Raw genomic sequence first — 72,089 nt, forward strand, 5'->3', positions numbered from 1 at the left:
GGGTCGGATCCAATGAACTCGAAAAAAAGGTCAAATTCAGGTAAAAAATAGGTTGATCCGGGAACCCATTTCTGAAATAAAAATAAGTTAATAAATATAAAAGAATTATCTAAATACCAGACTAACTAAATCTTTTTTGAGGCAATATTCACTTAGCCCTAAATCATTCTCACCTGAATACCTAATCGTTCTTCCCCTTTTCTCCTCTAAAGTCTAAACGGCTAAAATTCATACCTCTACCTTACACCATCACTGCCTTGCCCTTCACGTTACCTGTCACTAGTAGACACCAGTTAGTAGCAAGTGACGGCCATTCTTCTCTGAAGTTTGAGCAGCAAGAAACGACCAGCAACAAGCGATTCCAGATCGATTATTGAAAAAGTGAAGAAGGTATATACATTTAGATCGAGTTTAGTTTCTGGATTTTATCTATTTTTTTAAAGTTTTAGATCGAACTAATGAGATGAAGTCATTTTTTATTTTTATGGATGACTTAAAAAGGCTTACGTGTGGTTTCGATATCTTGATTTATGGTGATAACGTATAGTTTGATGTTGATGTTTTGCTTTTTTTGAGCCTCCGTTGCCACTCCAACAGTGTCTAGTTTCTTTCTCAAAATATAAAGGTTTGGTGGAGCTTAAGGCTAAAAGGGTTCCTCTTCCCGTCACCAGTGAATCTTGTAAAGCGTTTGATTATCTTTAGTACAAAGATTGTCGGGAAGCCATTGAAGTAGACAAAAAAAATGTACTAGCATGCTTTGGAAATGTTGGCTGAGAGAGATCTTTTCTTTTCATTTTTTTTGGTTAAGTAAGAAGAAAGTTGATAGTAGAACAGATGAGAGTGATGACGAAAGAGGTAATGCACTAAAGGTGCTAAAGGAAGTGCTTACAACTGTTTCAAAAGCTTTCCGCAATTATTTCTATCATAATGTGTTGACACTAAATCAGGAAAGGCAAATGTAAAAATTTATGGAGCGGTAATAGTTATCTTGTGAAGTATAATTCTTCACAGATGCAAGTGTATTGGTATGATAAACATTATTTTCTGGTTTGACTTTTTGCATGTGGACTGGTTGTTGGATTGTTGCTGTGAAGTTTTGAAATACAATGTCATTTCTTTTCCTTTAAAGGTTGTAAATAATCATCCAATGTCATTCCTTTTTCTTTAAAGGTTGTAATTCATACTATGCCATTTTTACTATTAGGCCTCTTACCTCTAATATTTTCATATTATGCATTCTAATATATAATCATTATTTCTAATTTTTTTGATTTGATTATGGAAAAGCTTAATTGAATTGCATAATTTTTTATGATTAATAGATGGATACAAGTATGACATATCCAAATTCAATCACTATTGAAGAAGATAGTAATACTGGGAGCAGTAGTGATAGCATTGAGGAAATAGGCCACAACAACTGGCAATCTCAATGTCCTGACCTTAATGCAAGAGGGAAAAAAGAAGTTACCTCCAAAAGCTACAATCAATGTGCTTGGCAAGAAGAGGAGATTAAGTTCAGAAGTTTGGGATTACTTAGACATTATTCCCAAAAATGATCCAAATGAAGAGTTGAAGTGCAAATGCAAGAAATGTGGGAAGGAATATACTACCGAGAGTAAAAGTGGGACAGGTAATTTGCATTGACATGTAAAGAGGTGTTTAAAAATGATAACAAAGGACATTGGGCAGTATCTAATCACTTCTGACAAAGGTGCTCTGGTCACACGAAATGCACAGTTTAGTCAAGATAAATTTAGAGAATTACTTGTGCATGCCATAGTAAGACATGATCTGCCATTTTCATTTGTGGAGTATGAGGGAATTAAAAATGTCCTTACATGTTTGGAACCCCAAATTAATCATATCACTAGGAACACAGCCAAGTCGGACATTAAAAAATTGCATGCAAGAGAAGTTAATAGATTTGGTAGTGAATTGCGTGGATGTTCTAGTCGAATAAGTTTAACTTCTGATGCATGGACATCTATTATTACTGATGGATACTTAAGTTTGACTACACATTTCATTGATAGTAATTGGGTGCTACAGAAAAAATTTTGAAATTTTCTTTCATGCCTACTCCCCATAATGGTGTTGCCTTGGCTGAAAAAAAATTATAGTTTGGCTAGTAGTTGGGGTATTGAAAAGAAGTTATTTGCCATCACATTCGACGATGCTTCTGCAAATGATTCTTGTGTTGAAATACTTAAGAATAAGCATAAGTTAAAAAATTCTTTGATTTGTGACGGTATGTTATTTCATGTGCGATGTTGTGCACATATTCTCAATTTGATTGTGCAATATGGTTTGAAAGAAATTGACAAATTTGTGGAGTTAATAAGAGAATGTGGCAAATATGTCAAGGGTTATCAAACAAGGAAGTTAAGGTTCACTAAATGTGTAATACAGACTTTTCTTGATTCTAAAAAAGCCTTAGTTCAAGATGTTCCTACTAGTTAGAACTCCACATATAGGATGCTTTTCAATGCACTTTATTATCACCTTGAATTTTGTCACTTATAATTAAGTGATTCAAATTTTCGATGCATGCTATCCATCTCTTGAAGAGTAGGGAAGAGTTGAAAAAATTTGTAACTTTCTTCAAGTTTTCTATGTGGCAACCAATACATTTTTGGGGTCCGAGTATCTAACTAGTAACTTGTACTTCCCTTAAGTTTTTAAAATTCAATTAATGTTGTCTGAGGTGTGCAATAGTTTGGATGATTTTATGAAGAGGATTGCTTCCCAAATGTTTGTAAAGTTTAAAAAATATTGGTCCGAATTCAATCTCTTGTTGGCAATTGCTGTGGTATTTGATCCTCGGTATAAATTTTAATTTATTGAATTTAGTTATAGTAAGTTGTATGATCTGGGGTCTAATGAATTATTTAAGGTCAGGATTGCACTTTTTGATGTCTATGATAAGTATGTGAGGACTTCCAACATACCCGGTACATCATTTTCATGCTCTCAAGGTAGCAATGAAATCTATTCTCATGGAGCCAAGGAACGAGAAGACAACCAATCATTTGATGTTTTAGAGGTATGAAAATTAAAATTTTGTGATTTTATTGCGTTCTAAATTATGATTGTTATTATGGTTTTTAACTATTTTGTTTTATTAGCATATCTCATATATCTCTATTTGTAACTTATGTAGAAATTTAATCAATTTGACACTTTTGAATTTGCCTCTACTGCACAAAAAAGCTAATTGGAATTGTATTTAGATGAGCCAAGAGCTAAGCAATCCTCACATATTATTGTTCTTGATTATTTGAAGACTCAACAATTTCGATTTTCCGATTTGAGTAAATTAGCAAGGGACATTCTATGTGTTCCAGTATCAATCGTTGCCACTAAATCTGCATTTAGTCTTGGTGGTAGGATTTTGGATCAATTTTGTAATTCACTATCACCCCAAATTGTTGAGGCTTTGGTTTGCACTAAGGATTGGTTGTTTGGAGATAAAATGTGTTTTTTTTCATTCTTATAATGTAGGATCTCTAAATATGAATTTGGAGGATTTAACTCAAAATATTCTGTCTCTAAATATCAATAAGGACGAGGTTGATGTAATAATATTTGAGGATTCAATTCTAATGTTGTTAATCTTTAATCCATGATGCTTGGTGCACGGCGAGTTAATCTTCAAATTTGATTAAGAATATTTCATAAGACTTAATACATGGTTTAATAACCATAATGTTATAGTTGTTGCTCTTGTAAGCTAAAAATTATTCAAGCAGCAGAGTTAAAATGGAATTGCAACATTGTTAATGTTGGCAAATGCATTTGCAAACTTCTCATTTCTGTATTTCATGCTCTTCCTGAAGCCAGTTGGACTATTAATAAGTGAACTATGACTTTGTCTTTATGCATCTTTCTGACTTGCCACTTGTAGTCATATGTTTCATGTGGATTGTAATTTATTGACTTTAAACTTGTATTTGGATGGCAGCCTTATGTTTGGATTGTTCTAACTAAATTTGTTTGACTTGTGTGAAGTTGGAGTTATTAGATTTGGAGAGATGATGTATTACATTATTTCTACTTTTATAGTGTCTTAATCTTAATTTAGTTTAGATTTGATTTGGGATTGTTTTATCAGGGTCTTTATTACTTGATTATGTAATTAATCTTGTGTGGCATTGGTTCTGTTAGAAATTACAGTGGTAGATTAGTAAACTAGAATTACATTTCGGGTCACAATGGGTCATCCAAATGACTCGTCAACTTGAAAATTTCATATTGACCCATCAATAGGTCATATTGGGTCACTAGGCATGTTGACCGATCACGAATTGGCGGGTTGTGTTCGGGTCAACAGGTCTCCTGTTATACTCGAGTCTTGACTCGACCACCAATCCATTTTTAACCTAATTGTCACCCCTATGGATGATGAAGGATGGACTCTAGTCAAGTGAAGAAGGAGGTGAAACTCTCGTACATCTAATAAGGCAAATAAGGCCTTAACAAGTAGGATGGTTTGGAAGAGAAAAGAGAAAACATGGGGAAAATCAATACCATTTGTAATCTTCGAGAAAACCAAGTTTTCAAGCAAAAGCTGCGAGTTCCTACCACTTTAAAAGAATTCATGCCCAAAGAATTATTTAATTTTGATGTGGTCTCGTGTTACACGACTCAAGTTGATGATATTGAAGAACAAAAAGATGATACTCACAAATCTCTTTATGAGATAACTCATGTGCCTACTGGCAATGAAGATGTAGATATCACAAACATCACTTTTACTAGTGAAGACTTGTTACTTAGATCAACACTACATGATCATCCCTTTGTTTGTGATTGGTTATTGTGAGGACTTGTAAAATCCCTCATATTTTTCTTAAAATTCCCTTTTATTTGGAATCCATTACTTTATAATAGCTTTACTACTCATTCACTCCCTCAATAGTTGCAATCAATCATAGAATCAAGGGTTTTTCCTTTAAGTTCCTAGTTAGCGTAAATTAGGATTTTTGTGTATTTTGATAGTGTGATTAATCGGTATAGACTGTGTACTAAATTTGGTGGTTAAGAGTGAGCTTTATATAAGAGAAAGTGTGTGATTAGAAGTGATAATATAAGTTAGTGAATCATAAGTTAAAACACTAGTACGCGCGAGTTAAGGAAAAACGGTTTGAGCCGACGTGTACCGTTCGCTACCGATTAAATACACCACTTGACCACTACCTTATTACCTTAATCTCCTTGCTATTATTTCATAAATATCAGCCTTCATTACCCTTGAGAAGGGCCAAAAATGTTGACCACAAAAGAAAGAGGAAAAGAAGAAAAATAGGAGATTTGATCCTACGTCGACACTTGGAGGTCATCTACCCAACTTTGACCAAACCAATTCTATCTTCTTATCTTTCTTTTAGCTTCATTTCTTCCTCATATTCTCCATGGTGGCCAAGAGTTAAGGAGAGAAAAGAGAGAAGAAACACTTCCATTCCAATCTTGATTTTTGGCCTTGTTTGAGTTGAATCCAAAATCTAAACTGATTAAACTTTCACTTGGGAACTTAGAAAGCTGTGTATGGTAAAGTTTTGGAAGGAAGGGTTGTGGTTTTCACCTACAAGCAGCCTTTGTAAGGTATCATGGTTTCCTTTCCTTTTCTTGTACTTAATCTTGTTAAAATTTGGATAGAAGCTTATGTTCTTGGTTTATGATGGTTAATTAGTTAGTTTTGAATGATATAGTGGAATGTTGAGCTAGGGTTTGAGATTTTCAGTTGTGTTTATTGTTGTTTATATAGTGTATGATGTTGATGAGCTTGGATAGGGACTTGGGGTACTGATTCAAGACATGAATGTTATTTTTAAGCATTGAATCATCAAATTTTCAGCCTTAATGATGAATCTGCCCTATTTCTGACCTGTATGTTCTTCCATGTTAGAGGCTGAATCAGGTCTAGGTTAAAACATGACAGTTGTAGAAAATAGAGTGAACTAGCTGCGTGCAAATTTTCAGCTCAATCGGAGCACTGTATCTTGTGAAATAACTAAAATACTCCTGACTACCCAAATGCCCTCTTTCACGGGCAGCTTTCTATTTTTCTATGAGATTTCACATTTTGACCTTGAAAATGCATGAACTGAGTGTTGATATCTTCATAAGAAATGTAGCTCTCTGTCTTAGTTTCGAAACACCATAAAATTTACCCCAATTCGATAAGCGTAGCTTCAATTGTGACAAAAATGCCGAGAGACGTCAAACCTGCTGTTTCGTTATTTGTCTTTAAAATTGGTTTCCGGTCGCATTGCTACAATTGTCTTGTAATTGAATGACATTGAGCCTAGTTGAAGGGCTATTGTGTTAACATTGCTTATGTGTGAATTTGGGCTAAATTGAGGAAAATAATGAAGCCATAAATGGCTGGAAAATAGTGAAATACAAAGGGCATGCCGCCCAAATTTTCACTCGAGGGTTAGGCGTGTGTACTCGTGACTTAAGCGAAGATTTGAGGACGAATTGAACTTGATTTGTCTAAGGTATTCGATTCTTCTTTCGTAGAGGTATATAAGTTGGAATTTGGCCAAAACTCGTACCCTTGGAAAAGTGAAAGTAGCGACCAATAGAAATACGTTTTCCTCGTCTTTTCGACTCAAATGGGAATTCCAAAGTTGTAATCGCTTCATTGCCAAAACTAAAAGAGTGAGCATGAGTTTCTAGGACATGATAAGTAATATGAATATTACCTAAATGAGTTTCAATTACTTGATTTTCGTTAAACGAAACGCTTAAGTTTCGAACCTTAGTTGATTTCAAAGCTCTTAAACGATGTTTTATCGCAGATTTGGACTCCAAACGAGGAGTAATACCTGAACGTGATCCGTAGAAGCACTACATCTTTGGTGAGTGCTTCCAAATACCTGATTGAACTTGACATTTGTTTTCAATACTTGACCAATGTGATTACATGATATGTAATTGGTTTGATCGGATAAGAGTGTACTTTATCGCACTTGCCCTAATGTGATATATTCTTGTTCATTGATTGAAATTGAATTGATATACATGCATATGACTTGTATCTTGTCTGGAATTCCAGAAACCCTGTGGCTAGTTAATTGAGTCGAGCCGGCAAGGGCTTGGTCGATTAGATAACTAACCTTGGGTCTTTAGTTTTGTCAAGTGAAGTGTGATCTCCTCGACTAATCGGTATGCTCGAGTATTACCACCAGTATTTATCTTGGAGTTCGGGCCCGATAAGAGGTTTGGTCGGTGGACGGAGGTTGGAGTTAAGTGGTGTACTACTGAACTAGTTACCTTACTTGAAAGTTAACGGAGTGTCAACTACTACTTGATCAAGCTATGGTGGAGCTAGTTTGTAAAATCAATTGTATCCTTTTACTTGAATTGTTGAATACTTAATGTTTGGCCATACGAAATGTTATCGCTTATTTTTTTGACTTGTTATGCTCGCTACTTTGCCACTTTGATACTTTCGCTTTTAATTAATGGTCAATTTGCTATTTGGAACTTCACTGAGCTTTAGCTCACTTTATTAGTTTTGTTTTCCTTACAGAGGGTACGAGCGAGGCGTGAGACTGGTACAGGCTAGCATAGTCTAGTTTTTGAAAATTTTGTAATTGTACTCGCACTAGTTGTTCGATTAGGGTTGAATGTATTTAGAACTCCAATCTTTTGATGTATTTGAGATTGTATGGAAGTTTGAGACAGAAATAAATGTATTTGTATGTTCCAAACTTGAAAAATGTTGTTCCATTTACGTTTGAGGTCGTGAATTATTTTACTCGAGATTAATGAGCTAGTCCTAGCAAGAGTTGGGCAGACGGTCCGCTAAACCCTGGGGTACGCCCTAGGGGGAGGTGAGGTCGTTACAGTTATGCCGAAAAATAAAAAAATGAATAGAATTTTGATAGATGGAGGCTTTGCTGTCAATATTCTTCCTCTAAAAATTTTGAAGGAACTTGTCATTCCCATCGATGAACTAGTCAATAGCCGATTGATGATTCAAGATTTCAACTAGGGGGCAAATAGCTATTGAATCGTTAAGTTTGGAAATAGTCATAGATGATATGGCATCCAAATCACTATTGTTTGTGATAGATTCTAAAACAATATACAATATGCTATTGAAAAGGTGTTGAATTCATGAAAATGGTGTTGTACCTTCAAATCTTCATCAATACTTCAAGTATTGCAAACTTGGAGTGACAAAAAGTATGAAACCTGATGATAATCCCTTCACTAAAGTAAAAGCGCATATTGCCAATGCAAAATTTTACATCCAGAAACATGATGTGAAGAGTAAGTTTAAGCAACCTCCATTAATGGTTAAAACCCAAGATCTCAAACCATCAGATGCAAAAGGGAAGAAAGTGGTGATCCCAAAACTAAAAGAGATATTCCACAAAGAAACTAATGTCTTATTGTTGAAAAATGAATCAGTTGTCTTTTGCTACCCTCTCAATTTAAGATTGGAGCAAGGACAATTATCTTCAATTTAACACAAATTTCTAAAAGGATTAACTCTCCTTGTGGCTAATATTGATGCTATGAAGATACTGTTTCCTTTACTTAAAGGGTTTGATAATCCAAATAAGAAGTTTGAAATTAAACAAGACGCGCTACCCAAGTCAAGATGTGACAGCCCCACTTTCCCCTAAGGCACATCAATTGGCACGACCAAGCCCTCGCCGGCTCGATTCAATCAACTACCAATGGGGTTGAGCTCAAAGATAACAATTGTAGTCGTTGGATACTCGTCCAAACGACACCAAGCCATGTACTTTCATTTCATGTAACATGTCGTATAACATTCCAATAACATGGTAAACAATAAGTGAGAGTGATAAAGTACGCTCTCACTTCAATCAATTCACATTCAATTCACTTCAAGCAATTCACATTCAAAGCCATATAGTAACACACAAGTGAGTAGTACACTCACCAAGCTTGCAAATGAGGTTTCATGCACTTCCGTCAAAAGAACGTCGTGCACCAACGTCACGCCGTAAAACATGCAAACAAGTACAATGAGACTCGATAACGAGTCATAAACCAATGCCAAATACGACCCCAATAGGGTTCCATAAGCATATACAAGCATTAGAGAAAACCAGAAAATCCGGAAATGGATTTAGCTTTGCCCTGAAAAAAAATAGTTTTTGACCTCTTTTTGCGGTAATGGCACCCAAGGCACTACGATTACCGGATGAAGGTGTAAGATACACTGTTTCGAAGCTAAAAGACAGGGCTACAACATTACAGAAGGTCACTCAACCCAGTTTTGAGTGCAACCATGTCAAAAATGCAAGATACTACACCAAAACCGTAAAACAGATTCACAAAACGCATTCTAGAGGAAACATCATAAATCAGGCTATCCAAGTCCAAATCCAGAAATTTCAAAACCAACTGAAAGCTAAGAAACAGGGCTACATTTCATCAGAAGGCCTCAACAACCAATTCCGAAGCAATTCCAACCAAAACAATCAATTACAGGCGCAATTCTTACATTCAGATAAAACCAGGACAGCAAGGGTAATTTCGACTTTTCTCATCCTACACTACTCCGATTGACCTGAAATTTTGCAGGCACCTCTAAAATATTATTACCTACAACTTTTATGTTTTAAGCCAAGGCCAATTCGGCCTCTAACTATAAGATACAAAATCGGGCAGAATGTACCTTAATCAAACCCTAATTTTCCAGAATTGCTTCCAAAACAGAAATTGGTTGTAATTACCCACTTTTTCCACCTCCTAGAGTCCTTATACATCATTTCCAATCATCATAGATAGCCACACAATCATGTTCATATTAAAACAGAAAAATCACCAATAAATAGAAAACTTCACCAATTCAACCAAAACTCAAGATGTAATCCATAAAGTTTCATCTCATACCACCACTAATCATAAATTAGGCATCATTAGAGGAAGGAAAGTGGTTCTTCACAACTCACCTTAGAAACAAGAGAGAGAGAGCAATAGATCCTCTTAGCTTTCCAAATAACTCCACAAATCAACTCACTAACACTAAGTGAAGAGGTTTTATGGAGAGATTGCAAGATTAAATGGTTAGATTGTTGAACTTGAGCAAGATTGAAGCCAAAAACTTGAAGAGTTTTCTTTCTTTTGTTGCTCAAGGAGCTCGGCCAAGATGAAGAGAAAATGGTAAAGTTTTGGTTATTTTTTTGATTTATTTGGTCAAGGGTAAGACCATGAATAGTGTTCATAAAGTAAACCCACTCAAATGGTGACACTTGTCACCTCATTAATGACTTGCCTAACTTTTGTCTCTCTTATACCAATCCACTTAGCATCCTCTACTTATCTCTTAACATCCAATAAATTAAATCCAGTATCCAAAACTTAACCTAGTTGGCCGAATTTTTCCGAACTTTTCGCACTAGTGGGTCCCACGTCCGGTATACGCTCTTAATTTCTCAAAACCTATTCGATACTAGAAAAATCATCTAAAAACTATATCTACTCCTTAAAATATCTAGAAAATTTTCCTACTCACGAAAATGCAGAAAACAAGCCATGAAAAATAATAAAACCTAGAAAATGGAAAATTACGGGTTCTCACACAAGATCCAAAGAAAGTTTTGATTCTATTACTTATAAATATGCCAAAGGTGGATATAACTTCAAAGAATATGTAGCATTGAATACTCTATCTCCTTAAGCTACTAGCGACTTGACTCATAGCTTGAATCCTACCCAAAAGATGCTGAAGAAAAAAGAATATGTGATCGGAAATTCTAAATCTGGCCTTGATTTTTCCTGTTCTACACCAATTTGCATTAAGATCAATAGAGCTAGTAGGCAATATATTACTATAAGGGATGAGTTTTTTGAAATAGTTAGTAAGCCGTAGGCTTTCATAAAAATGGAGATAAGACTCCACGAGTATCTGTCTTTAAGAGGTTAGGACTACAAAGGGGACAAAAGCCTCACAATTATCATAACAGTAAGTGGAGGATAAAAAAATTATTGAAAGAATTTGAAGAGTCTTCTAATTGTTCCCATAGCATTTATAAGTTTGACAACATTATTCCTTCAAGATTGAGAAGATGTACTAATCATATAATAAAGTGTAGAACTGAATTAAAGATCAGGGAACATACCATTATGTATACAAGACCAAAAGAAGATGATGAAAAAAGTGTTATTTCATGTAATCATATAACCATATCTGATAGTAACTCCTTTGAAGAAGAAAAAGGTGCTAAGAATGTTCCACTTGAACTTGAAGAAGGTGTTAAAACCATTGTAGATGATTGAAATCAATTTTGATATTTCAGAGGACTCGTGTTTGATATATGTAAGTGCTTTATGAGTAGACATATGTTGAATTGTTTAAGAGTATCAAGATGTTTTTACATGGACTTATAAGGAAATGCCAGACTTGAATCCAAAGATAGTAGTTCACCATTTTGTGGTTAAAAAGGGAGTCCGGCATGTAAAACAAGCACAAAAGCAATTTAGACTCAAATTAGTTCCCTTGAACAAAATTGAAGTCAACAAACTCATTGAAGTTGAGTTTATTCGTGAAGTTAAATGCCTTACATGGATTTCGAGTATTGTACCTATACAAATTCGCATTTCAAGAAGAATGGGCAAATCCGCATTTGCGTCGATTTGAGGGATCTTAACAATGCTTATCTTAAAGATGATTTTTCTTTGCCTATCACCTAGCTTATGGTTGATGCAACTATTGGGTATGAAGTTTTATCATTTATGGATGAATCTTCTGACTATAATCAAATTTGCATGGCACCTAAGGATGAAAAACTCACCGTATTTCGTACTCCTAAAGGTATTTATTGTTATAAAATAATACCCTTTGATTTTAAGAATGCTGTAACTATATATGACAAAAATGTTGAATGTTATGTGGACGATTTAATCGTTAAATCAAAGAAAAGAAGTAATTACTTGGAGGATTTGAGGCAATTTTTTGATCAATTGAGGGTGTACCAACTCAAAATGAATATCCTCAAATTTGTATTTGGAGTCACATCAGGAAGTTTCTCGATTTTGTAGTCAGCCATTGAGGTATTGAAATTAATCGGACCAAAATTGATGCTATATTGAGAATGCTTGAATCTCATAATATTCATGAATTAAAAAATCTTCAAGGGCGGTTAGCCTATCTACGGAGATTCATTTCAAATTTTGTTTAAACAATTATCTTGGATGATCATCACAAAAAATAGTAGCATTTCACCAAAGTTATACCCAATTATTTTTCCTTAACGACTATAATTCTAAATTTTTATTTTAAAAAAACTTAAAAAGTGAGATAATGAATTCTAAATAATAAAAGCAATAGAAAGATAGGGAGTATAGGGTTGGAAAAGGTAAAAGGTAATGAATCCTAAATAGTAAAAAGGAGTATAAAGATAGGGGTATAGGATTGGGGATGGTAAAGTCAAGGGGGTTATAGTTGTGGGTTGGGAAGAAACTATCAAAATGGGTGATTTATGTAGGTTACATGGATATAGTTTTACATGATTTTAGTTATTTTACCCATTTATGGTCCACTACCAATTTTATTTATTTTTTCCCATATTCATTGAGCAACAAAATAAGATATCATTGTAATCAACAAAAATAGAAAATATTATATTCATAAATAAAATTTTACCTAAAAACAAAAAAAAAAAACAGAAGAACCAAAAATGGTGAGTTTCAAATTTTGCAATCTATAAGAATCTCAAAATAATTTATGTCTGAATGCAAGAAATCAATTAACACTCAATGAATCAATTAAAATTTTGATGGAAATGAAGGAGGAACTAGGATGAGATTTAACAAAAATTAAAAAAAATGAAATTTAAAGAATAGGAAAAGAACGTTAAATATGGCTTTGCAAAAAGTAGAATATAATTATTGTATTGGTAGTGATTTAAATTTGTTTACTAATGAATTTAAATCTACATCTAATTTAATTAGCTCTAAATAGGTAGTTCCAATCTATCAATTTAATAGCCACTAATTCATGGATTTAATTGGGTTACCCATTTGAAACTAATAAAATTGCATACCTACACTCATTTATTGAAAACCGAGTTGAAAAATTGGTCACTATTTACAACTATAAATTGGTGAAAAGAGTAGCATAATAAGGGGTAAATAGGTTGCAAAATTGGCTAAAAGATTGTGCAATTTGATAGTAGGGTAGGGTGAATGGTAGGTTGCAAATTTGTTTGTGGGAGGGAAAAGAGTTAGAGGGATGAGGGAAGTTTTGGTTAGAAAGGTGAGGAAAGGGGGAATGAAGAGTAGGAAAATATTGAGGGGTAGTTGTGAGAACCCTGAAAATAGATATATAAGCCAGTGCATATTTCATTTGCATTTCTTTTATTCCTTAATAATTTCTAGCATTACTTTTACTTGTTTGCAATTAAGTACGTAAAATTAGGTTTATGTGAAAAATAATATAATTTTTCCTAAGTTATGAAATTTCTTGGTTTTGTTAGACTAAATTAAAATCTTTAGGGTTAGATTAATTTTTTCGCCTTAACATAAAATGTTAGAATACTTAAATTCCCTTATGCTAAATTAAGGATACTTGAGTGGATAGCCTTACTATCTTAAAATAAATTATTTAAGTTCCTATGATTAATTCCAATTAGTTGCTAATGTTAAATGTTAATAAGAATTTCCGAGTTAAGATGAAAACCAATGAATTTTAGATAAATATGATTCTAATATACTAAACATACTTAAGGCGTGAAAAATTCGATAAATATATCCTTATCTTTCTTTGTTTTCATAATAAGTGCGTAAAAATGATTTTAAGTACAAATTGACACCCTTGGATTAAATTATTATTTCACTTGACTTTATATTACTAAACCAATAAATTTCGAGTTAGACTAACTCTAATTCCTGAGGAATAATAATTGGAAATTCTAATAACTAATTTAATCGCTATATAAGGTAGGAATTACTAGGAACCTTAATATTCAAGTTTAATTGATAATTATTCGATAAAAATGGTTTAGGTATATTAGGATATAATTAGGCGTTCAAATCACACTTGGGGATAATTTTTAGAATTAAGTTGGAATTGAGAAATTAAGTTGAGATTAGGGAGCAAAGTGAAAAGACTAAAATACCCTTACCTTTCCATGCAAACCAAACAAGACGTCTGACCGCAAATCAAATCACATTTGCTATTACCAATTCTGTACGCAACCAATTCTTACACGCAAACCATTCTCACAAACCACGGCACCACAATACCATTCATTCTATTTCACAAACACAAACCGCAATTTCCAAATTCTTTCTCTGCACAACAAAACCGCAAACCATTTCTTCCTTTCTTAATACCAAGATACCGCCTTCACAATCTCATTTCCTTCTCTGCACAACTCCACCGAAACCACTGCAATCCCTCTCCACAACCGCACCTCACCTCTTCCTTTACCTTAGACCGAGAGCAAGAGAGAGTGAGAGCTGTAGTCTCGGTTCCATCGACAAGAGTGAGCAGGAGGGAGCCGAGCTTCTTGTTTCTTTTCTTTCTGTCCGTAACTTAGAGAGGGAAGAGAGTGACTTGCGAACCATTCTGCCTTCCATCCGTGAGCTGGTGAAGAGCTTGAGACCAAATTTCCTTCATCCAGCCGCAAGCCAGAGCAAGGGAGAGAGAGAGATAGCGGTCTGCAAATTTCTGGGCTGTTGAAGGGAGGAAAATTATTTCTACCACCAGCCGTGTGTGTGAACTCCAGGTTGAGGTAATATCTAGACTTGAACTAGTTGATTATGGGTAGATGAGGCTGTTTAGAGGCATGCATGTGAGAGTTGTGTGTTTGGATAAAGGATTAAGTTACCAGAAATTGGTTTGAAACAAAAATTGGTTCTGCCGTGAGTTTTAGCTGGGATTTTGCAGCCTTAATTCGTAATTTTGGGATGATCAGAGGTTGTAATGGTGTTTAACCACCTGAAAACAAGATGATAAAGTCATGCATGAAGTTAAATAGCCTGGATTATGCTAGAAAATAAAAAAAAAGAAGAAACAGAATCTGCTACATGCAAGCTCATCTGAGAGTAGTTGCACAAATTTCTGGAGTTATGGATGAATTTTGTTGTTGTCGAACTGATTTCTGGTCTGGTTATGATAGCTAATTAATTTAGCAGTTGTGCATGTGAGATTTAAGTGCAAAATACAAGATTTAGCCGTAGAAAAAAAATTGGTTTGTGACTAAGCAAATGCTGGAAGAGTTTCTGATTTGGCCGAGAGCTTAGCTTAAAGTTTTGCAGCCTGATTTGGTTCAATGTTGTTGTTTAAGCTTATAACCATAATTAGATAGTTAATAACAAGTTAATTAGGCTCTGCATGCAGCTAATTAGTTAGTTTAAACCAGAAAAATAAAAAAATGCAATCTGCCATGCATGTTCATCCGAACCAAGCAGGAGAATTTTTAGAAAATTTTGATGTTAATGGTTGTTGTTTGAACTCGATTTCTGAACTGAAAATGTTTATTTCCTAGCTAAGTAATTGCATGAGGGAGTTGAGAGTTTAAAAGCATGTTTTAACCCAAAAAATAAAATGAAAACAGAACACCTTTTCATGCATGTCATCCGTGGCTGATGGGCGAAATTTCTGGATTTTTCTAGATGATTTTAGTTGCTGAATGAATCTGGTTTTGAAGTGAAAATTTTTAATAGCTAGCTAAGTGTTTAAATGCTGAATTTGAGTACCTAACACCCTGTTTAAACCAAGGGAAAAATTTGATCTAAAGTATATTAGTTGCTGAAATTTTTTTATGTGATAGTAAAAGGTTGAGTTGGGATCTTAACTTGATTTTAAATTTTTCCCTGAATCTTGATGGATGGAAATGTCTGGAATTTGTTGTCTTGGAGTTCTATAAGAAATGTATGGATGGTTTGAATAAAAACATTTTGGTGTTAAAAGAGAAAAAGGAGTTTTTCACAAGTGAAAAATGACATTTCAGATTTTCGGATGTCCCTGACCAGTTTCAGTAAAATGCTTATATCTTGGTGTAGAAAAATCCGTTTAAGGTGCCGTTAGTGGCATTTGAAACTAGAAACATAGGCCTTTGTTCTGTAGAAATTTTGTATTTTTCCTCCATGGGTACTGCTGTCTGTGAATCCTCAAAGTAGACTGTTTGGTATGAATGTCCTGTTTTCTTCGTGAAACTAAATTTTGATTTGGATTGAACTTGTAGCTTACTTGTGGTTTAAATTCTTGATTAAATTGTGGTTGGAAGTGATTGATGATGTCAAGGGCTAATGATTGATGAAGCCCTTGGCCATTGGAATGATTTTATAAGTATTACTGGATGATGGAATTAATTGCTGGAATGTCTTGGAGGCCTTACTTTTATTTTTATTTGTTCATGATGAGCTTGTTGAAACCAAGTGCTAATGATTGATGAAGCCTTGGTCATTCATTTTATTTTTATCAGAAATGCATTTGTTGAAATCTAGGGCTAATGATTGACGAAACCCTAGTAATTTGCTATGTGATTTTTGCCATATTTTGATCCATAATATGATTTTGAAACGGGATCGGAGCTGTGGAAATTGTATCGACCATGCGAACTCGAGTAACTGTGATCAAATTAATAAAAAAATATATTTTCCAGCTAGTATTGGATTATAAACTCAATATCTAGTGTTTCGCCTAAAACTTTCCAAACCGATAATTTCCTTTAGCTCAAACTAGCCTTGATAGCTATAGTAAATAAATCCTATAGCTTTTGAAAACCCTAAGTCTTATTCCTTTTCTTTTCATTAAGTATTGTTCTTAGCTAGTTAACTATAGGAAAAGTTCCAAAATACGAGTTTTACTAATTTTAGTGAAAAGTCTGGGAAACTTGCTCGGCAAGAAACCCTATTTTAGGAAAAATAGTTTTTAGGGATAATTTTTGCAAAGGCCGTAACTTTAAAGAAATGTTCAAAGTAACTTCCTAGCGTGGATATTAAGAGGTTTGTCGACTTATTTCAAGAAAATAATACTAGTTACCCTTTTATAAGGATAAGTATCTTAAGGAAAACTATAATAAACATTTCTTCTACTTTTGTCAAGTTTTAACCTAAGGGACTCTTGATTCTTCTAAGGAAAAGTAGACTAGTAGTATATTAAATATACCTCGATGTCTATAAACTTAAAAACTGAGTAGAAACTTATAGTTTCAAAATTTGATTTTTAGGATATTGCGAGGACGCGGAATTCGATTCCCAACTTGATATCTGAACTCCACTCTTGGTGAGTGTCCCTGCCTGTTCTATGCTTACCTGATTAATGCGCTTTCTCGGCTTGATATGTGACATTTGGAAATATGGTTTTGATCCATCGAAGTGAGCTATGTGTATTTTACCACATTAGCCGTTCGAGTGGAGACTTGCTTGAAATGTTTTCGTGAATATCCTGCTTGCACTATCTACATGCTGGACGCAACGTCGCTGGGTGAATCTCTCGACCAGTCTATACTAATCTCATGCTGGACGCAACGTCGCTGGGTGAATCCCTCGACCAGTCTATACTAATCTCTTGCTGGACGCAACGTCGTTGGGGAAATCCCTCGACCAGTCCCAGGTATACTCGAGTACTACCGCTCTCATTTATTTTGTCGTGCGGGCCCGGAGCTGAGGTATGTTCGGTGGCCGGAGCTAAGAAAAATAAGAGTATCTACATGGACTTTAAGTAGTGAGAGTTGACGGAGGGTCGACTACGGTAATTTCTGATCAAGCGAGGAAAATGGCTCCTGAGAGCCCCTGTATCCTATCTTGTGCTGTTATACGCTTTCCTAACTGTTTAAACTTTGCTAAGTTATTAACCGCTGTTTGATATTATGTGGTTGCATGTTTTGGGGCACCACTGAGTTTTAGCTCACCCCACGTTTATTTGTTTTCCTTGACAGGTTCTGGAAATTGAAAGCTATGAAACTTATTCATGTTTTCTTTTTGGAATGTATCTGAGTACTATGACTTATTTTGTGGGCAGTAAGGCGTTAATTGGGATAATGTACTTTCCTTTCGGATTACCACTTGAAGCTGGAAAATGTGTAAACCCTAATTTGATTGCTTGGCTTATAAGTTTGTATTAATGGTGTATGTAATTATCTATCCGGATTGGTACGACTTTATACCTTGGTTCGTAGCACGTGGGACGTTTAAGAGCCTCAATTGGCTATTTATATCACTGCTATCTCTGAAGTTAATGTGGTTTTAGTGATGATATTATGCGGGGAAATTTGTTTTGTAATAGATTAGGTTTTTATTCGAAAGGATTTGGGTTAGAATGCTTGCGTGAGTCCTGGCGAGAGCTGGGCAGACAGCCCGCCAACCCTTTGGTTCGCCTTAGGGGGAAGTGGGGTCGCCACAGTAGTGGCGCAAAAAGAGAGTGTGGAAGAAGAGATAATAATGTTGTGCTTTATGTACTTTTAGTATTTCTTTAGACAATTTTTGTGATATTTGTTCATATTTTTATTATACTTTAAAGTTCTAAATAAGATATATAAATACAATATAAATTAAATACTAAAATAATACTCTTTTAATTTTTTAAACCTTTTTTTTATGTAACTAATATAAATAATTCATTTACTATTATTATTATATTAAACGGAAACCGTGCATTGCACGGGTTACAATACTAGTTGGTCTGTGTAACGTTCGCTCCAAAATTGTATCTAAAATCTTGACTAATAGGTTGAACAAACTTTTGCCTTGATTAATTTCTCCATGGCAAATTATTGATAACATTCTCTTGGCACAAAAGCATGCGAATGAGATCCATAGAAGATTAACAGTGCCGAATTTGATGTTAAATCTAGATATGGAGAAAGCATATGATAGGGTGAAATGGTTATTCTTATTATTTATGTTGAGAGCATTTGGCTTTTCAGAAAAATGCAGTGGATTTGATTTTTTGTCTCGTCTCCAATAACTAGTTCTCTATTCTACTTAATGGGGGGTCAACAAGTTTTTCCTAATCTACTCGTGGAGTTCGGCAAAGGGATCCTATTTTGCCTGCATTATTTTTGTTGGTCACAGAATTTTTTGTTAGAGGTTTGCATTTTTTGTTTCAACAGGATACACAGATTTTTTCAAATTGGAGGGGACAAAATACCATATTTAGCTTTTGCAAATGATGTGAATATTTTTACTCATTTGTCGAAAAGGAATTTAGAGTTCATTCAAGAATTTTTTATCAATATCAGAGATCTTTTGGGTAGAGAATTAATCCGATGAAGAGTGGATTTTTGTGTTCTTTGATGTCTGAGAAGCAAGTTGATTTGATGTCGTCTATACATGGTTTTCATCGTCAATTTTTTCTTTTTATTTATCTTGGTGTGCCGATTACAAGAGGACGCCCTTCCTCTATCATGTTTGATGGTATTCTTGCAAAGATGTGGGCGAGAGTCTTTCAATGGGGTACAAAGTTATTGTCAATAGAAGGTAAATTAATTTTGATAAGGCATGTTTTGAATTCAATGCCGATTTATTTTTTACAAGTACTTAAGCCTCCTAACTTTATTTTTATTGCTTTGGGGAGAATTTTTAATTCTTTCCTTTGGGACAAAACAAAAGAGGACAAAAGAATACATTAGACAAATTGGGAGAGGGTTTGTTTCCCTACTGATGAGGGTGGTTTGGGGGTTAGACTACTGAGTGATATGGTTAAAGCCTTTTCCTGTAAGCTATGGTGGCGTTTGTGTCAGTGGTGTTCTATATGGTCAGATTTTTTTTTTTTCAAAATATATTGGAGCTCAACATCCGTTATTGGCTAAAACATACAGGCCTACTGGTACATGGAAAAGGTTGTTGGACTGGAAGGTGGCAGAGGCACAAATTTGATGGAGTTTAGGGGCTGGTATGGTGGATTTTTCGTAGCATACTTGATGCAGGAATGTTCCACTGGTTTAGTTGGTTTCGATGGGTACGGAAACACCCTATTTTTTGGTAGTAGAATTCTATGGCAGGAAGGATGGAATGTTGATCGGTTAAGATGCTGGTTACCGAACCAAGTGGTTTCTCAGATTTTGTTGATATCTTTTAATACTCAGGTTAAGGACAAGATCCTTTGGGCTTCTTCGAAAATAGGAACTTTTTCTTTGTCTTCGGCATGGGAGGTGATTAGGCAGAGGCAAAATAGTTCTTTGATAAACAAAGTGGTATGGAATATGTTAATCCTTTGAAAATTTCCTTTTTTGCGTGGAGGCTCTTTGCCAACTTTGTTTCTCTAGATTCAATAATCCGTAGGAGGGGCTTGCCTTTGGTGTCCAGATATTCGTGTTGTATGGAAGAAGACGAAACTTTGGCACATCTTTTTGTTAATGGTCCACTTGCAATGGAGGTTTGGGAGTATTTTGCTACTATGTTTGGCATTCCTTCGCTACCTTTTGAGAATTTACAGGCGTTTTGTTTGGTATGTTACTCGTCTCTTGACCATATTTCAGTAAATCATATTAGATGTATAATTCCTTTGCTGATGTGCTGGTTTCTTAGGAAAAGGAGGAATAAAGCCAAGTTTGAAGAGACTAATTTTTTGGCTCAGCGGGTGATTTTTGAGATGGAAGGTTTTTTTAACGAGTTAGGTCAAGTTAGAAAATTGAGTAAATCTTTTCTACACTGACGGTGTATACACTATCATCGTTGAATTCATGACATGTGTTCAAAAGTTGAATTTCAAATTCAAATTTTGCATAGTTGTTAATCATCCAACGCCGATAGTGTATACACTGTCAGTGTAGGAAAGATTAATTCTAGAAAGTTTACTAGGGTCCAGTTTTATGGAGATATGAATTGCTATTGGGTGCATTTTATCTCAGTTGTACCTCGTAAGGTGCAAATTATTCCTGTGTCTCAGAAATGACATCCTCAAATGCTATATAAATTAAACGTAGATGCTAGTGTTGTTAATGGTAGGGCAAGTGGTAGTGGGGTGCTACGTGGTTCAGATGGTAGACTTGTCTTTGCATTTTATAAGGAGTTTGGGCCCTTTGGGGAGTTTCATGTTTTACAAGTAGAGCGATTGGCTGTATTGGAAGGGTTACAAATACGTGCAAAAAGGTGAATTCAAGGGATTAGGGTGGAGATTGATTTCGCCGTGTTGGTATCGTTGGTTTAGTCTGGAGAAATTTGAAGATGGTCATTCTGCAATGTGTTGTGAATGATTTGATGGTTATTAATTGTGCTATCAATTTCTATTGGGCATGTATTTTGTGAGGCTAGCATGGTTGCCGATAGGTTGGCAGCTCTGAGTGGTCAATCTAGTCAGGTTTTTGAGTCATATCAACAGTTGCCTATGGAGGTTCGAGCATGTTTAACTCTAGATGTTAGGGACTTTCCATCAGTTAGATATGTTTATGTCTAGATTTTTTTTATTTCTGTAAATCATAAGGCTTATCTTAAACTCATTGTAATTTTTATTTTATGGAATAAATAAGGGGGCGCTGCTCCTCCCCGAGTTTGGGGTTCTTTGCCAAAAAAAATCTTGCTTTTGATATTTAGGAGCTAGTATCCCAATTTTTAGATTCTTTTCAATTCCTTTCCATGTTAAATTGGTAATGACCAGTCTTACTATATAGACTTGAACATGCTAGATCCATTTCAGGACGCTGGAATCTTCAAAGTGGGCTAGATAAGATAATCACCTTTTGATGGTACAGTACAAATTTTGATTCTATAGTTTGATGAAAAGAGAGGTTAATTTATCTCTTAAAGGGATGGATAGGCTGAAATAAAATGTGAATAAACTATTGAAAAAAGCAAGTACGAAATTTGTTCCTAATCAACCAAAAGGGCTCCATTAGAATGTTTAATTTTTCCCCTTTCTTTCCTCTAGGCGGGTGGTAAATGAAATCTTTGAGAGAGATATTAACATTAGACAAAAATTGGTTTCTATTTTACTTTTTTCTGATTATTTGGTGATGTAAACCACTTACTGTTAATAAATCTGCTCAAAAGTATCTTAGGGTTTTTAATTATAGAGTAATCGTCAAAGTTTTTGTTAGTATTCTATTTATTTTTCTTATCTTTCAAGTCTGCATTTCTTTTGGAGCAATTTTGCTTTTTAAATAGTTTTCTTGTGTCATTATTTTCCATTTTCTTTTCTTTTTCCTCAAATTATGCATTTTTAGCAGATTCATGTTTTAAATGGCTTTTTTTGTTTAATTATTTTACCTTTTCCCATTTTCTTCTCTGTTTCTTAGATAAACAGAGGACATGGAATGAAGAATATTCACACCAACAATGAAATGATAAATAATAGCGAAACTACCCAAAACAAAAGAGATTTAGTGAGTTACCTCAGAAGCTAAAAGAACTTCTTGTAGATGGTGATACATAAAAGCTTAATAGACGTAGACATGACTTCACAATTCATCCTTCGCCGACGTATCCATGTAATATTTCTTAGTCTATATGCTATTAACTCTAATAAAGTAGAGAGGATTTGGAAGCTATTATTGCAAATAGACCTGTAAAAACTTTAATCGATAATTCTTCTATTGAGTGGATGCGCGAAAAGTTTGAACCTAATAGTTCAGCTATTGTAAAATCATTAAGTAGCAAATCTTGCACTTTACATGTGGTCTAGCTAAAATTAAAGGTACGAAGCCAAAATACAAGTGCCATTTCCTAATTCAGGTGAACAAAGTAAACAACAGCGCATGTATCAATAGAGATCCAGGACCTGCAACATTTGGTGGGCTATTGAGGGATGGACAAGGTGTTTGGTAAAATGGACACACGGGCAGCATTGATAAAAGTACCACTATTGAAATGCAGCTGCAGAGCATTAGAGAGGGTCTAGGGATTTCAAAGAACAATGGAATGAGTGGCACCAAGATAGAAATCCACAACTTGGACTCATTGCTTTATAATTTGCCCAAGTGCTGATCTAAATAAAGGAATACAAATGCTTGTAAAAGATTGTCAAGAATTATTGAGGCTGGTTGGAGGCACTTTTGAATTTGCCCTTCTTTTTTAGAAATGCTGCCGCAAATTTGTTCACGGAAAAGATAAATTAATATTTGCTTTATAATTTGTCCGTGGAATACAAAATTGAAACTACAATCCTCATTAGTTCTTTTTCATTCAATGCCAAATCAAATAGTGTTTTCCATTGTTAAACTGTAGTAGAGAGGGACATTTGTGTTTCATTTACAAATTGAGATTCCTATTAAGGTAAATGTGCTTTTTTTTTTTTTTTTGGCTTCAATTGGCAACTTTCTCAAAAATCTTATGCTAAATCAAGGTTTATGAACAAAAATACGAATGTACAGGGAAAAATAAAACAAAAAGTAGACTGAATGAAAAAGAATAAGAATCATTTACTCTTGGTGATTTTAATCAATGTTTTTAAACTCGGACCGGTCAGTGAACCTGAGAGGTGGCCGGTTCGCGGTTCGACCGGTCCGACCGGTCCAACCGGCGGGTTCAAAGGTTCACTGTTTTTTTTTTTTTTTTTTTTTTTTTAGTGTTAAGTACTAAGCAGGTTTCATTCTACACTTGAACTTTACCAACATAACTTAATTTAAGTTATGATAATAATAAATTTTCTAAAAGTTATACACAAAACATGGAATGATAAATATAATTAAAATATCATAATTCACCACAAGTTTTCATAAATTCATTATAAACATAAATAGATACAATCCAAATGTGCACCAATTATCACAAATAAAAACACAAAAAATAAATTAATTAAATATTGAAATTCTTTTACAAACCTTAAAAAAATCCATAAAAGAATTCAAGTTAAGACAAACTATTTGAATAGCAAACTTTTATCAGTGGCATGATAAGCAACCACACCACCTTCACAATTTCATCAACTTAAGCTGAAAAAGTTAAAATTTTATTATAAAAATATAAATCTAATTGCTCAAACTAAAAAAAACTAAAAATTTTTGAAAAACAAATATACAGTTAAACACATAAAAAATTAATTGCTACTAAACATTACTAATTAACATGTTATATTAAATTCAATGATCCTATACCATTAATTATTTTAAATTCAATTATCAATAGCTTCGATTATGTGCCAACTACCATATTTTTGACCAACCCAATGTTATTATTTGCAATTCCTACCCAATTCCTACACGGATGTGCACTACTTTTGCAAAAATTTCATCCTTAATTAATCGAATAAAAATAAAACAAAAATGAGGGAAACATATGAAAATTGAGGGGAAAAAGAAGAAAATGCAAAAAATCAACTAAAGATAATAATATAGAAAAAAACCTTGAAAAGAAAAAAATTAAACTTACTAAAATGTTGGAAAACAAGAAAAGTTGAAATTTTCAACTTGTTTACAATCTGCTAAAGATAATAACCAGATAATAATGGTGAAGACTTGAGAAAATCTTGTTGTGGATATTTGGGTTAAAAATGGTTAAGAAGAAAAAATTGAAAAAAAAAAATAAGAGAAGAACCTGATGTTTTAATATATTTTTTAGTCAAGTAGAATTCTCAACAAACTTAAGTACAGTCCAGCGGTAAGATTGTCATATTTAAACTTAGAGACCCAGGTTCGAATCTTAGCTACACCATTCTTGATATTTTGTTGAAGAATTTAAAAAACCGCCGGTTCACGGTTCTTAACGGTTCGCACGGTTCGTCCGGTTCGTCCGGGTTTCAACGGTTCTCCATGAACTTCCGGCTTTAGCATTAGATCGGACCGGTGACATGGCCGGTTCGCGGTCCAACCGGTCGAACCGGCCGGTCCGGTCCGGTTCTGAAAACATTGATTTTAATTCGTACAAAGACTATCGCAAAATAAGCCTTGGCAAAGTTTCTACAACCAATAACAAAGACCTTTCCTAACCGGCAAACCACGTGACCCCTCAAGAGTCGGACAACAATAAATAAATAAATAAATAAAGACCAATAGATTCTTCTGTTCTCTAACCTCACCCAGCCAAGGCATTAAGTAAAGGTTCTCATCTTTGCAAACAGCCTAATTCTCATTCAATATCCTGAACATAATAAATGAATAAAACTCCTCAACTATTACACCACAAAGTGACAAATTGCACCAATAAGATCCTAATACTTTCTTTTGCAACACTAATTGAAACCCCAAAATAATTTTTAGGCCAACCTAAGAATAGGGAAACCTATTCTTAAAATCATGATTAGTTAATTCGAAATTAGGGTTCATATCTACCCCTATCACTACTCTCATCCTTCACCATCCATCCAACATTGACAAAATCGTGTATGAACTATGTGAAAATGACATGCAGTTTCTATTTATTATGCTTGAAATCAACAAAAATAGAGCAAATTTCAATTTATAGATACCCAAAAGCATACCTTTTAGTAATAAAGTAGTGTCATCAGGTGATTACTTTAAACCAGCAACCTATCTCTAGTCTACAAACTGTGAATTTCACTTTGTCAGTTTCACCGGCGTCACATCTTTCCTTCTTCTCAGTGGCATGAATTTCTCTCCTCTCCTTCTCATAGCGTTTCCAAGCTGCTATGCTTCCTATTTGAAGAGCGCAACTTTTGAATCTATTTTTCTTTTTAAAATTTTTTTTGTTTTAAATAGTGGACCTTTTTTTTAACGGCGTTTACATCTATTTCCTCATTTTTCACTTTCTTTTCTATTGCCCTAAACGACAATATTCTTTTAAAGTGGTTGCTGGCTTAATCTAAACCATCAGTCTACCAACTTTAAATTCAAGCCATAAAATTGTGTCAACTGGAAAGTGCCTCAGATTGAGAGAGTTTCGGATCCATGAATGAACAACTAGGTAAGAAATAGAACAAAGGAACAACCAAAGACACATAGAAGTTTGAAATTAGCCCCAAGCAAAGAGACATATAGTATTAGGGTTGTGAATTACCTATCTTAAAGCTTACTTAAGGATATTTTCTTAGGATTTAATGCTACTAATTCTGCTTGTTATCCCCTCTTCAAATCTTCTTGAGTCCCGTCCAATCCTCTCGTTGATGCTTAAGATGTCCAACCAGCTTGTACTAAGTATTTTGTAATACTGAGCGAATGTATCCTTATATTATATAAGATTGAGTTTTGGTCAAATAGGGGGTTGAATTTCAACCGCATGATAGGGGTTTTTTGGGAATGTGGGATGTTGTGTGGTTTTCTTAAAACTTTTGGTACAACTGAGGGAAGCATGTATTTGGTTATGTTTACCGAAATATCCTTATTTTGGTACATTAAAAGTTTTGATTTATATAGGCATCTGGGTATTTCTGGAAGATAAAATTATTTTGTAACCATTTTTGCACCGTGTACAACTCATATATGCTTATATGTTGGTATAATTACTGGAATGGTATTATAGATACATTTAATTTAATTGTGGCTTTTATTGTGCAATTAAAACAAAGACATGTTGCTATAACTACTCGTTTGAGGTTATTTCTTTGTTTGAAACAACTTGGCTGATCGTTTCCCAACTCATATGAGCTCACGTCTAAAACAACCCATTCCTTTTCCCATTTACATCTAATTAAATAGCCAAAAACATGGGTATTGAATGAATAAACGGCTGAGCATCGTTATGGTTGTTTCAATGCTTCCCCTTTCACCTTCTTCAGTTTCTCCCCTTTCGGCTTCTGGAATTGGGATATTTTTTGCAGCCTTTATACTAAACATCTCGGAATGGTTTTCAGCCGCAGCTATTCGTGGTGGTTTAGCTTGAGATTAGATTTGTTCCTCAATTTTGTTGTTTATGTGGGTGGTTCTTGTGGTTTGTAGCATCAATGTGTGGTCAGATCCTAAATTTGAAACTTTGGTTGTGTAGTTTAGCTGCAAGATAAAGATTTTTGCACAGACCCTTTCGGCTTCTGGAATTGGGATATTTTTTGCAGCCTTTATACTAAACATCTCGGAATGGTTTTCAGCCGCAGCTATTCGTGGTGGTTTAGCTTGAGATTAGATTTGTTCCTCAATTTTGTTGTTTATGTGGGTGGTTCTTGTGGTTTGTAGCATCAATGTGTGGTCAGATCCTAAATTTGAAACTTTGGTTGTGTAGTTTAGCTGCAAGATAAAGATTTTTGCACAGAATCGGTGTCCTCTGAGATTTAACTGGTTTGCTTATAATGATAGGTTCGGAGCAACTTTAAGAAAAAACTTTCCAGGAGGTATTTGGAACAAGGTCAGCTTTCTAGGGTACTCTAGCTTACTACATTAATCCGGTCATGGTGTGTTTTCTGCTATATGAAATAAGAGATTCACTTCCTCTTTCCTTTTGGGAATAGCCAGTAGGAGGACAGAAATCCATCGATGTAAGGCAGGGCAGAAGAACGACTAGGATCTTATAGAGTTTTTGGCTTTCAAGCATTTTTCTCGCTCGTTTTGTTAGAGAAAGTGAATGGTTTGCTTGATGAGGGAAGAGATGAGCTAGCTATTTGCTTTCTTAGAAAACTAAGCGACTAATTTACTGTTGAGAGGTCAGAAATTCCTACAACAAACTCTTTCTTTTTCTTTTAGTGACATAGTGAACCTTCTTGCTAAATAAGTAGCCAACAGGGAATATCCCTTTAATGGGAATACGGCTACCTGCCTTTCTTCCTACGCTGGCTAAGCAAATTAGTCCTCAACTAAAAAAGGAAGGTTCTACCAGGGTTGGGGTTAGCCATTCCTGTTAGCCTTGATGAGCTCCTCTTTGCTTTTAGGTAACTGTAGTCACTTGCTAATTGATTATAAAGGTAAGCTTATTCACCTTGACTTGTTTTTATAGTTTACACACTTTTGTATTGGCGCTTTTTACTTTATGTAGGATGAATCTGATTAATTTCCTGAATCACCAGCAGTTGACTTTGGGCATTGAGTCCTTACTCCTTTCGACAAGAGCGCTTGCTTCTATGACACCATCGCCGGTACCGGCTGCTCCTCCGCACCATGTCCTGGATATGCCATTTAACATTTGTACAGCAAACACGTTTTACATAAAATATCAAACTCCAGCTTCTTTAACTATTTCTTCTCAAATTATCTCTCTAATTATAGGCACCAAACACTCGCGCGATGCGCGAGCACTCCCCCCTAGTATTAATTATACTAGAATGATGTCCTGAATTGTGTATAAGTGGTCTGAATTCATTTATGTCGGTATTTTGAGAGATTGGGATGATGGGATCTATGAGAACTTGTAAACCTTTTGAAAGTTTAAAATTTTGAAAGCTTTGAAGATTTTTTCAAAGATTTTTAGAAAACTCTTACCAAGGATGGAAATACTTTCTTTTCAAGAGAGAGAAACTCTCTTTGGAGAGAGAATCCATTGTACGACTTATTTTTGGTCTAGGCATCAATAGAAAAAAAACTATTTTAAAATTCAGCAGACAAAGAAAAAAAATTAGGGAATGAAAATGCTAATTGCAAAGACATATGAAATAGATGAATTCAACAAATTAGCCTAAAATAAAATCTAAATACAAGGAGAAAAAAATATCATTGAACATGAAAGAAAGTGTACAGTTAAGAATAAGATGGAGAGCAGTTAAGATTGAGAATATAGAGAAATGAAACGAAGAATCATGGGATTCAGGATTTTAGGATTTGCTTTCTTCTCCAATATACTGGAATTGCTCAATTCCTGTGGCATCAACAAATTTGTTAATTCTAGCGCTCAGTAATGGGGATTACTTTGTTGATTGGGTCGACGTGATGATAAATTTATACGGTCACAATATACCCTATGCATTTATTGGGTAACTAATATAACATTTGTCCCTGTACTTAATTTCTTAATTCATGCTTTATTTTAAAAGGCCTCATTCAGGGAGTGGAACACCCAGTTGCTATAATTCTTGTCTATGTATATGCAGAGGAAAACCATAAATGTGAACATGCACGGCAAACTATGAGCGCTAGGGCGCTAACTCGAAAAAAATTTTATTATGGGGAAAAAATTAAAGACGTTTCTTGTTCATAAAATCATATTCACCTCTCAAGAAGGTGCTTATTAATTTCCACAATCTGCCCATGTATGCTAATGCTAGTGAAAAATGATTTCTAGTTCAGGTCACTGTTGAAAATGATTTCATAAAAGGGAAAACACTGCAATTAGAGGTAAATTAGTGACACGAAATGGTTTTCTTTTTACTAAAACAAAAAAAAAAGGTACAAAATATCTGAAGGTTTTAATTAAGCAGATATTGCGGGCGGTAAGTATAACTTAAAGAAAGATAAACGCAGTGATCAGTACATAGAATTTACTCAATTAAAAGTTTCCTCTTTTCATTTTACTCATTTTAGTAAATGTACTCCAGATGACAAAATTTGTGTGTCCTAACTACGTTACCTACTGTATGAGCTGTAAACTATTTCTTTACTAGTATACAACCTCTGACTTAGACGCTCATGTAAAGTATTCCATCATCTGGTAACAGGAGTTCCCAGAGGCTCAATTCGTCAATAGACCAAGTTTCTATGTTGTCTCCCAATTCGGAAGGTTGCCAGTAGCTTCATTCACCATCTTTACAAGAGTGACCTACAAAGATATCAGTAGATATAAACAAGGTAAGAAATCAACCACAGTTCAACATAAAGCTTTTCAGCTATTTAAAATTAAGTATGATGGATCATACTAGCAACCATGCCTACAATGCACTCCAACCATATGCATTCAGATCCAGGACAACACTTGAAACAATCATCAGATGTCTCTGAGACTTAGTTTGCATTAAGAGAGAAATCTGATCCAGACAAATTGCCTGTTTGTATGACGCAAGCATTACTACTTTTTATTCATCAAAGCTAAGATTAAGACATTTTTAGATTTATATTTCTAATATCCAATCAACCATGTGACAAAAGGGTAGATGGTCAAGGAAATATTAAGTCCTCTTATTACAGAGGTAATGCATGTTAAAGGGAAGACAAATGGTGATGCATGCATGTAAATCCATGCCAATTGGCAATCGCTTCATATCAGAAAACTCAACAAACAAAGACATGAGTACTGACATGTTATAAAACGCCCTTCCTATCTCTCAATCTATGTTCAAAAGACTAGGATCCGTGATAGGTTAGTGGAGATAGATTAAACCTTCAGTTGTTCCTTGGACAAAAATTAACAGTGCAACTGGAGCCGGAAAGAAGAATGTTCAATGTTTCATGGAGCTAGAAGCCAGGTTGCAAGAGTAATCTCCAGTTCATGACTTAGCTGGCAGTAAGCAGCCTTTGCCCTTCTATTCTAGATGGATTCTCTTCTTCATCCCTTTTTCAACCAGATTATGCACATTATAACAAGAGCTAGCCAAAAGGAACTTTTAGTATTTTGAAGGGCTTTTTGAAGCTTATCTGTCTCAAACCATCTTTTAAATTTTACACGCATCCATCCCCAGCACAGGCTCCCTGCCTCCCATCTTAGAATACACCCTTCTACGAGCAGTATTAGGTTTTTCACTTAACAACTAAGCTAATGTTGGGATTTCACCTTTAAAAGCAAGAAACAGGCAACAAAGTAAATTTTTATTTTATATTTTATCTGTATACAATAAGCCTGCATGATTAGACATGGCCAAATTGCTATTCGACTTCACATGATTCTGACTTTCATTACATCACTGATGTGAAATATATCTTATTTTCATTTTCAATTATTTTTAGGAATAGTCTTGGTCATATGTTTCATATTCCATCACCACATTCTGACCAGCAATGTCTAGCCTGCTTAACTTTGTAATACATATAACTCAGGAAGCAGTCAAACTCCATTCAGCGTTAATGAAGGCTCCCCTCTCCATGACACAAGAAAGCCATAATATAAGTGGTAAGACAGAAAAGAAAAGGACTACAATAATACCAAAGTCCTATATTATCTAGAATGGAGAATAGGACCTTCGCTCTGCCTGCTTTGACACCACTCCATGTATAAACCCATAAACTTGTATTTCAAAAGGAAAATACCCACTAACTATAACCAGACTTAAGCCAGTCCAGACCTTCAACACCGATGAAAGACAAGACAAGGATATCTAGGAGGCAATAAAATCAAATGAAAAGGTAATACATAATTATTCACCAAATACCCAAAAAAATAATAAAACAACTAAATTAATAAATAAAGTGAGTAAGTAGAAATAAAAGATATAAACTGAAATTAAAATTAGAGGCAATGTGAACAAAGTAAACACAAACAAAAGTGGCTAAAAAGATGTAACAATACAAAGCAAAGCATCTCGCTCAGCTGTTTCATGAAACTAATTGCTCAAAATTCCATGGCCAATGAGAATTGACACAATCCTATTTCGTGATCATCCCTTTTGGTTGCCAAGATTCTGTTTTTAGCACATCATACACGTCCACAACACTATGATAGCACATCATAGTTTGAAGGAAAATGAACCAATCCTCTCTATCTTCTCTCAATTCTCAAATTCTTATAAACATTCTCTCTCCAACTCTCTTGTAAATTATTATTCCATCAATAAAGAAGTTTCAAGTACAACTTTGAAGTTTTGAAGTTTGCCTCCATCTAAGCTTACTTTATCATCTTTCTATGCACTTTAATTATCTAGGGTATTAGTGGTATCAGAGCCATGGCAGGCTAAAGCTGCCATCGGAGGTTAGCCATATTCAATCTCTTATAATAGATTGAAACCACCATAGAGTTTCAGCGTGAAAGCTGATCAGTATTATGTTCATATGCAGAAGCATATACATTGTTGTCAACTATATGCATATGATAATTCTATTCATTGACCTACGCATATCAAGAGGCACCTCAAGATTGTGTTATTTGTTGTGTCAGCCTCTGTTTCAATGAGTCTAATGATGCAATAACCAGCTTGACTATCATATTTGTCATACATGATCAATTAGTTGTATTTTTGAAAACATCAAAACAATACTTTCACCAAAGTCAGGTTCTCCGTGGCACATACATTTATCAAGATGATCTCATCAGTTTTAGGTGTGTTCAAACAAATGGAGATAGAAGTAGTTCTACTAGCTTTGTAACCACTATTATCTGGCGTTATGATCTTATATTCAGGTCCCATCCAAATATTGCTAACCATTTCCAGCTTCTTGCCTTATGTATCTGAACCTGCTTTCTCAAGACAGTACAAAAAGCCCTTAGGAATAAGGTTGCAAATAAAACAAAGTCAATTTGGTACTGTTCTTTGTTAATATGTTCCCATTACAAATTCAAGTTAGCTTCTTAAGAACTATTTCCCTGATATGGACATGGATGAATGATCCTCAAATTGGCAAATATAACAGGATCAGACTCTCACAACTTTTTAGCTATTATATGAATGTAAAAACTAAAATGAAAAGCATAAAACCTCAAACAAATAATAAAATGTAAAGCAGTATGAGTTTACTGGTATAAAGTTCTTTCTAGGTCAAGGAAAAACTGATTAGCAGAAATTGGAATGAATGAGGTCATAGTAAAAGAACTCAAAGTGATAGCCTATATAGGCTTGATCTCTGCACAACTATAACTTGTCCACTTTGGTGACTGACGGTATAGAGTAAATTATGCACTTACTCATATATTTGCACCTGCTTGTGCACCGCTACATATCCCTAATCAACTTATGTGATTCGACAAACATTAGCAGTTTCAGGCACTGTCTATAGTTTGGTAACAAGAAAAAAAATCTTGCTATAAAGTGGCTTGATTAGGCTGTCAAATTGGAAGCAATGCCAACTGCGTCCCAGCTGGCAAGCACTGGAAGTTGAGGAATAAGATTAGGTGCTCCTAGCCAGCAGGTTATGCACATACTTAACTCCAATCCCAGTATTATGTACTTAACAGAATGACTTGACATGGCGAAATACTGTTTACTTGAGATAATTACACAGTGTGTATGATAGCTTAATTTGAACATCATAAGGGCAAGAGCTTTGAGTCATTTAAACATTTACCTATAAGACCTCTGCCGTTCTCCTAAAACTACCTATCATGCTTGAGCATAACTCGGTTCTCTCGTAAACGCATATTATATTCCTTTCTAAATAGTGCAGAACAAGCTTTCTGCATTAAGTTTCAGCCTTGATTCTGTACTTAAAGATTTCTATTTTAGGACTTCAAGTACATAATTCAGTTAAAATTAAAACTGAAAGCTAAAAACAAACACAGTAGCTAGTGAAAGATGGGGAAGATGAGTAATACATGCCAGAAATTAAATGGAGAAACATTAATCAAGCAAAAGGATTAAAGTCTGCTTGCAAACTCATCAGTTGATTAAATTGTGGAGCCCAAGACCTACCACACTCTCAGGAACACCAGGTGGAGGCAAGGAGATATTTTTTGGTGGAGGACCAGTGAGATGTGACCTTTTGTCAAATCTCCACTCTCCAATTTTTCCATATGTCAGCTCACCCTGCACGCATCATGTTCGAGAATTTTTATAATACAGGAAAATAAATAGCATTTTTCATAGTACATCGAAAAGAAAAAACCAAGCCTCAGGAATTAAAAAAAAAATGCAATTAACAGTAAAAGAAAAGGATGTTATTATAGAAGCATCAGTCTCAGCTGTAAACTTCACCTTCATGTTGTAGTCACAACCGTAAGTGTAATGGAGGATAAACTTGTTCCTGGTTTCTAGATCCCATGGTGGCTGAAAGATTAATACAAATGGATCAATTACGAATACTTTCTACTAACACTACCCCCAATTTGACGAATCATAATTCAATCAAAGCTAGTAGAAAGTACAGATTTGGAAACCTGTAACATGAAGTCTTTCCAAAGAATATGCTGCACACCATGCAAAGCAGAGGCTACAGCGTATGCATACCTTCACGAGAGAGAGAGAGAGAGAGAATGAGGAGGAGGAAAAGAGAATGTGTCAAGAGTGATCATATAACTAAAGCCCAAAATATCCCAATCAAGTGCATCAAAAACTATTTTATAGAGGCCTGCTCACATTTCTAGTACCCATCCAAAAGTTTTGTCAGTCTCAGCATCATTTTTCATCCTCAAGGAAACATTCATCCACGTAGGTGAAATTTTCTCCAGCAAATCCTGAACAATTTGCCTAGATGTCAGTAAATTTTGTGCGGCCAAGAAAAGAAATGAAACTGAAACTAAGAAACAGGCATCAGAAGAACATCATAGCGTCCACCATGTATGATCAGGAACATATGCCATAAAAGACTTCTAGAGCTAACAGAAATGGTTATCCCACGGAGGACAATTTCATCCAGGACGTTGCAATACTCCAGGATTTACCTTTTTAATTATGACAGGAGAATTTCCAATTGGATCAACATTACTAACAGGGCCACTCTCCTCAGGGAAAAACTTTCTGATGATGTGCTCATTTTCAGTAGGTTTGATGTAGAAAAAGGGGAACGCAGCTGGAAATTCATGATGAGCCAGATTGGGCAGTGGATTTAGAAATATATGATCTGGCTCTGCCATAAGTATGTATCTGCCAAGAAAAATATAATATTACAATAATGAAGAATCTGACAGTCACTGATTAAAGCAAGGGCAGCTCACTCTTCATCAATGGTAGCCTTCTCAAGCCATTGCACAAATGCCCATGGTCTATTAAGAACGACATAACCCTGCACACATGAAAGAAGAAAGTACTAATTAAGTAATACTGGAATATTCTGATAAAAACGAATGTGGAATTTTCATAAATGCCACAGCTAGCATACCAAAAGCAAAAGAAATAGAAAAGAAAATGGGGAATATTTACGCGAAGAGACAGTACTTAAAGTCTATAACAGCATATGACAATGGCAATCATAATAAGAGTAATATTTCAGTTTCAACATTCCTTTAATGCAGTTACAAAGTTCATTATCAATATTAGGTCTTGAACACACATATTTTGGCAGATTCTTCTTCTAGAGCAAGACAGTTTCTTTTAGAGCTTTAAACTTTCTAGTGGAGATTTGTACTGGCATTCTACAAGAAATTGAAGGTGAAACTACAAAGAATGCATTAAAATAAAGAGGTATGCAAATTACATAGTTATGGTAGTTTAAAATTTCATGCTAGAGGGCATGTGCAACCACAATTTGGTGGGTTTTTGTAAGTTTTCTTTTTTCTTATCATGAGTTCACACTGGAAAATCTAGACTAAACACGAAAACAATAAATTCATCCATGCAAAAGAAAAATCCTATGACTGCTCAAATATGTTAAACCCTCAACCCTGAAGTGCTAATTATGGTGCCATATTTTAATACTTGAATGTGTGTAAAATGTTTTCTGAGTAATTAATTAACCAACAGAACAAAATATGTAGGTGACGTTTGTAAGGTGAATCATAATGAACTCACAAGAACCTAAAACTGACTTCCAGTAACAGTTTACTCCCAACTGAGTTTCCAATACCGATTGAAACGTACTCCCACTTCCAATACATTAATGTAAAACAAAGCCATTATCTTCATATGTTGTTCTATGCTATAATCAATACTTTATTCCATGTCTTTTCATGCAAGTACCAAAGTACTTATGCAACAGTAGATTCAATGTTAAAAAACAGGGGGGTCAATTATCTTAAGATCCTTTTTGCTGTTATAGGTACTTACTTAAGTTTGGGGCGATGGGCGCAAAAGCAAAAAACGTCTTTTGCAAACATAAATACTACAATAACAGAAGACAGGTGTAACCAGAAGGCAAAAATGGAGAAGTCCCAAGAAATGGTTGCTCACCTGATCTAAACCTTTGGGAAGAGGATCCACAACAAATGTAGGAATCTCGTCCATTAAATTGTCAGGACTTCCTGAATGCAAAATCCGAGTAAACTTACCCATCTCAGATCCAGGTAAATCCTTCTTCTTCTTGTACCAGTAGTACATTATGCGACACTGCCATTTACTATAAGGAGCATCAGTTGCCGTTAATGCAACATGAAAAAGCAACCTTTCCTTCTTTACTTTTCGTGCATACAGAGGCATCTGAATGACAGGATCAATCAGGGATGGAGTCTCCCGAGTACTAACAGTCTGCTTTCCAGAACCCACTGCTCTGTAGTGAACGATTGTTATCAAATTATACGTCACAAAGAAAAATCCGAGAGATAAGAGAACCAAAAGAACCGGTGTTGCCCTTCCCATGTTTTCCCTTCCAATTATAATTGGCTTATACAAAATCAGAACACAGATGAATCCAGAGTACTTTTCTCCAACACCCCCAACAAAAACAAAAGAAAGGCGGCTTGTTTAACCTAACTCCAATTCGACATAGAATTCTCTTCTCCAACAGGGCCCCGATGAAGTAATTAAGCAGCTTACATAATTTAACTCCCCCAATCACTGCAATAAAGCCTAATGCTATACAAATTACAGACACTCAGACCCCTTTTCTTCTGATTCTCAATTATACACACGAAAAATCAGCCAGAATTCAGGCTCTCTATTGTCAATCTGCATAGTAGAGAGAGAGAGAGAGAGAGAGAGACGGAGAGACAGATACGTATCAAATTAGGTTCAGCAAGTTAAAACCAAACTCTATAACATGATTGAAACAAGATAACCTGCCACATATCTAAACAAAATAACAATAATTTTCTTTTAACATGAATTATCGAAAGACCAAACATCATAGCATCATTTGAGGAATTGCAAATAAACATCTCATGATTGGGTGAAAATCACACTGACTAAACTAATCAGATTCTTTTGTCCACCTAATGCTGCAAAATCACATAATTCCTATAACCCTTATACTTCAAAATCCCATACACATTTACTATAGCAGACATTTAGTTTTGAATACATTTTAGCCATAAAATTTGATGTTTTAAGAGATGGTCAAGTTTTAATTTACCTGGAGAGACGAGATGTTTAAGCTCAGAAAAAAACCATGCAGAAATTGGGCGAAGAAACAAAAAGAAGCCGAGAAAAATATATATGAAACAAAGAACAGAAGATGCTAAAGTAAGAAAAGGACAAAAGGGATTTCACAGAAGTGAACGAAAGGTATGACAAGGAAAACAGCAGCAGTAGAAGAATCCCTATGATTTCGACTTTCCCTGGCAAGTTGGTGGATTCAAGACGCAAGGTATGAAAGCAAGTGTACCATTTTTATTGTCATGTATGAAAATAATTTTACAAATATTGCACTCCCTGAATTTAAACAATTTCCCATACTAACACCTCAATTTATATATATATATATATATATATATATATATATATATATATATATATATATATATGAGTAAATTTTATATATACTGTCAGTGAATATATTATATATATATATGATAGTGTATACACTCACAATATATATAAAATTAATCATATATATATATATATATATATATATAAGGTTCCTTCCCTCCCGTTAAAAGTAGAGTTGGTCTAATGTGCACACATTCTCCCTGAATTTAGACATTTCTCCATAAATTTCTATATATAGAGAGAAAATTCCTTTCTTCCCATAAAAGTAGGGTCGGTTTAACGGATATCCAATGTATACACACTAGAATATATTTCATATGTCATATTTTTTAAAATGTAAGATTAATTAAAAATTAAATAAATATAAGAGATGGTAAGCAAGATTAGATAGGAACAGTGTATAAATAAATGTAAAAGAGGATAATAATTATTAGTCTATGTATATACATTATATGTTCAATGAATTTTGGATGTATTATCAAATGCCTAATAGGCACCCATTAAGAAAACCCTTAAAAGTATCATGTTTTTTATTTTGGAAGGTCCAAAATGTTTGTGATATTACGAAGGAAAAATGGCCAATTTAGTCCCTAAACTTTTTTTCCCCGTCGATTTAGTCCTTATATATTATTTTTAGCCAATTTGATCCTTAAACTTATATTTCGGTTTCAATCAAGGAACTTAGCGGCGGAGCCACCGCACAATTTCCTTCAATCTCCTAATTGAGCAACCAAAAGGGGTATTATTGGAATTTCAATGGTGGGGCTGTAACAAAAATAAAAAAATATAGACTACCAGACAGACTTAAAAAGAATAATGGAGTACTACCGTCGTAGTATACTACAACTACAACTACTCCTCCGCTACTAGCAAAGTGCTACTGCTACTGTAGTAGTAGTAGGATTCTGGAGGACAGGAGAGGAGAAGAGGGGAATTGCCTCTCCGGGAATCCTAATCCAACGCATTCGGACCGGCACAAGCCTTCAAAACAGGACTCCAGATCCACTGCACCAAAAACTTCTGACCCCTGACCCCTCCTCCCCTACATGTTGTACGTCCTTTCCTCTCTGTCCCTCATCACCTGCCCAATGTACCCTTCCCCGCCCTCGTCCCGTACAGCCCCTCGCACAGGTCCCTGATCTCCGTCGGTGCCGTGGGGGTCCTCCTCCGCTTACCACGCGTTCACCAGTGGGTTCGATGCCAGCTCCGCCAGCTCGTGCCCGACCAGCTTATCATCCACATTCGGAGGGGCACTGCTTCCCGGAGTTGCCCACCCAGGCGTACGGTAGCATGTAGCCCACTACGGATAGGAAGGTGAAGTAGTGGAAGCCGCAAACGGCCCGGCAGAAGTCCTGGACAGTGACGTCCCCGGAGGTGAGGATGAGGTAGATACGGTTCTTGTGGTCGACGAGGAAGGGCTTCGATCGGACCGCGGCAGCGATGACCTGCTGCATGGAGAGGCAGGTGAGGTGGGTGCCTTGGGAGCAGCGGGTGTCGGAGTACTCCCCGGTGACGAGGACAGAGCTGGAGATGTTGGCGCCGGTCTGGTCGGTGTAGAGGGAGACGGTGTGCCACCACTGGGAGACGGAGGGGGAGGGAGCGGCGCGGCGATCGGAGGTGGAGATGGAGAGGAGGAAGTCCTTGATGAGGAGCTGGTGGGAGGCGGCCTGACGGGTATTTTACATACGTGCAAGCTAAAAAATATCGAATTACACCCGTTCACTGCAAGTATACAGATCAACTAGTAGTTTAGGGTATATATCGGGTCGATCCCACAGGGAAGAGTGAACAATTACCGGTATTACTAAAGCTTCTCTATTATTTAGACTATCAATGAATTATAACAAATTTATCCTACTGAAATTATACAAAATAACAAATAAATGCTCCTTAGGTTGTAGTATCCCTAACTACTCATGCAAGTGTTATATTTGGATCATTGAGTACTACATCTAGGCTAATTATGGTGTAATTTCCTTATGCATTTGAATCCTACTTTCGTAGTGAATCAATTATACTTATAACTAATCCATACCTATTCTCATGGTTATGAAATTAGCTACAAGTTCATTTCTTCAGTGAAATTACATGAAATGAATCACTAAAAACCACATAGGTGCACCTCTACTTTCGTGAGTGTACTCCCTATGTTTAGCACTTATTGAACTAATGTTAAATCTCAATTTTCATTGCAGAAATAACACCTTAGATAATCACAATTAATGGTACCAGATTAATCATGATTTAAAGAGCTAAAGTGCTAAATAACTTGCTCAAATCATAGCAGTTAAATAGCCAAATGATAAACACTAACAATCATAGAAAGTTCAACCAAACCCAAGGCATAAACTTTAAAAACACATAATAGACATAAATTCCAGAACTTGCATATTAACTATATTTAAGAATCCAATACAAAAGATAAAGAGTTGGAGAAGAGATAACCCATGTCATTTGAGCTTCAACTTCTCTTTCTTCATCTCCATTTTCATCCTAATCTAGCCATTATACAAGAATGGATGAACTACACTTACTACACTATCCTACACTAAGGAAATGGAAGAACTACATTTCTGCACTCTTCAAGCTTCTCCCATATGTTTTTAGACCTCAAATGTCTCTGCATATAAGCTGATGAAAAGTCCTTCCCTTACCAGTCAAAAATTTCTGCTATGATTCTCCAAATCTGAATTTGTTAAGGGAGTCAAAAATAATGGCTTTTGACTTGGAACCTTGGCTATATCTCTTCCTTATGTCTTCTGAAGCATGTGCAGCCTACGTTTTCTCTCCAACTCTAGCTGGAAAGTAGTGTGAAGATGAGAAAAATGGCTAAGCAAATTACAGAAATTCGGCTGCCAGACACGTTTTTACTTTTGACCTCACTTCAACTGCATTTTTCTCCATGATGAAGGCCGAACTGGCTTTTGTGCAAAACACAAAAGTTGTAGCCCTTTGAATTAGAGTTCCAATGCTTCAAGAATCATCTAATTTGGAGATCGGTGGACGGAGATATGGTCAAAATACCATAGACTGGTCAATTCTGGGCTTCAGCTTTCGACCATCCAGATAAGTTTCTGATTTTCGACCTTTTGACCAAGAAAACGGCTGAATTGGACTTTGATGTCTTCATACCAAATGTAGATATATCTCTTAGCTTCAAAATGGTACCAAGATCACCTTGATCCGATCATTGTAGCTCCTGATATAGTCAAAATACGAAAATATGTCTGAGTTGTCAAAGCTGACTTTTTTTGATTTTTGTCCTCAAATTGCATTTCTTCCTTTTACACTTCATATTTTATTTTCCCCACTTTAATCCATCTTCAATCATCCAAATATCTTCTCAATGCACTTCATTTGATGATTGAATCATTAAACCTACAAAATATGAAGTTTTTCCCATAAAAATCCATAAAATGCAATATTTAGCCAATTTAACATAAAATGTAGATTTTTACCAAAACCTTAGTTATTTTAGTTATAAAACTAAATAATCAAACCAAAATTAACTAATAAAACACACTAAAAATACGTAAAATAAACCCTTGTCACGGCCCACCAGTCGTACCAGATGAGGTAGATGTTGATCGGGGAGGAAAGGGTGAGGCCCATGTTGTAGCGAAGGTTGACCAAGTCAGAGGAGCCCTCAAATTTCTTGGAGGCGGAGAGGGACTTAGGGGCAAGCTTTGGGTTGAAGTAGGAGTCCGATTGTGTTTGGGAGAGTCTGCTGCTTAGCGGAGGAATTGGAGGCGGCAGCAGCAGCATTGTTGAAGGAGATGATGGTCGTTGCTTCTTCTCCTCCTCCTCCTCTTACTGCTGTTTTAGTAATCAACATTTTGTGTATAATTTTTTTTTAATGTCACTTCTTTTTAATTTTTGTTACAGCCACACCATTGAAATTCCAAAAATACGCCTTTTGGTTGCTCAATTAGGAGCTTGAAGGAAATTGTGCGGTGGCTCCGCCGCTGAGTTCCTTGATTGAAACCGAAATATAAGTTTAAGGATCAAATTGGCTAAAAATAATATATAAGGACTAAATCGACGGGGAAAAAAAGTTTAGGGACTAAATTGGCCATTTTCCCTATTACGAAAGTCAAATCACATAAGGATGGCAACCGGAGCAAATGAATTGGGGGGAGGGAGGGGCAGGGGCAAGGGAATTTTCTCCTTTATTTTAGATGGAGCTGGGATGAGGATACCCCACTCCATCCCTACAGTGTCCCTGGATACTAAAATAAAGTTTAAAAAAAATAAATATCTCTATATAATTTTATACATAGATACATAGACACAATATAACTACATATTAATAATGATAACTACATATATATTATAATATATATGCATATATTATAATATGATAGCTAAAAATATCATAATTTGTATGATAAAATGATGACTTGGTTAATTTTAGTTTACTTGACTTTTTTACATGTTGTAAGTTGTTTACCAAAAAATAAAAACAAATATGATGGTTTTACGTTTAAATTTGCTGTCAATGTTATAACCACACATCAATAATATATGCATATATATTATAATTTGAGAACTAGAAATATCATATTTTGTATGATAAATTGATGATTTGGTATTTTTAGTTTACTTAATTTTTTTTACCTATTGTAAGTTGTTTACCAAAAAATAAAAACAAATATGATGGTTATAAGTTAAAGATTTGCTATTAAAAATGGAGAAATGAATTAAAGACATAAAAATAATTTTTAAGCTTGATTTCATATTGAATATTTAGCTAAGAATCTAAAGAATGTTTACAAGATTGCTATTGATGTTATATATACGGGTCAAGGGGTTAGCCCCTTAAACCAGGAAAATAAAGAAAATAAATTAAAATGAAAGCATAAAGGTTAGGAAGTGGGTCGCAGTCGGATTGCCACTCAGTTAGAGTGTTAGTTTAGGCGGTAATACCGGCCATGGATGGTTAGTATAACCAGAATAAATAAAACAAATAAATGAATATGAATATGAGGCGGCTCAGCCGACCATTTGACGGAATGAGATTGAATATGAGAATATAAGAAAACTTACAGGATATGAATCTTGCACAAAGCTTGCTTCCTTGTTTGATTCTAAAAACTAAAAACTAAACTAGTTTCTAGAGAGAAGGGAGAGGTTTCTTCAAGCTAGAGAGAGAAGTAAACTTGAAGAATTGTGTTCTGAAAGGTGTGTGGATTGTGTTGGGTTTGAGGGGTATTTATAGCAAAATTTTCGTGTTGCTACAGTATCAGCTACAGTGATTTTTACTGTTTGCTACAGTCGCGCTACAGTGCATCGTTTGTCTTTTGTTGCCGTGTTTGCACGGTAACTTGCCGGACTGCTACAGTACTTTCGGGGGTACAATAAAAATAATTTTTTCTGAATTTTATTCCGATTGAGCCAGCTTGAATGTTTCTAGAAGCATTTGTTCAGCAAATCATTGCTGACAATTCTTCCGATGCTTCTTTGATCCATTCCTTGTAATATTGTGTATTGACTCCTTATTTGTCAAGCAAGTATTTGTTGAGAATCATTCTTTGAATATTTCTTTTTTGCATGAAGCATTGTTCTTTCAATGTTTGTATCGAGTAGTTTGAGTTTGCTACCCCAATGTGATTGTATCTGTGGGTGTTGTAGCAAGGGATTCTTTCACCAGTATCCCTGTTAAAGTATATGATGTCAAAGTTTCTGATTTTGGATTCTTTACTCTCGTTTTCGAGATAGTGATATTCCGTCCAGAGATGTGAGAAAGTATCATCTCTGAGTTTGATTTGGAAGGATTGAGTAGTAGGATCTTCAGGAATTAGAAATGGATTTTCATCTTCTTCAGTTTCCTGGATCCAGTTTATTGTTGAAGTCTCATCAATTGGTTGGAATTGATTTGAGATTGTTTCATCAGGCACCCAATTTGTAGTAGATTCTGCAGGTATCCAATTTGAGGATGATTCCTCAGGGATCCACTCCCAATTAGCTTGATTCTGATTTGATGATGTTTGGCACTCATTAGTTTGATTGCTGGATATTTCTCCATGGGAGGTTTGTTCCCAAGTAGAGTATCCATCGAAGAGACAGTTTTTCTCTTCTGAATTGTATGATGATGAATTTTCTTCACCTGCCATGTTTCTGCACAAAGAAGTAGTTAGTTTAAAGAGTATAGGATTAAAAAGTTGGGATATTATCCCTTTATAGATAATTTGGAAAGGGACTAATTGGTTGAGAAAGGATGTTCCTAGAATGATATGGTTAGTCAAATACTTAGTTAAAAAGAAGGTATCTGAGAATTGATTTTGTATATTTGAAAATTTGAATTCAATATTAAGCTTGGGATTGTTGGTTTTTCTAAGAGTTTCTAAAAATTGGATTGGAATACGGTTTTCAGGAATATAGTTTTGGTTTGTCCCTGTATCAAATAGGGCTTTGGTTTCGATTACATAATTACCAATAATTAGTAATCGTATTTGGATAGAATATTCCTGAAATAACTAAGAATTGTTATTCAGGTTCACAAGATTGGTTGTTTCTTTTTGAGGATTCCGAATAAGAAATTTGTCAAGGATTTCTAGAAAATTCTGGAGTTTTGATTTGCAAAGATTTTGTTTAGGGATTTTGAAATTATCTTTTTCTGGAATATCGAAGAGAAGATTTTTGATCATATCTTGGTTCAGGTAGGGTTGTCTTGTGATGTTGAGAAGAAGGTTTTGGTATTTGACCATAGGTCCTTCTTTTTCATCTTCATCACTGGTGGTTAGGGACGAAGATGTTGGAATATAATTGTCATATTTTTTTCTCGTTCAAATTTGTCAGCATCTGATTCGATCAAAAGATTTGATAGTTGGGCTTTGAATTGGCCTGCTAGTTCTAAGATATTGAATTTTTGGTAATGTCTAGATTTTTTGAAAGTGGATAAGGCTGGTTGTTTTGTAAAAGAGAAAGGTCTTTTAAGACTTATAGGTTTGGCCTTGGTATGATAGTTGAATAACCCATGCTATTTGTAAGAAGGTCCAAGATTTCCTTCTTGGACTTGTTCTTCTGCCGGTTGTTTGAGAAACCAGCCTGCTTGTTGGTTCTGTTCATAAGTTATTTCTTCTCAAGACTTAATCTTCTTGTATTGGGATATGAGAAGGCCTTTGAAGAAATTTCTGTTATGAACCTTGTCTCTGTCGGATCTTGTCAGGAATATATGTTGATACCTACTGGAGTTTGGGAATAGTTTTGATGAATGTTGTTGGGCTATTCCTGAATCATTATTAGATGTGAAGTCCAGGATAGATATAGTATTGAATTCCATTATTTCTGGGAAGATGTTCCTGTCTTGTATATCAGATTCATTCTTGTTGATTGTGACGAAGATGCTCTGAATAATATTTTCGTCTTCTATGATGAGATGTTCTTCCCATCATTCTTTGAATTGCCCAATAAATCCTATGAATAGGATATGAGCAGCTAACTGTTTGTAGTCATGTGATGTTTGATCAAGCATAGCTGTAGTTGTCATCTGTTGAGATACCATAAGAAGATGGTATTTGAATGTTCCATTTATGCTCCATTCGTCTATATTATATGAATGCTGAAGGATATTAGGCTTTGTTTTGAAATATCAAAATGAATTGTTTGAGGACGGTATAAATTTTGGGTGTTTTCTTGGTTGGGAGTATAACCTTGTAAGAAAGGGTTTGCAAATCGTTCATTTAGGGTAGAAGACCCTCGGAAGTTTTGTATGACCCTAACCAAGGTGGTTCTTTGAATTTTCAATCTTGACTCGAGAATAAGAAAGGATTGTTCAATCCAGACGGGACGAGGGGTTAGCCCCTTAAACTAGGAAAATAAATAAAATAAATTAAAATGAAAGTATAAAGGTTAGGAAGTGGGTCGCAGTCGGACTGCCACTCAGTTAGAGTGTTAGTTTAGGCGGTAATACTGGCCATAGATGGTCAGTATAAACAGAATAAATAAAACAAGTAAATGAATATGAATATGAGGTGGCTCAACCGACCATTTGACGGAATGAGATCGAATATGAGAATATAAGAAAACTTATAGGATACGAAGTTTGCACAAGACTTGCTTCTTTGTTTGATTCTAAAAACTAAAAACTAAACTAGTTAGTAGAGAGAGAAGGGAGAAGTTTCTTCAAGTTAGAGAGAGAAGTAAACTTGAAGAATTGTGTTCTGAAAGGTGTGTAGATTGTGTTGGATTTGAGGGGTATTTATAGCAAAATTTTCGTGTTGCTACAGTACCTCGCTACAGTGATTTTTACTGTTTTGCTACAGTACCACTACAGTGCATCGTTTGTCTTTGTTGTCGTGTTTGCACAGTAACTTATCGGACTGCTACAGTGCTTCCGGTGTTACAGTAAAATTTTTTTTTAAAATTTTATTTCGATTGAGCCAGCTTGAATGTTTCTAGAAGCATTTGTTCAGTAAATTATTGCTGACAATTCTTCCGATGCTTCTTTGATCCATTCCTCGTAATGTAAATCTAAAAACTAGTGTGTAGAGAGAGAGGAGAGTTTCTTCAAACCTAGAGAGAAGGAAGAGTTTGAAGAATGGTGTTCAGAATTGTGTTCTGAAAGGTGTGTGGATTGTATTGGATTTGAGGGGTATTTATAACAAAATTTTTGTATTACTACAGTACCCACTACAGTGATTTTTACTATTTGCTACAGTGTACAATACCGCTACGGTGCATCGTTTGTCTTTTGTTGTTGTGTTTGCACAGTAACTTGCCGGACTGCTACAGTACTTTCGATGCTACAGTAAGAATGATTTTTTCTAAATTTTGTTCTGATTCAGCCATCTTTAATATTTGCTTGTATTTTTAACAGATTATCGCGGATAACTCTTGTTTTGTCTCCTGAATCGTTTTGTCATATTCAAGCGTTTGCATTCCCCATTCCTTGAGCCAATGTCTGTTGAGGATTAATCTTTGAATTTTTCTCCGCTTCATGAAGCTTAGATCTTTCAAGCTTCGGACGGTATTATTTCTTGATTTTGCAGTAATGTTGTCATGTTCATGCCTGAGATGTGGAGGGATTCGTTGACCCGTCTCTGTGTTGTAGAATACAACATCAAAGTACCTAATCTTGTCTTCCTTACACTCCTGTTTGTAGGAATAATAATCTTTTGAAATATGCATTATTGTACTATCAACAAGTTTGGTTGGAATCTAGTTGCTAATTTTTTTGGATGTTCAGCTCGTCATTTTCTTGTAAAACAGAATTTGTTAGTTTAAATGGTTTAGAGAAGGGTAGGAGGGCATTAGGATCAAGGAGTTGGGGTATTATGCCCTCCTCTGTGGTTAAGTAAAGAATTAGTTGTCGAATAAAGGATATTCCTAATATGACATTGTTGGTTAGTTTTTTGGCTAGAAAAAAGGTATTTGAGATTGATATAGAGGAGAACTGGATTTGAACATCTATTAGTTTGAAACTAATTTCAAGCTTAGCTCCATCAGCTCCTCTAAGAACTTCTTTGGCTTTTTCAAAGAATTGGGATGGAACAAGATCTTCAAGAATACAGCTTTGATCTGCCCCATTGTCAAATAAGGTTTCAGTTTCGATTACATAATTATTGCTAATCAGTAAACGAACTTGGACCTAGTGATCTTTGCTTTCCTTGGGTTTTTTTTGATAATCGGTTTAAGAATTCAGTATCATCCTGGATATTTGAATCAATAGGTTCTCTGATTGGTACTAGGTTTTGAAGAACAAGGTTGTTTAGCTTTGATTGCCCTAATTTCTTTTTTGAGAAGATCAATTTCTGTTTGGAGATTTTGAAGGGTCAGGGGTTTGGTAGGTTTGGAAGGAAACCTATCAAGAATGTTTGTGAGATTATAGGTTTTGAGATGTCTTGGGTCTTTGGTTAATGGATTCAAAGAGTTGAGGCTTGGTTCAAGAATTCTTTGAATTTGTTCAGGTAGAGTTATTTTTTCTCTTTTTCAGGAATATCTTCAATGATGTCAAGGAGAAGGTTTTGGTCCCTGGTCAATACAATGATTGTATGACCTTCCTTTTCCGCTTCATCATTTGTAGTTTGGGAGGAAGATGATGTTGAGATATCATCATCTAGTTGATTGATATAATCTTCTTCTCGTTTAGAATCATCAGTATCTGATTCAATCAGAAGATTTGATATATGGGTTTTGATATGGTATTCTAGATCTAAGATATTGATTTTTTGGTTGAGTTTGCAATATCGGGTTATATGTCCGGGTTTGTGGCATTTGTGACAGATAATTGGAGATGGGGGTCTGGTGATTTGTGGTGGTTGTATAGGAAGTGTTTGTTTATTGGGCTGGTATCTCGTTTTGTAATAGGAGGGTTTTTCAAGGTGTTTTGTAGGTTTGGATCTTCTATTGGGTTTTTTTGTAACAATTTGCTAGCCCAAACAGTTCGCAGAAGGATCCAAGGTTTTTTTTTCCTTTGGGCTCGATCATTTGCAAGTTGTCTGAGCATCTTGTCTTGTCGGCATACTTTGAGTGCCACCTATTGGATTTGACTGGTTAACTATCCATAAGTTATTGTTTCCCATGGCACAGTCTCATTGTATTGAGTTCTAAGCTCTTCTTGAACTAGGTCTCGCAATGATTTAGGAAGGCCATCAAGGAATTTTTCTTTCCAATAGGCTTTGTTTCCGTCTGATCTTACATTAGGAATGTATCCTTATACCATCTGAAGTCTGAGAGGCTTTTGCATTTGAGATTGTTTAGCAGCTCCGAGGATTTTTTCCTGAATATTCCTGGATCACCGACGAATGTTTTTGCAATAGTGAATACTAATATTGCCACCGCATCTGAGATGGTGTCTCCATCCTGAAGAATTGGTTCACCATTAATATCAATTTGACTGCATTAAGAACACTATCCTTGTCTTCTGTGGTGAGGTGTTCATCCCACCATCCTTTAAATTGTCCAGTAAATCTTGTAATTAGGATATGAGCAACTAATTGTCGGTACAGCTATGTGATGTTCGATAAGCTGTTACCACCATTGTCATTTGTTGAAGAATTGTAAGAATGTTGTATTCTGACACCCCATCTATGCTCCATTCATATTTGTTGTTTGCATTATATGAATTTTGCAAGATGTTAGGTTTTTCTTCAAGAAGGATATCTTGATAGGTAGCTCTGGAGTAGTATAGTTTTTGTGGATTTTTTCAATTGGTAATTTGGTTTTGTGAAGAAGAGGGTTGTAGTTTGTTTATAACCAAAGATTCTTGGAATTCTTCTTTGGTTATTGTACAAGCTGATTGGCTAACACTTGCGGATCCTTGATTGTTTGATCCTTGTTTGGATGTTGGGGTAGAAAAGGATTATTCTATTTTGGCTATTCATTTTTTTAATTGGATTAATGGTTTGATTTGGAGGTATGGAATTTGGTTGGTATTTCATGAGGTTTGAAAAGTGGGTTTGATGAGGAGGTGTTTGTAGAAGGAGTTTTAGGAATAGGCCTGGTTAGGAGATATTCTCCAAGTGTTTGTAAGTACTTGTTAGTGTAGTTATTCTGTTCGTAGATCCCCTGAATGTCCTTGCCGTTGACTGTTTCTTCATTTTGGGCAGTTTTGAGCTTGAATGGTTTGGCATTGATTTCTGTTGACTTGTATGAGAAAGTGATTGATTTTGGTGGCGGAAGTTCTGCTTGAATTTCTCCTTCAGTTGGTTGTCACCTTTTTACCATTTTGTTGTTTGAGAAAAAGGATAATCAATCCCGTTTCTTTGTGAATATACTTCGAATCAATCAAAGAACTGAATATGTTGTTTTGTTCTTCTGAGAAATCCATAGAATTCTTCTTATATTTTTTGTCGATGTTGTCCCTTGTATTTGTCAAAGAACCATGTTCTCTTGGCATGGTTGTATTCTGCTTAAAATTCTGTCTTGAAATCTTGTTTGTCAATTTGGTATTCCATAGTAAGTACCCTCAATTCATCAAGTTGAGGATGACTGTCTGTTATGGAGGAATATGTAGGAGATCTAGGAAGTCCTTCTTGATTCGGATCATCAGATGATCCATCTTGGATTTCTGAAGGGGTAGGCCTGCTGGTTGCATACCTTGCTTGTGGAATTTTAGCAGAGAGATCTAGATCTTGAAGTCGGGTTGAGATAGAAGAAATCAGTGGCCTATGTGAGAACCCGGAAAAATTCTTTAGTTTAGGCATTATTTTATTCCTTTGCACACGTTTTCTATATTTTCTTTATTATATTAATTTTATAGATATTTTATAAGTAAATATAGTTTTTAAATTATTTTTCTAGTATAAGTTATTTTATGAGAAATTAGGAGTGTATATTGGACGTGGGACCCGCTAGTGCGTTAAGTGAGAGAAATTCGGCCAATTAGGGTAAGTTTTGCATAAAGAGATTTAATTACTAGGTGTTAGGAGATAATTAGAGGTTACCTAGATAGATTAACCATGGGGAGACAAGAAGAAAGTTTAAGCATAAAAAGGTGCCAAGTGTCACTTTCCTATTCAAAGTTGGACTTGCCTAACTTTTTACCTTTACTAAAACTTCAATTTTGACCCAAAAATCATCTTCATTTCCAACCTCTTGGCCGAACCTCTTAAGGAGAGAAAAGAGAGAAAGCTTGAACTTTCATCTTCCATTTCTTGCTTAATTCTTGAAATCCAACTGATTGAATCTTGAATTTGTCCACAAAAGTGACTTGCTAAGCGAGTTTCAAGGTATTGGTGGAGTTGGTTTGGAGGAGGAACCTCTAAACTACTACCTTTCTTGAGGCGTTAAGGTATTTTACTTGGAAACTTATTCTTTGTTCCTAATAATGGTAAATTAGTGACTTATGGTGGCTAAATAGGTTGTTTTATGGAAGATTTCATGGATTAAAATGGAGTTAGATAAATTTCTGATTTTTTGGGGATTTTTCTGTTTTCATGTGATGGTTATGGTTGGCCTTGGATTAGTAGCTCTAAATTGTGTTAAATAGAGCTCTTGTGCGTTAATTGCGGTTATTTGCGAAAAATTTCAGCTTGTGCGGAAAATTTCAGATTTAGGGCTTCTAATTAGGGCTTTACTATGGTTGGTTGTTGAGCTTCTAATTGGCTATGATTAAGGGGTATTGTGACCCTAATGAAGTGTGTTGAATGGCCTATAAATTGTTTGTGTGCTTGTGGTCGTTTTGGATGAATTTAAATGGTTGTTTGTAGGATGAAAAATCTAAAATTTTAGGGGAAATGTGTCCAAATGTTGAGGATATTGGATTCTTGTGAGTTTAGGTTGAGGTTGAATAGAAATGAAAGGTTTTGGGGTTTGTTTCTACTTTTAACCCTAAATGTTATGTATTTTCCATTCCAAGCTATATTTGATTTTGCCTTAATTGTTCATTTAAGAGGTATTCGACTCGTGTCCGAGTCTCAATTGTGCTTTCTTGATTGTTATAGGGCGTGCCGGTGATTCGAGGCTTACGTCGGGCGAAAACTTGTGAAATTGCTTTGTTTGACTTGGTGAGTGTACTACTCACATGATTGTTATTCCGTGGCTTTATTGTACTTGAAATCTGTGATTGGACTACTTGTAATTACTGTTTATGCTAGATGAGACGAGGGTGTACTTTGCCACTCTCGTATTCCATGGCTTATTTGACCGTTTACTGTATCACTTGGAATTCTCTTGATTGTACTTGATTTGGTGTCGTTTGGACGTGTATCACTTGGAATTCTCTTGACCGTTTACTCAAAACATGCTAGATGAGAGTTGGTAATCAATTGACTCGAGCCAGCAAGGGTTTGGTCGAGAAAAATTGACAAGCCATGGGGACTGTTTTGTGGATCTTTGGGTATGAGACTCTTGATTCCGGTATACTTGAGTATTACCATTTCTGTTCTGATTGGTGTTCGGGCTCGGTAAGGGGTATGTGTGGTGGACGGAAATCGGAGTAAAGTGGGGTCTACGGTAATGGTTACTCTTAAGCGTTGATGGAGAGTCAACGAGGTGAGATCAAGTACGGCAAAAGGGGAAGAGGGCTCTTGAGAGCCGTCCGTATCCTTTTACTCTCTAAATGATGTATGATGGTTGTTCCTGCTTATTTGATGAATGTATTTGACATAAGTAGCATTGTGTTTTGGTGATCCTTGAATGCTTGAGTGATGGTACCTCATTGGGCGAAAGCTCACCCCGTTAACTTTGTTTTCCTTACAGGAACCCATCTTTTGGAACAATGATCATTTTGAAGAATGAATAGAGCTAGTATAAATACTCTTTTGTATAGCTCATCGGGAGTTGGAAAACCCTAAATGTACCTTGATTCAAATATTTCCCTTTCGATTTGTAAATTACAAACATATGTGTATAAAACTGTTTAATCGTGTTCATGCATTATATTTGGTTTGGAAATGTTAATTCTCCGGAGTAATATAACGTTATCTGTATTCGATTGGGTTCCGTTTGGATTGTGACGTGGCGGTCACTATTCACTTTCAGTTTCGATTTTCATTTTTTCATTTTGTGATTGTTGGATCGTTTTGGAGCACTAATATATATATTTCAGAACGTTTTAGTTTGTGTATTACCGTATTAGTAGTCCTGACGAGAGTTGGGCAGGCAGTTCGCTAACCCCTTTAGTATGCCTTAGGGGAAGGTGGGGCTGTCACAGTTGGTATTAGAGCCTAGGTTAGAAATAACCTGGGCGAACACGAAACCTGATTCTTAGAACTTTTAGGGATTGTGTTAGAGTGTGTTTAAGTATGACTACTCTGTCTAAGTTGTAAACTGTGGATATCCTTATAGGTCATGGACGGAGCTAGTGTGAGCGGAGGTGGGCCACCTTGGAGGCATTTTCGCGTCGTCGCTTATGAGAAGAGGCCCGGAGGACCGATTTGGCACTGGAGCACGGCTAGTCGAACTAGGCGCTGTTGTCATTGCCAGCATTACTCCTACGCTGACCATGTGGTCGTGGCCGTGTTAGATGAGAGGAGGAGGTTCAGGCGTGCCGCCGCCAGAGATCACACTGAGTTGCAGCGTGTTAGGGGCATCATGAGAATGCAGGCGGATCGAATTCGGGAGCTACAGGGGGACGTAGCCATGGAGCAAGAGCGGACGAATGCTCTTAGAGAGCAGTTACACGTAGCTAACAGCCGTCTCACCAGGGTGGTCCGGGAGGTTAGAGACCTGCCCGGTGGTATTATTAACGAGTGTGAGGCGCTAATCCAGGGAGTGATTGGCGCTAATGTGCCAGGGGGAGTTCCGGGCGATGGAGCTCCAGGCGAGGGAGGCGCCCCTAGTTCTAGCTCTGGGGAGGAGTCGGTTGGCTCAGTTGAGAACTAGGTTAGAGTTCCCTGGGCCGTGTTTTGATCCCGTGTGAGGGGTACCTAGGACAAGCTCTCTGTTAGCGGTTTTTGTGTTTTGGCCTAGCTTTGTATATTGTCTTTTTGGAGGACCCCTTTAGTTTCATGGGATTACTTTTGTATGTACTTGACTGACTGCTCCTGTATAATTGTTTGAAACAGTTATGTGTTCTATATATAAATGCTTTATGTGTATATATGCCTTATGTGCTGTTTACTTTTGGTTAATTGTTCATGCTTATATGTCTATACTTATGTGCCCCTTTAACATTATACCTGTGTCTCGACCTTAGTTTGACTTAAATCAATGGAGGGCACTCGTAGTGGACGAGGCCGTGGGCGTGGAGTTAGGCAACCCATGACTGAAGGGGGTACTAGGGCCACCACGTCTGAACCAAACCCTAAACCTAGGGTTGATCCTAATATCCAAATAGCTGCTGCTATGAAGCAAATGACTGACTTGTTAGCCCATGTAGTGCAACACCAGGGCCAACATCCTGTCCAGCAACCTGAGAACCCTGACAATCCAGTAGAGGGTGAAGATCGGGCCCTCGAGAGATTTCAAAAGTTCTCTCCACCAAAATTTCTGGGAGGGCCAGATCCAGACGTGGCCGAAAGGTGGTTGGAGAAAATGATAGACATTTTTGCCGCCCTACTCTATTCAGAGGAAAGACAGGTTACTTTCGTTGTCTTCCAGTTGGAAGGGGCCGCCCGTTCTTGGTGGAATGTGATACGGATGAAGTGGGACTGGGAGCAAACACCAAGAACATGGGTAAATTTCATGAGGGACTTCAACACGAAATACTTTTCACCTCATGTCCAGGAAAAGAAGGAGGACGAGTTCATTAGGCTCCGTCAAGGGACTCAAACGGTGGCTGAGTACGAGAGCCAGTTTACTCGATTATCCAAGTTCGCCCTTGAACTCATTCTGACAGAGCAAAGGAGAGTTCGACGTTTTATTCAGGGGCTAAATGTGGAAATTTAAAAGGATCTGGCGGTAGCCCAGATCAATACCTTTAGTGAACCTGTGGAGAAAGCTTTGCGAGTTGAAAATGCAAGGCTTCAAGTTAGGAACTTTCAGGTGAAAAAATAGGGATTTTCTGTGAGTAGTTCGACTCAAGGGGATAAAAGTGCCCCTCCCAAGTTTGGAAGGGGAGCCGGAGGAGGAAGGCTACCGTGAATGGCACGAGGGACTCCGCCAAGAGGTGGTCAAAATGGATGGGTCCCACAGAAAAGTGCCTCACAGGGAAGTTCGGCCTCGATTTCTCGTGGACCGTGTGGATTTTGTGGGAAATCAAACCACACCGAGGACAATTGTTGGAGGAAGGAAAGAAAATGCTTACGCTGTGGGAGTGCGGAGCATCAAATAGCCAATTGCCCGGTGTTACCTCGGGAGGCGAGAGGAACCACCCAATCATCGAAGGCCAACTCAGGGTAGTCCAAGGTGGAAGGGACAAAGCTGAAGGTGCCAGCTCGGGTATACTCCCTTGAGCAACATCAAGTCCTTGATTCATCTGGGGTCGTAGAAGGTACAATCCCTATCTTCCATCGTCTAGCAAGGATTTTGATAGACCCCGGTGCTACCCATTCCTTTGTTAACCCCGATTTTATGTGCGAAATTGATATAAAACCTGTTAGTTTGCCTTATGACTTGGAAGTTAGTACTCCTACAGGGAATCAACGTTTGATTACTGGTATGATGTATGCTAATTGTGAAATTTGGGTAGGAGAGAGGAAACTTTTGGGGAATCTTATAATCCTAACTATTAAGGGGTACGACGTTATATTGGGTATGGACTGGTTAGCTAAATACGATGCACAACTTGACTGTAAGAGAAAAGTGGTGGAATTTCGTATACCGGGGGAGGCGACTTTAAGGCTAGATGTAAGGGGTAGTCTAGCCTCATCTGCATTGATTTCGGGTATTCGGGTTAGAAAACTACTGAATAAAGGGGCACAAGGGTTTGATAAGTTGAAGGTAGAAGATGTATCAGTAGTGAGTGAATATCCGGATGTATTTCCTGATGAATTAGTAACTTTACCTCCGGAGAGAGAGATAGAGTTTAAGATTGACCTATTACCGGGGATGTCACCTATCTTTAAGACCTCCTATCGAATGGCACCTGCTGAACTAAAGGAGTTGAAATTGCAGTTGCAGGATTTGTTGGAGCGTGGGTTTATTCGTGAGAGTGGATCTCCTTGGGGGGCACCTGTGCTATTTGTTAAGAAGAATGATGGAACTTTGAGATTATGTATCGACTATCGGGGATTAAACGATATGACCTTTAAGAATAAATACCCACTACCCCATATCGATGAACTGTTTGACCAATTGCAAGGTGCGGTGGTCTTTTCAAAGTTAGATCTCCGACAGGGATATTATCAGTTATTAATTAAGAAGGAAGATGTACCAAAGACTGCCTTCAATTCTAGATATGGGCATTTTGAGTTTGCGGTCATGCCCTTTGGGTTGACCAATGCCCCTGCCGCCTTTATGGATTTGATGCATCGGGTTTTCAAACCCTACCTGGATCGATTTATTGTAGTGTTTATTGATGACATTTTGGTCTATTCAAAAACTCGTGAGGAACATGAGCAGCAATTGAAGTTAGTTTTACAAACCCTAAGAGATCACCAGCTATAAACTAAATTTAGTAAATGTGAATTTTGGCTGGAGAAAATTTCTTTCTTGGGACTTGTGATTTTGAAAGAGGGTATCACTGTGGATCCTACGAAGGTAAAGGCAGTGACTGTGAGACCCCGGTCAGTTCTTCTTTGATATTAGGTGATATTCATTATTTGTGCGGTAAAATTTGGGGTTTTAGGGTTAATTAGAAAACCCTGAGTTGGGGTTAGGATTGAAACCCTAGTTTTTGTATTAATCATAAGTTCGAGTAGTGGTTAAAGTTAGTTATGCTAGTGTGTATGTTTTCGTGCGGGTAGTAGAGGATTTGATCCATTTTATATTGGTTAAGTAAGTTCAAAAGGTAGACAACCTCAGACTAGTAAACCCTCTAGTGTTCCAATAGATTAGAAAGCTTAAGTTGGGTTCCAATAGATTAGCAAGTTGGGTTAAAACCCTAATTTTGCCAATGTTATAAAGGTTGTTGTTTAATTATTTTTATTATGGATAAAGTATGATTAAGTATAGGTGGTTAAGATAGGAGTGTGATTGGTGAAGTGATTAAGTGTGATCAAGTGTTTTAGACTAGATTAAGTTATCATTTATGGAGTAAATTGAAAGATTTTCAATGTTTGAGGGCAAAGGAGTAAGAAAGAGAAAGTAAAGGTTGTAAGGGCTAGGAGGCAATAACCAAGCTTTTATTTGATTGGTGGAAGTGATAAATATCTTCCATAAGCTTTGACTATATTATACCATAGGATTTGTAAGATAATCAAAAGGCAAAAAACAAAACAAAGCCAAAGAGAAAGAAAGAGAGAAAGAGCAGAGAGGGAGAGAAGCTAAGGGAGAGAAAAACTTTTGTTTCTTGCATCTTGTTATCCATTAATCTTGAGTTTGGACATTGGAGGAACAACTTGGAGCTTGGATTTTGGAAGATCAACCTAAGAAACTTGCAACTTGAAGGTAAGTTATCTCTTTTGAAAGTTAAATTTTGGGGCTTTAATCTTGAAGCTATGGAAGTGATGCTTTTGTTGTGATTATGCATTTTTATGGGTTGTATGATGATTATGGAGTAGTTTTATAGTTTATTTTGATTGTTATATTGCTGAATTTGGTAAAGGCTAGGAGGAAAAGGTAGGGTTTCTTGATTCATGATTCATAGAGTTGGCTTGGTTGGATTTTGGCTTGTTAATGGCATCTTTGATGTCTTGATTTCATTTGTATGGTTGGTAAGTAGCAAATTCCAGATTGGTCATGAAACCCTAAGTCAAAGGAAAGTTAGTTTGGTTGGGTTAAGGCTTAAGTGATTAGAGTTTAATTGATTAGGTGGAGAAACCAGTAAAGTTAGTAGGATTAGCACCTAGATTATGGTTAGTATTGGGTAAGTCTTGGGATGATATTGGGAAAGGAATTTCGGTTTTCTTGTAGGGCAAATAGGAGGTGGTTTATGTGTGTTTATTTGGTATGAGTTTGGCTAGGAAGTTTGTACGAGAACCATAAAAACGGACCATGCGTTTGTGACGTTCGAAACCGGCAAACCTGGAAACAGGGCAGTCCACAAATCAGAATTTGGGTTCTATTTTTCTTTAAGCTGCGTGCTGATTCAGAAGTTTCTCAAAACATGAAAGTTGTAGTTTCTTAAGTCCTTAAGGTACCTGGAAAATTTCAGGGCAAACGGATCAGTGTAGCCTGAGTTATAGCCGAAACACTCACTCCTATTTTGAACACTGGATTGTGTTACGTTTTTGAATTTTGCTTCTGACCATACTTTGTCCGTCTTGATAACGTGCAAACTGGGTGTTGATCCCTTCATAATAAATGTAGATCTTGGTCTTAGCTTCGAAACAGTATAAAGTGCATCCAAATCCGAGTTCCGTAGCTTCAGTTATGACCAAAACAAGATCGGTTGTCAGAACTGCCTTCGGATTTGGACAGTTCTGACAGGAACTTTGAACCTCTTTTTCCCTATGCTCCATACTGATTCAGCTTTTGGTCAAAACACAAAAGTTATAGCCTTATAAATAAGCTTTCTACCACCTTTGGAATTTCTTGATTCCAATTTCTGAGTCGTGATTTATGGTCTTTCAAACAGGGCCTGTTTGGTAACCCGAAATGAAATGGCTGGAACTATTTTGCACATTTTTGTCCTAGTTCCATTGAGATCTGGCTTGAGGTGCCTTTATGAAAGTTGTAGCCCTTCTTCTTAGCTTCGCAACGGTACCTCATGCACTTCGATCCGATAATCATAGCCTGAAATTTGATCAAAACAGTTCTAGGTGCCAAATCTGCCGTTTCCGTTGCTGGCCATTTACGTTTTCGTTTGCCGTTTCCGCACTTGCATGTGCCAATTTTGCCGTTTTGCTTGTTTTAGGCATGTTAGTTGCCATTTGTGATATAATGTGATGCAATCATCTATTTCAGACGGTGGTGAGTTAGGCGGAGCCGGTGGGGTCTACTACTAGCTATCCTTCGCGACGTAATTTTCGTACTTTTGCTATCTTGGTTCTTTGAGTAAGTATTCGGGCCATTTTGTATATATGACTTGCTTATGTGTCTAAGGTGAATGAAAGGGTACCTAGGCGAGGGTGTACTTCATCGCACTCGACCTAAACCCTAATTTACATGCATATTTATACATGACATGTTTAAATAAATTATTTTGGGGTTGAACCCCTTGAGCTTGTAGCTCGGGGTGACGTTTGTGAGTTGGGGTCGATCTTCCGACCTAGATGGACTATTCGAGCCAGCCGAGGCTTGGTCGAAACCAGTCCAATCTAGTCTGAGGTCACCAAGTTTGTAGGTTCAAGTTGTGAACCAAGTTTGTAGGTTCAAGTTGTGAACCAAATTTGTGAACCGAGCTTGCGAAGCAAGTTAAATTTCGTTTCGTTCGCTCGAGCAAGTTTGTGAGGTGACTGGCCAGTGAGGGTGATAAGATGTTAGGTGGGAGTACAAGTGGAGTTCTACGGACCTTATTTGTGGTCGACGGAGTGTCGGCAGGAGGTCACGGATGGCAAACGACTTGGCTTTGGAGCCAACTTGTATCCTTCATTTGTATTGTTACTTTTGCACTTGACTTGACATTTTGTGAAATAGTTGTTTATCTAAATATGCAATTTATGATTTTACCCCTGTTTACTTACTAAGCACATAGCTTATCCCGTTTCCTTTGTTTTCCTTAGCAGGGGACGACACGGGGAACTCCTTGGCACATTCACTAGTATAGTTAGGTTTGCTTGTAATAGTTAGACAATTAAGATGGTTATTTTTGTTTTGGTGGTTTGTATAAGGACCCTTCTTAGGGTCTACTTTCTGCTGGTTGTTATCATAATGTAATATAATGGTTTGACTAGCTGCTTTTGGGGATGTAAATAGAACTCTTTTGGAATTGGTTATATTGTGAATAGTACGCTTTTGGTTTATCTAGTTTTTATTGTTTTGAAATTTCGAGTCCTGGCGCGAGCTAGGCAGGCGTCCCGCCGATACCCTAGGGTTCGCCCTTGGGAGAAGCGGGGGCGTCATAGTGACTGAGTGGAAGAGACCTAAAAGTCCCACCGAGATTCGAAGTTTTTTAGGGTTGACAGGTTACTACCGTTGGTTTATTCAGGATTTCTCGAAACTTGCCGGTTCTTTAACCGATTTAACAAAGAAAAATGGCCGTTTTCTGTGGGATGCTAAGTGTGAGGAAAGTTTTCAAGAGTTGAAGCGAAGGTTAACCATGGCTCCTATTCTAGTCTTGCCTAATGGTAAGGATAGTTTCACTGTCTATACTGATGCTTCGAGGGAAGGATTGGGGTGTGTGTGTTAATGCAAAACAAGAACTTGATTGCTTTTGCCTCTAGAAAATTGAAAACCCATGAACAAAACTATCCCATCCATGACTTGGAGCTAGTTGCAGTGGTCTTTGCTCTGAAAAAGTGGAGACACTATCTATACGGGGTTACCTTTGAGGTTTATTCAGACCATAAGAGCCTTAAGTACCTCTTTTCCCAAAAGGAGTTGAATATGAGGCAACGCTGGTGGATGGAACTCTTAGAAGATTATGACTGCACGATCAACTACCACTCGGGTAAGACTAATGTAGTAGTTGACGCCCTAAGTCAGAAGACTCAAGTAGCGGGGTTGATGGTCAAGGAGTGGGAGATGTTAGGAGCAGTTAGTGAGTGGAACCCTAGATTGGGACGCCAAAAAGTAACTTTTGAAAATATCCGGGTGATATCCACTATATTAAACAGAATCAAAGAGGCCCAGACTGAGGATCTAATGTTGCAAAAGTGGAGGGATAAGGTGGAAAAAGGAGAACTGCCTGATTTCAGTGTAAGTCCTGAAGGAATTTTGAAGTATCGGAATCGGGCAGTGGTGCCTAATGATGAAAACTTGAAAAGGGAGATTCTAGATGAAATCCATCGATCGAAATACACGATCCATCCTGGTAGTAATAAAATGTATCAGGACTTGCGACGGTTGTACTGTGAGAACCCGTAATTTGCATTTTCTAGGTTTTCGCATTTTTCATGGCTTGTTTTCTGCATTTTCGTGATTAGGAAAAAATTCTAGATATTGTTAAGGAGCAGATATAGTTTTTAGATAATTTTTCTAGTATCGAATAGGTTTTGAGAAATTAAGAGCGTATACTGGATGTGGGATCCACTAGTGCGAAAAATTCGGAAAAATTCGGCCAACTAGGTTAAGTTTTGAATACTGAAATTAAATTACCGGGTGTTATGAGATATTTAGAGGTTGCCAAGTGGATAGGTGTGAGAGAGACAAAAGTTAGGCAAACCATTAATGCAAGTGACATGTGTCACTTAGAGATTAAATTCTACTTTTGACTTACTATTCATGCTTTTACCATTTTACCAAAATAACTCAAAAATTTGACCCAAAAATTCCCACAAATATCAAGCTCATAGCCGGCCCTCATTAGAGAGAAAAGAAAAGAAAAGCTCTTCCAAAATTTGATCCAAACTTGCTCAATCTTCCACTCCTACCGTTTAATTTTGGTTTTGCTCCACAAAACTCCTCCACTTGGTGATTTTAAAGTGATTGGTGAAGTTGTTTGAAAAGCTAAGGTGACCAATAGCTCTCTCTCTCTTGTTTTAAAGGTAAGTTGTGAAGAACCACCCTCCTCCTTTAATTGATGCTTAAATCATGCTTAGTGGTTGTATGAGATGCAAATTTATGGGTTATTTCTTGATTTGTGGTTGAAATGATGAAGTTTTATTATTTTTGGGGATTTTTCTGTTTTAATATAAGCATGATTGTGTGGCTATCTATGATGATTGGAAATGGTCTATATTGACTCTAGGAGGTGGGAAAAGTGATTAATTGCAACCAATTTCTGTTTTGGAAGAAAATTGAAAAACCTAGGGTTCTTAAGGGAGCATTCTGTCCGAATTTTTAGGTCCTAGATAGAGGCCGAATTGGCATTAGCTCAAAACATTAAAGTTGTAGGGAATGACATTTTAAAGGTGCCTACAAAATTTCAGGTTAATCGGAGTAGTGTGAAATGAGAAAAGTCGAAATTACTATTGCTGTTCTGGTTTTACCCGAATGTAAGAATTGCGCCTGTAATTGGTTGTTTTGGTCAGGATTGCTTCCGAATTGGTTGTTGAGGTCTTCTGATGAAATGTAACCCTGTTTCTTAGATTTCAGTTGGTTTGGAATTTCTGGATTTGGACTTGGATAGCCTGATTTTTGATGTTTCCGCTAGAATGCATTTTGTGAATCTGTTTTTCCGATTCTGGTGTAGTTTCTTGCATGTTTGACCTAGTTACCCTCGAGACTGGACTGAGTGGCCTTCTTCAATATTGTAGCCTCTTATGTCCTAAATATATCTACAAAATTTCCGGTCAAACGGATCTGTGTAGCTCGAGTTATAACCAAAACACTCGCACCTGTTTTGTACCCTGAAATTGTGTACGTTTTGAATTTCAGCCTCTGACCGTGCATTTTTCAGTTTTGATCCTGTATGATCTGGGAGTCAACTCCTTCATAAGAAATGTAGATCTTGGTTTTAGCTTCGAAACGGTATAAAGTGCGTCGAATTCCGAGTTCCGTAGCTTCCGTTATGACCAAAACAAGATTGATCATCAGAACTGCCTTTGATCTGGACAGTTCTGACGGGTACTTTGGCACTCAATTTTCGTTCTGTTCTGAATGGATTCAGGTCTTGACCAAAACATCAAAGTTTTAACCTTATGTCTCAAATTTCAAATGCCTTTGGAATTTTCTGATTTCGATTTGTGAGCTGGGAGTTATGGTCCAGCCAACATACCCTGTTCGTCACTCTAAAGTGCAAATTTCTTGAGCGATTTTCCATACTTTCGACCTATTTATGTTCAGATCCGGACTTAGGTGTCTTCATGAAAATAGTACCCCTTCCTCTTAGCTTCGCAACGGTACCTCATGTACCTTGATCCGACATTCCTAGGCTAACTTTTGATCAAAACGGTTTGAGAAGGCAGATTTGACCATTTCCGTTTGCCGTTCCGCGCGGGCGCGTGCACCGTTTTGCCGTTTCCGCACTTGCATGTGCCGATTTTGCCGTTTTGCTTGTTTTAAGTATGTTAGTAGCCGTTTGCGATATATTGTGACACAATCTTCAATTTCAGACGTTGGTGAGCTAGGTGGAGCCGGTGGGGCCTACTAGCTACTCCTCGCGGCATGAATTTCGTACTTTTGCTCTTTTGTTCGTTGTGTAAGTATTCAGGCCGCTCTTATGTGTTAGTTGCTTATGTGTTTCGATATGTATGAAAAGGGTACCTAGGCGAGGGTGTACTTTATCGCACTCGACCTAAACCCTAATTTACGCACACATTTGTATATGGCATATGTATATGAATCATTTTGGAACTAAGCCCCTTGAGCTTGTGGCTCGGGGTGACTTTTGAATAATTTTGTGAAGTTTGTGAGTTTGGGGTTGATCTTCCGACCGAGATGGACTATTCGAGCCGGTCAGGGCTTGGTCGAAGCCAGTCCAACTTGGTCTGAGGTCACCAAGTTTGTGAATCCGGTTCACCGAGAATGTGGACCAAGTTTGTGACCCGAGCTTGTGATTCAAGCTCAAGTTTGTGATTTCGTTTGCCCGGGCAAGTTTGTGAGGTGACTGGCCAGTGAGGGTGATAAGGTGTTCGGTGGGTGTACAAGTGAAGTTTCTACGGACCTTATTTATGGTCGACGGAGTGTCGACAGGAGATCACGCATGGCAAATGACTTGGCTTTGGAGCCACCTGTATCCTTATTATGTGATGTTACTTTTCTGCTTTTGCTTTACTCTTACTGTGCAATTGTTGTTACGTGAGATTTACGCTTTTGCCCCTGTTTACTTACTAAGCATATAGCTTACCCCTTTCCTTTTGTTTTCCTTAGCAGGGGTCGACGCGGGGACTTTTGACACATACACTAGTATAGTTAGGGTTGATTGTAATAGTCAGACAGTTAGGAGGTTTGTTTTTGTTTTGGTGGTTTGTATAAGAACCCTCCATAGGGTCTACCTTCTGCTGGTTGTTATTCTAATGTATTATAGTGGTTTGACTCGATACTTTTGAAGATGTAAATAGAACTCTTTTGGTGTTAGATATCTTGTGAATAGTATGCTTGTAGGTTTATTTAATTTTATTGTTTTAAGATTTTGAGTCCCGGCGAGAGCTGGGCAGGCGGCCCGCCGAACCCTTTGGTTCGCCTTAGGGGGAGGTGGGGCCGTCACATGTACTGGTGGGATAAGATGAAGAGGGAGATTGCTCAATAAATACAAACCTGTCTGGTTTGCCAGCAAGTCAAGGCTGAACACCAAAAACCCTCTGGACTGTTACAACCTCTTGAGATACCTGAATGGAAGTGAGAAAATATTACGATGGATTTTGTCTCTGGATTACCAAAGACTCAAAAAGGACATGATGCCGTTTGGGTGATCGTTGATCGGTTAATCAAATCGGCCCATTTCTTACCTGCGAATATGAAGTATTCCATGGACAAGTTGGCTCGGTTGTACATGGACGAAATTGTGAGGTGACATGGGGTCCCAGTGAGTATAGTTTCAGACCGAGATCCTCGGTTTGTATCGAGGTTTTGGCAAAAGTTTCAGGAGAACTTGGGGACCAAACTCAACCTTAGTACCACTTATCACCCCCAGACGGATGGACAGTCAGAGCGAACAATTCAAACCCTCGAGGATATGTTACGGACTTGTATTCTGGACTTTGGGGGTAATTGGGCCAACATATGACTTTAGTAGAGTTCGCCTATAATAACAGTTACCATTCGTCTATTCAAATGGCACCGTATGAAACTCTCTACGGACGGAAGTGTCGTTCGCCCATTTATTGGGATGAAGTAGGGGAAAAGAAGGTTCTAGATCCAACAACCATTCACTGGATGAAGGATGCACAAGAAAAGGTTAAGTTGATCCGTCAAAGACTCCAAATAGCTCAAAACCGACAAAAGAGCTGCGCGGACAACCGAAGGAAAGATTTGGGGTTCGAAATTGGGGATCGTGTTTTTCTTAAGATCACGCCACTACGAAGTGTCACTGTGGGTAGAGGAAAGAAACTTCAACCACGGTTCGTAGGACCTTTTACGATTTTTCAACGAGTTGGAAAAGTAGCGTACCGACTCGAGTTGCTACCAAGTTTATCCCGAATTCATGACATTTTCCATGTCTCGATGCTTAAAAAGTACTATTCTTATCCAACCCACATTGTACAACCGGAGGAGATTGAGATAGATGAAACACTCACCTACGATGAGAGACCTGTACGATTACTCGATCGAAGGATTAAGGAGCTGAGGAATAAACAAATCCCATTGGTAAAGGTTTTGTGGAGGAATCATGGAATAGAAGGGGCAACTTGGGAGGTGGAGGAGGAGATGCAAAAGAAATACCCTGAGCTGTTCAGTAACCCAGGTGAGCAATTTCGAGGACGAAATTCTTTAAGGGGAAGAGAGTGTGAGAATCCGGAAAAATTCTTTAGTTTAGGCATTATTTTATTCCTTTCCACATTTTTTCTATATTTTCTTTATTATATTAATTTTATAGATATTTTTATAAGTAAATATAGTTTTTAAATCATTTTTCTAGTATAAGTTAGTTCATGAGAAATTAGGAGTGTATATTGGACGTGGGACCCGCTAGTGCGTTAAGTGAGAGAAATTCGACCAATTAGGTTAAGTTTTACGTAAAGGGATTTAATTACTAGGTGTTAGGAGATAATTAGAGGTTACCTAAATAGATTAACCATGGGGAGACAAGAAGATAACTTTAAGCATAAAAAGGTGCCAAGTGTCACTTTCCTATTCAAAGTTGGACTTGCCTAACTTTTTTACCTTTACTAAAACTTCAATTTTGGCCCAAAAATCATCTTCATTTCCAACCTCTTGGCCGAACCTCTTAAGGAGAGAAAATAGAGAAAGCTTGAACTTTCATCTTCCATTTCTTGCTTAATTCTTGAAATCCAACTGATTGAATCTTGAATTTGTCCACAAAAGTGACTTGCTAAGCGAGTTTCAAGGTATTGGTGGAGTTGGTTTGGAGGAGGAACCTCTAAACTACTACCTTTCTTGAGGCGTTAAGGTATTTTACTTGGAAACTTATTCTTTGTTCCTAATAATGGTAAATTAGTGACTTATGGTGGCTAAATAGGTTGTTTTATGGAAGATTTCATGGATTAAAATGGAGTTAGATAAATTTCTGATTTTTTGGGGATTTTTCTGTTTTCATGTGATGGTTATGGTTGGCCTTGGATTAGTAGCTCTAAATTGTGTTAAATAGAGCTCTTGTGCGTTAATTGCGGTTATTTGCGAAAAATTTCAGCTTGTGCGGAAAATTTCAGATTTAGGGCTTCTAATTAGGGCTTTACTATGGTTGGTTGTTGAGCTTCTAATTGGCTATGATTAAGGGGTATTGTGACCCTAATGAAGTGTGTTGAATGGCCTATAAATTGTTTGTGTGCTTGTGGTCGTTTTGGATGAATTTAAATGGTTGTTTGTAGGATGAAAAATCTAAAATTTTAGGGGAAATGTGTCCAAATGTTGAGGATATTGGATTCTTGTGAGTTTAGGTTGAGGTTGAATAGAAATGAAAGGTTTTGGGGTTTGTTTCTACTTTTAACCCTAAATGTTATGTATTTTCCATTCCAAGCTATATTTGATTTTGCCTTAATTGTTCATTTAAGAGGTATTCGACTCGTGTCCGAGTCTCAATTGTGCTTTCTTGATTGTTATAGGGCGTGCCGGTGATTCGAGGCTTACGTCGGGCGAAAACTTGTGAAATTGCTTTGTTTGACTTGGTGAGTGTACTACTCACATGATTGTTATTCCGTGGCTTTATTGTACTTGAAATCTATGATTGGACTACTTGTAATTACTGTTTATGCTAGATGAGACGAGGGTGTACTTTACCACTCTCGTACTCTATGGCTTATTTGACCGTTTACTGTATCACTTGGAATTCTCTTGATTGTACTTGATTTGGTGTCGTTTGGACGTGTATCCAACGACCTTTACTGTTAACTCTGAGCTCAACCTCACTGGTAGTCAATTGACTTGAGTCAACAAGGGCTTGGTCGAGGAAAATTGACAAGCCATGGGGACTGTTTTGGGAATCTTTGGGTATGAGACTCTTGATTCCGGTATACTCGAGTATTACCATTTCTGTTCTGATTGGTGTTCAGGCCCGGTAAGGGGTATGTGTGGTGGACAAAAATCGGAGTAAAGTGGGGCCTACGGTAATGTTTACTTTTAAGCGTTGACGGAGAGTCAACGAGGTGAGATCAAGTACGGCAAAAGAGGAAGAGGGCTCTTGAGAGCCGTCCGTATCCTTTTACTCTCTAAATGATGTATGATGGTTGTTCCTGCTTATTTGATGAATGTATTTGACATAAGTAGCATTGTGTTTTGGTGATCCTTGAATGCTTGAGTGATGGTACCTCATTGGGCGAAAGCTCACCCCGTTAACTTTGTTTTCCTTACAGGAACCCATCTTTTGGAACAATGATCATTTTGAAGAATGAATAGAGCTAGTATAAATACTCTTTTGTATAGCTCATCGGGAGTTGGAAAACCCTAAATGTACCTTGATCCAAATATTTCCCTTTCGATTTGTAAATGTGTATAAAACTGTTTAATCATGTTCATGCATTATATTTGGTTTGGAAATGTTAATTCTCTAGAGTTATTTAACGTTATCTGTATTCGATTGGGTTCCGGCTGGATTGTGACGTGGCGGTCACTATTCACTTTCCGTTTCGATTTTCATTTTTCCGTTTTGTGATTGTTGAATCATTTAGGAGCACTAATATATATATTTCAGAACGTTTTAGTTTGTGTATTACCGTATTAGTAGTCCTGGCGAGAGTTGGGCAGGCAGTTTGCGAACCCCTTTGGTACGCCTTAGGGGAAGGTAGGGCTGTCACAGCCTGTCTGAAACTGATCTTCTTCCTGTTGAGTATCTAGGCATATTTATACCAGTTGTTGATGAAGATGATGCCCTAGAACTCATAGATCTGTCAAATTTGATTTGGACAGCTCTAGAAGCAAATTGTTGGATGCTTGAAACCGTTGTATTCTGTATAGGGTCTGTTGGAGCTACTTCAGGAAGAACCCAACTTTCTGGTAGTGAGATCTCGTTCCAAGTGATAGATCTTGGAAATGTAATCCGAGATCTAGCCAGATCTGTTTGGAATAAGACTGTCTCTCCTTTTTGTAATATTTTTAAGGCTCCTATTCTGAATGCTGAATTCATAATTTTGTATTGAATTCTATAAATAATAGCTACAGGAAGAGTCCCTGTTTTGACTCTATAGTTAGCAGTTTTTATGTTTAATTTTAAAGCATTTAAAATATTTTTGTCTTTTGAAGAGACTGTAAAGTTTGGAAAATAATGAAAATATACTGGTCCTTCACAAAGTCTAGTTTCTGCCATTCTTAGGAGGGAATCATTGAATTCTAAGAATCTGCTATCTCTAAAACAAAGGAGTAAGGATGTGTCAAGTCCTTCTCTTGTCAAAGGTTTAACTGCAATTTGAACTAATCCAAAATGAATATAGTTGTATTTTTCTTTATGTTTCTCTATTGTCCTTTTGGATAATAGTTTGATTTCCTCATGATCAGCATCTAAGGCTATAGTTTGTTCTACAGTTTTAATTGTATAATCTTCTAGTTCTTCTTCAAACACCAAACTAAAAGAAGAAATCCATATAACAGACATCAATCAAGATATAGACAATTGAAAAATTTTCAAATATACTCAAACTGATATTTATGAATGAGACAGAAAGTGGATGTCTTCTACTTCAGATTATACAATTAAAACTGTAGAACAAACTATAGCCTTAGATGTTGATCATGAGGAAATCAAACTATTATCCAAAAGGACAATAGAGAAACATAAAGAAAAATACAACTATATACATTTTGGATTAGTTCAAATCGCAGCCAAACCTTTGACAAGAGAAGGACTTGACACATTCCTACTCCTTTGTCTTAGAGATAGCAGATTCTTAGAATTCAATGATTTTCTCCTAGGAATGGCAAAAACTAGCCTTTGTGGAGGACCGGTATATTTTGATTGTTTTCCAAACTTTACAGTCTCTTCAAAAGACAAAAATATTTTAGATGCTTTAACATTAAACATAAAAATTGCTAACTATAGAGTCAAAATAGGAACTCTTCCTGTAGCTATTATTTATAGAATTCAATACAAAATTATGAATTCAGCATTCAGGCCAGGAGCCCTAAAAACATTACAAAAAGGAGAGACAATCTTATTCCAAACAGATCTGGCTAGATCTCGGATTACAGTTCCAAGATCTATCACTTGGAACGAGATCTCACTGCTAGAAAGTTGGGTTCTTCCTGAAGTAGCTCCAACAGACCCTATACAGAATACAACGGTTTCAAGCATCCGACAATTTGCTTCTGGAGCTGTCTAAATCAAATTTGACAGATCTTTGAGTTTTAGGGCATCATCTTCATCAACAACTGGTATAGATATGCCTAGATACTCAACAGGAAGAAGATCAGTTTCAGACAGGCCACTGACTTATTCTATCTCAACCCGACTTCAAGATCTAGATCTCTTTGCTAAAATTCCACAAGCAAGGTATGCAACCAGCAAGCCTACTCCTTCAGAAATCCAAGTTGGATCCTCTGATGATCCGAATCAGGAAGGACTTCTTAGATCTCTTACATATTCCTCCATAACAGACAGTCGTCCTCAACTTGATGAATTGAGAGTACTTACTATGGAATACCAAATTGACAAACAAGATCTCAAGACAAAATTTTATGCAGAATACAACCATGCCAAGAAGAATTCTATGGATTTCTCAGAAGAACAAAACAATATATTCAGTTCTTCAATTGGTTCGAAGTATATTCACAAAGAAACAAGATTGATTATACTTTTTCTCAAACAACAAATGTGGCAAAAAGGTGGCAAACAATTGAAGGAGAAATTCAAGCAGAATGTCCGCCACCAAAATCAATCACTTTCTCATACAAGTCAACAGAAATCAATGCCAAACCATTCAAGCTCAAAACTGTCCAAAATGAAGAAATAGTCAACGGCAAGGACATCCAGGGGATCTACGAACAGAATAACACTAACAAGTACTTACAAACACTTGGAGAATATCTCCTAACCAGGCCTATTCCTAAAACTCCTTCTATAAACACCTCATCATCAAATCCACTTTTCAAATCTCATGAAATACCAACCAAATTTCATAAAGACCTCCAAATCAAACCATTAACTCAATTAGAAAAATGAATAGCGAAAATAGAACAATCCTTTTCTACCCAACATCCAAGCAAGGATCAAACAACCAAGGATCCACAAGTGTTAGCCAATCATCTTGTACAATAACCAAAGAAAAATTTCATGAATCTTTGGTTATAGACAAACTACAACTCTCTTCTTCACAAAACCAAATTATCAATTGGAAAAATCCACAAAAACTACACTACTCCAGAGCTACCTATCCGGATGTCCTTCTTGAAGAAAAATCCAACATCTTGCAAAATTCATATAATGCAGACAACATATATGAATGGAGCATAGATGGAGTGTCAGAATACAACATTCTTACAATTCTTCAACAAATGACAATGGTGGCAACAACTTATCGAACATCACATGGCTGTACCGACCAATTAGCTACTCATATCCTAATTACAGGATTTATTGGACAACTTAAAGGATGGTGGGATGAACACCTCACCATGGAAGACAAGGATAATATTCTCAATGCAGTCAAAATTGATATTAATGGTGAACCAATTCTTCAGGATGGAGACACCATCTTAGATGCGGTGGCAACATTAATATTCACTATTGCAAAAATATTCGTTGATGATCCAGGAATATTCAGGGAAAAATCCTCGGAGCTGCTAAACAATTTCAAATGCAAAAGCCTCTCAGACTTCAGATGGTATAAAGATACATTCCTAACCAGAATATATGCAAGATTAGACGGAAACAAAGTCTATTGAAAAGAAAAATTCCTTGATGGCCTTCCTAAATCATTGCGAGACCTAGTTCGAGCAAAGCTTAGAACTCAATACAATGAGATTGTGCCATGGGAAACAATAACCTATGGACAGTTAACCAGTCAAATCCAACAAGTGGCACTCAAAATATGCTGACAAGACAAGATGCTTAGACAACTTGCAAAGGATCGAACCCAAAGGAGAAAAAATCTTGGATCCTTCTGTGAACAGTTTGGGCTACCAAATTGTTACAAAAAACCCCATAAAAGACCCATTTTGGGTCTTTTCGGACAGATTGCAAACATCTAGCAACTCAACAACAACCAACGAGAATGTGGACAGAATATATATATATTTTATAACAATGCAGCGGAAAAATAAGGACCCTAACGACACAACAAGGACAAAACACAGATATAACGGATGATACCTCAACCTAGGCTATGAAGCCAATTGATACGCTCCTCGGTCAACACGTTCCGAGACTCGTACCACGATTGCCCAAGGATCTAGCGAGATTTCCAACCGTTTGGATTTGTGACTCCTAGAATCAAGAAGGACGACACGACTTGACTCAAGGCGGTAGAACGGTGACTCCAATTGAGGTGGTTACTCAAGTAGATAGGCCGGATGAACAATCAAGGTCAATCGCGAGATTGCTCAAGAACCCTTGCCAAGCAAGTAATGGAATTGTAACTCTCGAATGTAAGAGAAGACAATGCTGAAATTGTATTGTCAAAGTGTGTAACTCTTCAACCGTACAAAGTGAACCTTTTTATAGGCTAAAGGACTAACGAAACCCTAAAGACTAAACTAGATGAAGGGTCGCCCATCCTTGGACACAAGTGGGCCGAGACTCCACTTTCCAACTAACAATGACACTTAGACCGAACTAACATTAAGGACTAAAGGCCTTGCCGTCCATCTCCACAGGCGGGCCACTTGGATCTTCATGGGTTTGGATCATCATGTAGACAACTTGGTTATCACCTTCCAAGCCTTCAATGTTCCTATGGATCCCATGTTGGTCTTGGATACTTCGAACAAGGGGTTGAAGTTATTCTTTGAAGCATTTAGCCCGTGCACGCGTAACCGAGCCCAATGGAACTCGAACTGGATATCACATGGGCTAAGGTTCCTGCACACATCATGTTTTGATTTTGAACCTTGAACTCTTGTGTTGTTTCTTGCAATCTTGGATACCAAAACATAATTTGGGAAGTTCTTGAGCTTCTTGATCAAAAATCTTGAAGTTCTTGGATCCACCAAATCTGATTTGGTAATTCTTGATTACACAATCAAGGGTTCTTGATACTTGAAACAATCTTCAATCTTGTCTTGGCAAATCTTGGAGTTGGATCCGAATTCAAGGAAATTATTAGGGCTGGAATTACATGATTGAAGGAATCTGTTGAGCCACAAAGGAAACAAAAAAAAGAAAGAAAAGAAACGAAAAAGGAAGGAAAAAAAAAGAAAGAAAATAAACGAAAAATGAAGGAAAAAAAAGGAAAGAAGGATAATTGGCTCTAGTTTCCTAATTGTGCACCAAGTCCCACCTTGACTCCAACTCATCCTAATTCTGTTGGGATTAATAGCAGCCAAGAAAATCAAGAAACCAAATCTAAACCTTCCTAAAATACCTTGATCTGGCCACATCAGCCCAAACAACTTCCCTAAGACCTTGTTTCCTAAAAATCAGCCGCCACCTATTACCTACTTGTTTCCAAAGTCGGTTGCAACCACAAGTACAAACCGAATTGGTTAATCTGCTAGGGGTGAAAGCCGCACCAATTGAGCATCCTAAGACAGCCACCTTACACCCCAATTTCGTTTCCAAAACCCCAAAGCCAACCGCCACAACCTTGTGTGCCAATCCAGCCCGTGTTCTTGAATCAGTTGAGCAGCACCTTGTGACCCGATTTGGCTGAGTTTTAAGGGCTGACAAATACACCAAAACAACACCCTTAACATACCAAAAATCCAGCCAAGTCTTGACCAAAAATACCAAGAAAACCGCCAACCAGATTTCCAGCAATAAGTTACTCTTTCTTAGAGTCTTGTCTAGGTTTTCTTAAAATTTCAGCCGCGAGTTGTTGGTCCATTTTGTGTCCAGTTTCTTAGTCTTAATATTGAGTCTTGGTCAGCGTGGTCACCTCATAATTGCTCCATTCATTGCTGCTATCTTGTGTCACTTGTTAACTAGTCAAGAACTATCCTTGCGGTGATGCCTAGCTTGTTTAACCCGAGCAACTAGCAAGTCTAAAGAATTGTTGGTGAGATTATTAGAGAGTGATACACTTGAATGAAACACGAGCGTGAGTGACCTATATATTGTATAAAAAAAGAGAGAGGTAGTTGTTTTATTTGTTTTGCAGGTTTACCTAAGCATGTCTAGTGGAGTTGGTGACCAAACCATGGACTTTAAACTACACATGGAGGCAATAAGGGAAGAATTCAATCAGAGTTTGGATGAAGCTTTTAGCCTCTTCATAGACGCCTTGACCGAATGGTGAATAAGGATGTCAAGAGGAAGGGTTCTACACAATTTCATCCCAACGTTCAATCTACCTCTTCAAAGTCAGTATATTCATGGAGAAGGGAGGAGGTTAATTCGACAACAAAGCAT

At 36.7% G+C, this 72,089-nt stretch overlaps 1 protein-coding gene, 1 long non-coding RNA gene and 1 pseudogene across 2 annotated transcripts; 1 reads left to right on the forward strand and 2 right to left on the reverse strand.

Annotated features, from left to right (window-relative positions):
* The first annotated feature begins 14,279 nt into the window (after positions 1 to 14,279).
* Positions 14,280 to 18,366, forward strand: LOC140037019 (uncharacterized). Its single transcript, XR_011840823.1, has 3 exons — positions 14,280 to 14,732; positions 17,175 to 17,230; positions 17,886 to 18,366. It is a non-coding gene; the product is annotated as an uncharacterized lncRNA (long non-coding RNA).
* A 10,806-nt stretch (positions 18,367 to 29,172) lies between these two features.
* LOC113732544 (hydroxyproline O-arabinosyltransferase 3-like) lies at positions 29,173 to 36,887 on the reverse strand. The gene is made up of 9 exons (XM_027258376.2): positions 36,714 to 36,887; positions 35,597 to 36,310; positions 34,426 to 34,493; positions 34,153 to 34,354; positions 33,848 to 33,945; positions 33,649 to 33,718; positions 33,467 to 33,538; positions 33,185 to 33,298; positions 29,173 to 29,451 (listed from the first exon to the last, which is right to left on the reverse strand). The coding sequence occupies exons 2-9, from the start codon at positions 35,999 to 36,001 to the stop codon at positions 29,389 to 29,391; spliced, it is 1,092 nt and encodes a 363-aa protein (XP_027114177.1). The 5' UTR covers positions 36,002 to 36,310; positions 36,714 to 36,887; the 3' UTR covers positions 29,173 to 29,388.
* Positions 36,888 to 38,020: 1,133 nt separating this feature from the next.
* LOC113729110 (protein EXORDIUM-like 5) lies at positions 38,021 to 40,834 on the reverse strand (annotated as a pseudogene).
* Positions 40,835 to 72,089: the final 31,255 nt, after the last annotated feature.

The sequence above is a fragment of the Coffea arabica genome, chromosome 2e, assembly GCF_036785885.1.
Source record: "Coffea arabica cultivar ET-39 chromosome 2e, Coffea Arabica ET-39 HiFi, whole genome shotgun sequence".
Taxonomy (NCBI): Eukaryota; Viridiplantae; Streptophyta; class Magnoliopsida; order Gentianales; family Rubiaceae; genus Coffea; species Coffea arabica.

Coding starts and splice junctions, on each gene's coding strand:
- LOC113732544 (XM_027258376.2), bottom strand. CDS start 36,001: ATGGGAAGGGCAACACCGGTTCTTTTGGTTCTCTTATCTCTCGGATTT. Junction 33,539..33,648: donor GGAAAGACTTCATGTTACAG/GTTTCCAAATCT, acceptor TTAATCTTTCAG/CCACCATGGGATCTAGAAAC. Junction 29,452..33,184: donor CTGGTGTTCCTGAGAGTGTG/GTAGGTCTTGGG, acceptor ATATCTTTGTAG/GTCACTCTTGTAAAGATGGT.